The 70,753-nt window shown below is 50.7% G+C and overlaps 2 protein-coding genes across 12 annotated transcripts in view; both read right to left on the bottom strand.

The window, feature by feature from the left end:
* Positions 1 to 33,158: 33,158 nt before the first annotated feature.
* TNNT2 (troponin T2, cardiac type) lies at positions 33,159 to 61,296 on the bottom strand. 9 transcript variants are annotated; one of them, XM_074936341.1, is made up of 15 exons: positions 61,249 to 61,271; positions 60,380 to 60,406; positions 59,362 to 59,415; positions 57,419 to 57,448; positions 55,359 to 55,394; positions 54,292 to 54,313; positions 53,637 to 53,660; positions 51,698 to 51,758; positions 51,234 to 51,350; positions 50,691 to 50,768; positions 48,085 to 48,195; positions 46,364 to 46,473; positions 45,428 to 45,518; positions 44,352 to 44,392; positions 33,160 to 33,359 (listed from the first exon to the last, which is right to left on the bottom strand). In XM_074936341.1, exons 8-15 carry the CDS (start codon positions 51,749 to 51,751, stop codon positions 33,311 to 33,313), a joined length of 651 nt encoding a protein of 216 aa, XP_074792442.1. In that variant the 5' UTR covers positions 51,752 to 51,758; positions 53,637 to 53,660; positions 54,292 to 54,313; positions 55,359 to 55,394; positions 57,419 to 57,448; positions 59,362 to 59,415; positions 60,380 to 60,406; positions 61,249 to 61,271; the 3' UTR covers positions 33,160 to 33,310. The 9 variants fall into 9 exon arrangements, with proteins under 9 accessions (XP_074792437.1, XP_074792441.1, XP_074792442.1 ...); XM_074936342.1 differs by having other exon boundaries at positions 60,380 to 60,403; positions 61,249 to 61,265; XM_074936336.1 differs by lacking the exon at positions 53,637 to 53,660 and having other exon boundaries at positions 33,159 to 33,359; positions 60,380 to 60,403; positions 61,249 to 61,265.
* An 8,011-nt stretch (positions 61,297 to 69,307) lies between these two features.
* Positions 69,308 to 70,753, bottom strand: part of LAD1 (ladinin 1) — a 20,783-nt gene continuing 19,337 nt past the window's right edge. For all 3 annotated transcript variants that reach the window (XM_074936331.1, XM_074936330.1, XM_074936332.1), the window contains exon 10: positions 69,308 to 70,753. This exon is cut by the window's right edge and continues 79 nt beyond it. The gene's annotated coding sequence lies outside the window, so the exon portion shown is untranslated.

Below are 70,753 nucleotides of genomic sequence, written 5' to 3'. Positions count from 1 at the left end.
CACCCTTTATCCTGCTCTTGGCTGAGTTGGTGTAGATGCAAAGGGTGGGGAGACTTAGGAGGAAGATGACTGCTGTGATATGGACAGCAAACTGCGGGGTGAACTATACATGGAGAACGCTAGCTACAAAGAGTCAAATCCTAAGTCTCCAACTGCTTTTGTACAGGCCTTCCAGAGGCCTCATTTCACCAACCAGGAGTACTGGGGGGCTCCTGGTAATTCTTCTTTCATGTTAGATGAGCAAGCTGCACCCTCGCTTTGTAAGCCCCATACTTTATATATCTTTAATGGCCAGAATTTCAGATGTGCTGAGCACAAGTAGCTCCTCCAAAGTCAGTACTCAGGACCCCTGAAGCAAAAGACTAAACTGGGAATGTGACGGGTTGGGTCCCAGAGACTCCCTTGGGACTACCACCTGATGTGCTGAGATTACCTCTAAGCCCGTTTTCCCTGGCAGCTTGGGACTTCAGTACCCTGCCTCATTGAGCCACACACTCTAGCCTGCTACAAACACAGCCCCAGGTCTGAACCACGTCCCCCAAAAGCTGCAGGCTTAACTGAAAACACCCAGATACCCAGTTCTGAATGGGGTCCAATCCTCAAATAAATCCATTTTACTCTGTATAAAGCTTATACAGGTAATCTCATAAATTGTTTGCTCTCTATAACAGTGATAGAGATATGCACAGCTGTTTGCTCCCACAGGAATTAATTACTTGCTCTGGATTAATTAATAAGTAAAAAGTGATTTTATTAAATATAAAAAGTAGGGTTTAAGTGGTGCCAAGTAATTAAATATAAAAAGTAGTATTCCAAGTGGTTCTAGACAGAACGAAGTAAGTTACCAAGCAAAATAAAATAAAATAAAACATGCAAGTCTAAGCCTAATACAGTAGGAAACTAAACGCAGGTAAATCTCACCCTCAGAGACATTCCAATAAGCTTCTTTTACAGACTAGATTCCTTCCTAATCTGGGTCCAGCAATCACTAACACCCCCATAGTTACTGTCCTTTGTTCCAGTTTCTTTCAGGCATCTCTTTGGGGTGGAGAGGCTGAAGACAAAATGGAGGGGCTTTCAGGGCCTTTTATATCCTCTCTCCTGTGCAACATCACAGCCACAAGATGGGGGTCTCTAGCCACCTGGGCAAGTCACATGTCTACGAATGATTCAGCTTTTTGCAGGCCGACGCCATTGTTTACATGTTAGTTTGAATGTTCCCAGGAAAGCTCAGATGTGGATTGGCGTCTCCCAAAGTCCATTGTTAGTTAAGTACTCCCAATTACTTGAATAAACCCTTCACACTATGTTGATCAAATCTGTCTTATGTGCTTCCTACAGCAAACACTTTGAATACAAGCATAGAGCCAACGCGCATAACTTCAGATATAAAAATGATACATGCATACAAATAGGATGAATATATTCAGTAGATCATAACCTTTGCAAAGATATGTTACATGGCATATCTAGCATAAAACATATTCCAGTTATGTCATCTTTACACTCATAAGCATATTTCTATAAAGCATTATGGGGTGCAACGTCACAGGGAAGACTATTGATGGTCTCAGTTTCAGCTGGGTTCAGTTCCTCACAATGTGTATGTGCAATATTTAGCCAATCAAATACGGCTTATCCGGTTACATTCCTCACCACACAGAGCCCACAAAGAATCAGACAGGTAGCAGGTTGGTATCCACAAAGTTCATTCTTCAGTTATTGCATTTAATAGGGTCTGATTCTGCATTGATTCATACATGAATAGATTTAAGGCCAGAAGTGACCATTAGAACACTGAGTCCCCCTGCATATCACAGGACATTACATTTCACCCACTTACACCTGCATTAAACTCAATAACTTATGTCTGGCTACAGCATAACTTGTGGCTGGCCAAAGTATAGCTTTCAGAAAGGCAGCCAGTCCCTTGGTAGTTTGTTCCAATAGTTAATCACACAGTATTTGTGTGCTTAATTTCTAAATTGAATTTGTCTGACTGACTTCCAGCTATTGGTCCTTGTTCTGGATTTCTCCGCTGGATTACAGAGCCCTGTCCTAGGCTGTATTTTCTCTCCTTGAAGATACTTAGATATGGTCATCAAGTGACCTCACTCATCTTTTGGATCAGCTAAATAGATTGAGCACTTGGGATCTCACCAACAGGCATGTTCTCCAGACCTTAAATCATTTTTGTGACTCTCTTCTGCACACTCAAATTTTCCAACATCCTTTCCCAAGCATGAACACCAGCCCTGGACATGTCTCCCTAAAGCCAGCCACAGAGGTAACATCATGCCCTTAGTTCTGTTATACAGCCCAGGATCACATTAGCCCTTTTTGCCACAGCATCATCCTGGGAGCTTATCCACAATTGACCCCTAAATCCTTTCAGAATCCCTGCTTTCCAGGATACAGCCCCCACTCCAGTCTATAGGTATGGCCTATATTCTCTCTAACTTTTCATTTGGCTCCATTAAAATCTGTTTTGTTTGACTGGGCCAATCATTGAGCCTAGGAGGGCGTGAGAAAAGGAGAACAGATGTACTGTGATAAGAAATGGTTAGGGTTGGCATCTTTTGGAATTAGCTCTGCCTTGCTCATCTGACTCAGTGACACCAGCTGCTTGTCAAGACATGACTATCTGAAATGAACGTGCAAGTGCAATCAAATGATGTAAGAGATGAAGAGCCCTCAATTTCAGTTGGTCCCTAGAGAAACCAGAGGCTCTCCTTCAGGGAGCAGAGGGGTAATCGGGCTGACGTGACTGCAGCTTGGGAACCTGCAGCCGCACGTCTTCTGCGGTGCGAGGCCATGAGTGCGACACAGCTGCAGGCCTGCACATGGCACACGATTCTAGGAGTTAAAGCCCCCATTCCTCTCTCTGCCATCCCCAGCTTTGGTTTGGGTCCTCTGAATGGCTAACAAGCAGACATGGGATCTCTCTTGTGCTAATAAAATGTACTTAGTTAAGCCCACATGAAATTCACCTATGGGAACGGCCATCAGACAGCTCCCTACCTTACTCTGAGGCTTGGTACCAACCTGTAGCTGCTTTATGCCACACCGCTGGCCATAAGCTACCCTGAATGGCACCAAAGATGCCATTGGTGTGGAGGGTGCAGGATGGTAACAAAACATGAAGGAGAAAAAAAAATACCCCTTAGTCCGAATGGCTCTCTGGACTGAAGCCTGGGGCTAGCAGCACATGGAAGCCACTAAGAGCAGGGCAGCGGTAGGGGGGGAGAGGAAGGGATGCTGCCCTTTGGAAATACACGTACCTACTCTATGAGTCACAGTGAAACTTGGCTGCAGTTAAGCTGCTGGCATTGAATGTCTAGTTCGTTAGGGGCTGCAGGACACCACTGGGTTTTACAGCACCATTGTAAGGGATAGGAATCATCTCGTCTCTGCCATCACCCAGTTTCTAAGGACGTCACTTCATGAGTTCAGTTAACACAAAGCTAGGCCAGTGCAAACTTCCTGTAGGTCAGGTACCTGCTTCTACCCTGCGCATTCCAGCACCGCTAAGCCCGGCTGATGATTCATCATAGAAATGTATCCTCATGCAGTACTAGCGTGCCAGGCACAGCCAAGCTATTCTTGGATGGATTGTTACATTGGTAATTACATGCCTGTCACCTGAGGTACTTTCGGAGTCATTACTGGGTATATGAAACTGTTTGTGTCCGTCGTGCAGGCACGAGGGCAGGAAGTATATGTACACAAGGTGCATGCGCCCAGTGCAGTGGGGGAGGATAGCAAGATAAAATGAGGAGGGAAGGAAGTTTTTAAATGTGTCCATTGTATACAGGCAATGCCCCTGGACTCAGTAATACCACGGCAATTGGAATGCACCATTGAAGGGCACCTGCGCTATACTGTGGTGTAGGCTCAAACACGGAGGAAGCTATCTCCCTCCCTCTGGGCACGCCCAGACTGCTGTCTTTGGTGCCTATCCCACTGGGCTCCATGGGCATTGAGCCTCCAGAGTCTGAATAGAGTTGAGGCCGTGCCCCCTCTGGGGTCTCTAGGCATGCCCTTGAGGTGCAGCTCCTTTGTCTAGCACCCCTTTCTTAGAGTTGAGACCCCCACCATCCAACTGCCCAGCCCTGACCACTCAGGCTCCTTCACAACTTAAGCACCTCCTCACCCAGAATTCCAGCAACATGGGTGCGCTGGGTCTATAGTTCCCCTCTCCCTTGCATGTGATGGGAGCCGCACAAAACACAGAATTCTACACAAGCTGTAAACAAGTTATTCTTTATTTAGTTAGTATGAGAAAGACACAGAGCAAGACAAAATCGCAAACACCATACACATTTCCTTTCCTCATCACTCTGCCCAAGCCCAGAGAAATCTCCAGAGCCCTCTGGGGTGTCCAAGATCCTTCTCCTCCAGCTCATGGCTTCTCTTCAGGATTATGGAGTCATAGAATCATAGAAGATTAGGGTTGGAAGAGACCTCAGGAGGTCATCTAGCCCAACCCCCTGCTCAAAGCAGGACCAATCCCCAACTAAATCATCCCAGCCAGGCCTTTGGGCCTTAAAAACCTCTAAGGATGGAGAGTCCACCACCTCCCTAGGTAACCCATTCCAGTGCTTCACCACCCTCCTAGTGAAATAGTTTTTCCTAGCATCCAACCTAGACCTCCCCCACTGCACCTTGAGACCATTGCTCCTTGTTCTGTCATCTGCTACTACTGAGAACAGCCGAGCTCCATCCTCTTTGGAACCCCCCTTCAGATAGTTGAAGGCTGCTATCAAATCCCCCCTCACTCTTCTCTTCTGCAGACTAAATAAGCCCAGTTCCCTCAGCCTCTCATAAGTCATGTGCCCCAGCCCCCAATCATTTTCGTTGCCCTCCGCTGGAGTCTCTTCAATTTGTCCACATCCCTTCTATAGTGGGGGGCCTAAAACTGGATGCAATACTCCAGGTGTGGTTTCACCAGTGCCAAATAGAGGGGAATAATCACATCCCTCAACCTGCTGGCAATGCTCCTATTAATACTGCCCAATATGCCATTATCCTTCTTGGCAACAAGGGCACACTACTGACTCATATCCCGCTTCCCATCCACTGTAATCCCCAGGTCCTTTTCTGCAGAACTGCTGCTTAGCCACTCGGTCCCTAGTCTGTAGCGGTGCATGGGATTCTTCCGTCCTAAGTGCAGGACTCTGCACTTGTCCTTTTTGGACCTCATCAGATTTCTTTTGGCTCAATCCTCTAATTTGTCTAGGTCACTCTGGACCCTATCCCTACCCTCCAGCGTATCTACCTCTCCCCCCAGCTTAGTGGCATCTGTGAACTTGCTGAGGGTGCAATCCATCCCATCCTCCAGATCATTGATAAAGATGTTGAACCCTGGGGCACTCCGCTTGATTCCAGCTGCCAACTAGACATTGAGCTGTTGATCTCTATCCTTTGAGCCCGCTGATCTAGCCAGCTTTCTATCCATTCATCCAATCCATACTTTTTTAACTTGCTGGCAAGAATACTGTGGGAGACTGTCTCAAAAGCTTTTGCTAAAGTCAAGATATAGGAGATTCTTCTTAAAGGAAGCGCCCATTCCTGACCACTCCTCTACCCCACTGTCCTTCTCAGTCTAGCTTGGGTGTTGGTAACACAGTGGAAGGCTGATGTGGGGGAGTTCACCTGCACATTGGTCACAGGAGTGCTAGTTCATTGGGGATGTCTCACGTGTTCTCTTGCAGATGTTCTCCCTGCACTACTCCTTTGCTATAGCCCACAGCAGGGTAAACCCACAGCAGAGCTTTGCTCTCACCTGGTCAGGCTTTCTGCACAGAAATGCTGTCTTGTTCACAACTGTGGAAGCAGCAATGAATGGCCAGAGGCAGGTCGGACGTCCCTTGCTGGTCAGCCAGACACTGCACTGACACTCACTCTTTCCCCTTGTGAACAGGCTGCTGTTTCAAACTTTTTAATACACGTCGTACCCCAAGATGAAATACCCCAAGATGCTTCAGATACTAATGTGTCTCTCCTCCTGCAGGTCATCTAGCGTTTCCTTGCCCTTGGCTGTTCCTGCAATTAAATAGGACCCCTCGCTATAAAAGCACACCCCTCTCTCCTGCCCAAAGCTTCCTGCCTCTTGCTCTATGAGTCCCTTGCATTTATAGGGCCTGCCACCAACCACCCGTTTCTTCATTCTGCTGTTTGGAAAATGGAGAGTGGGACAACTCCGGTCTCCTGAGGAGAAACTGGTTTCTCTGGGTTTCAGCCAAGCCATTGCCCCCAAGTGCTTCCACCTGACAGCAGGATAATTAACGACCCAGCAACATACAGCTACAGCCCTGGGCCTCCACAGTGCCACAATTTCATGTTCAGAATTCCATCCGGAGTTAAGTGGTAGAGAGAGGTTAAGGCCAGAAGGGGCCTCCAGCTCATCCCTAGCTTCTCAACTGCATGAACAGAACATTCATGTTCCAGGCCAAGCACTCCAAAAAACAGTTAGGAGCTGCCAGAATTAAAGGCTGCTCACGTCAGTGCCCAGCCCAGCCTCACCAGCTCCTCATGCCAGCGATTTTCAGACAGTAACTGGCAAATTTCAAGGCCCTGCTCCACAGTGTGGTGTCACTCAAACCTCTCAACTAAATGGTGCTGAGAATTGTTTTAACACGAACAAGAGCCTACTTGTCTTCCGGCTTCATGTGAACAAACAGCTGGACTGTTTCTGCGAAGTTTTCCCAAGACCTTCAACCTGAGGAAGACACCCACGTGGACACACTTTTGACAGGTCACAGTAATACACATGGGGAACCCACCATAAAATTCACACGGTTCCAAAACACAGCAGGGAGGAATGAGACCCAGCAAACCGCCCGGCTATCAGATGCTAATACACTGTAGTCTATCAGGCCAGGCCCTATGTGAGCTGGAAGCTCATGCCTCCATATCGCATTCCCAGAGATGCAGAGGGTCTTCTGCGGGAACGAAGTGTTTGATGAACTTGGGGAGAAAAAAATAAATCTCTTGTCCTGCACATTCTCACTCAATCCAGCTGCTGCATATGTCCCTTTGGACCCAGCGTGTACCTGGCTCAGCTAGAGCTGTAAACCCATAACTGCTTTTGGGATCAAAGCACCTGCAGCCAAGCAGAACAGATGAGCCTCAAAAAAAAGCTGAGGGGGAACTGAACATTTTACAGCACTGACCGACTGAAGTCCTCTTTGCGATGTAAACAGGGATTGTGCTGGGATTTAAAAACAACTTGTTGACAAGTAGATTAAGGCAGCAGATCTGGCATTGATTAGCGCAAGGGCAAGTGTGCCAGCTTCCTTTGGGAGCACTCAGGTGCGAGTCATCAAATTCTTACAGGCTGACATTGACCAATAACACTGGAGAGACTCATACTTAAACACACAGCAGAGTAAATCTCCATGAGCATGCTCAGCTGCTACAGTGTAAGGTGGGGAGAAGCAATCAGGGAGGGGAAAGGCAGGTGCTGGGTGAGGTGAAAGGGACGCCTAGCTGGATTAGACATGGAGATTAACAGCCTCTGGGGGGGTCTGTTACTGATCTGACTCCAAGCCCACAATGAGAGCAGATCGAAAGGCTACCCAGCAACTTCTGGTTTGTACAAAAGGTCCTTAAACTTTAGTGAGTTTCCTAAGCCTGCTCTTCACAAAGCAGCCAAGCAGGATCGCATTAGAGGCTGAAGGCAGAGCGTGTACGTGCACACAAGCATAAACACAGTATACACTGAGAATCCGTGTGCATGCATGCCCAGGGCATACGGACTGCGTGCACATGCGCACACACCTATTCATATCCCCACACATGGTAGATGTTGGGTAGATATGCACACACCCTCTAACACACAGTATATACTAACCAGGTATGCTCACACAAAGGGCATGCATCCACATACGCTGTGTGTACGCGCACACCACCAGATCCTCAGCTGGTGTAACTGTGTGCTGCTCCATTGACGTCCGTTTATACCAGCTGAGGATCTGGACAGAAATTATATACAGAGCAAACCTGTACAAACAGCACACACAGAATTGGTATTCTCAGCCACCCTCACACTTAATACCAAATAGCGTGACTTCCCTTCCTCAGTATCAAACATTATTACAACCCCTATAACCCTGACTCAGCCATATTGTGAGATTACTGTACTCCAGGGGCAGCCAACCTGTGCAAATGAAGCTGGAAGAGGAAATGGTCCTACAGCTGTTTCTGATAACAACCTGCAGTATCAACCTCCCCCCGCGCCCCAGCTCCATGTTCTTAAAAAAAAAAAAAAAAAAAAAAAACCCAACACACACCTGGCTTAAAAGGCGATTGAATTTGGGATTCTTTTTACTAAAGGTTTGAGCCTTTAGGGTGCATTTGGGTCAATCTTTGCTCTGCAATTTTTTTTATTTAAACTGAAAGCTGAGCATCTCATCTAATCATGTATCAGAGGGGGAGCCATGTTAGTCTGGAGCTGTAAAAGCGGCAAAGAGTCCTGTGGCACCTTATAGACTAACAGACGTATCGAAGCATAAGCTTTCACCCACGAAAGCTTATGCTCCAATACGTCTGTTAGTCTTTAAGGTGCCACAGGACTCTTTGCCGCTCATATAATCACAGGACTCCAGGAACTGGGGCTTTAAGGCAGACACCAAATAGCACGACACTCTGACTGGCTGGTGACGCTGCAGCTCAAAGAAGGAAGGGGCGGTCCCTCGACACTGGCAGATCGTGTTGGGACTATGAAAGCACCACAGGCATGTCCTGGCGCTGGATCGGGCGTGACAGCAGCCGGAGGGCTTCATGAGCAGAGAACGTGGTGTAGCAGGCGTTAAACAACAAGCAGGTCTTGCAGTCCGCAGCCTCTGCAAGCCGCAGGCATGAGCCAGGCTTACTGCAGGGCCTACAGGGCATCTACAGCATTTCACAGTTGTCAGTCAGCTCAACAGGCCTCTTTTGCCATAAAACGTTGGCATGTCCGCAACGCGTCTCAGCGGGGAAAGACAAGAGGCCTGGCTCGCTACTGCCGTTGCACCTTGTGGATTCATTTACACGTGTGCAAACGGAGAGCAAAGCTTGTTACAATGCTACCGGGTCAGAATGGCAGTGTGCTACACCCACTCTGCATTTGTGTGCATGATGACTCCAAAAAGCGGGGGCGGGGGGGAGCAAGCTTTTGAAAAACCAAAACCACTGCAGGTTTTGTCCAAAAATTTGTAGAGTTTAGCTCCTTTTCCAAAAGGTAACCTGCCCCGACACTGAGGAACTCTCTCTCTTTAGTGGCTAGACCTTTATGAATGACCTCAAAGCTTTACACTAGCACTGGGCTAATTGACACGGGGCCTCCACTCAGGCAATAGAGGTTGCTGCTGTTAATCCAGCGACCAAGGTTCGTCCACAGAAAACAAACCAGCCAATGGTGTCATTGCAAAGAGCTTAGTGTAACACCAACAGAGCTGGCGAGTGGGATTGAACCTGGGACCTCCGGAGCTAAATGCATGAGCCTCTACAGCATGAGCCAAAAGCCACGTGGCTGTTAGCTAAGGCTGTAGCAGACGCATTAATCTCTCTCTCCAAGTGATCTCAGTGCCACTAGATGGGACAGAACACCACACCCAGGAGGTATGTGGGTTACATTAACTGAACACATTCTTAGCCTATTTGGTTTGCATGTCTCGTTGCTTTCTTCTTTGAGGAAACCCTCTTGTTCCATCACAGGATACAAGTACTTCTGCTGTGGCATAGGAGTGATTTAGTTGGGGGTTGGTCCTGCTTTGAGCAGGGGGTTGGACTCGATGACCTCCTGAGGTCCCTTCCGACCCTGAGATTCTATGATTCTTATGGGCTTCAAGCAGGAGAACTGGGCCCAGGTTTCAGCAGGGCTGGAAAGAGCGTAAGACGAGATGACACCAGGAAGCAAAGGGCTACCCAAAAGTTTAAAGGTTATCTCAATCTCACCTCATTTCTATGTAGTACTTTTCATGCATAGACCTTGCAGTGCTTTACAAAGGAGGAAAGTATCATCCCCACTTTACATGAGGGGAAAGAAGCAGGGAAGTGAAGTCCCTTGCTCAGTATCACACAGCAGGGGAAACAGCAAAGCCAGGACTAGAACCCATGTTACTAGTGCCACAGCAGTGCTCCAACCAACCTCTCCTAAATGGCACCTGGTCATCTGATACTTGCTTTGTGGGAAGAGTCAGGCCAGTTTGCCTTTTCCTAGCAACGATTCCCCAACTCAAAAGTTATGTGGATGCAACCTCCTGCAGGCCTGGGGTGGCCAGCAGCCAGAGGGCTAAAGACAAGGCCAAGATGAACAGACTAGGTTGTTTACGTTACTCAGAGTGATGACTCCATGATGCGATAAACCTGCATGGGTGTGGCTATGTACCTAAAACTCGTCCAGCACAAGCTCTTGGATAGAATGCCAACATTCCTGCTGGGGTGAGCCATCATGAGAAAATGAGTCCAGAGAGCACTCAGATGCCTGCTGTACAGCAGAGACAAGGCTGCAAAGTGAGTCAGAACCCCACCTTCCTCTCTCTGAGCAGGAGGCAAACATGCTCATGAGAAAAAGGGAGAGCGACACACACACACACGGCCAGATTCTCAGCTGCCGTACATCAGCATAGCTCCACAGACTTCTGTGAGGATGCACCAGTTTACATCAATTAAAGCTCTAGGACAAGGAACTCACCATATGTGTAACTGGGCAAATACATCAATTTCATTGGTGTGGAAATTGATAGGCCAATGGGGGTGTGGTTAGGGGACAGTCAGTTTCCTACAATGATGCTAACCAGTGGCACCCCAGGAATGCGTCAATCTTTGTATGGCAGAGTTTTGGAGCAGTAGGAAGGAGAAACGTTCACCAACGTTGCAGCAGGGATTTGTGCATCAGATTCCTAGACACACCTAGAGCTGACTGAAACTCAGGATTTCTAGTTTGCAAGAAGTTTCAGCATTTCAAAATTTGGCTTCATTCTGATTCAGAGTGAAACCAAATTTTCAGTTTCTCATGCACCAGAAATTCTGAAAGTATTGTGTTTTGGAAACATCAACACATGGTGTTTTCAAGAGGAAATTTTCTCTCTGGGATCAGACCAGTGATCTTGACGTTCGTGTCAGTTTCACCTCTGTGATTGCTGTGTTTTGTCAGAACATAAGAACGGCCAGACTTGATCAGACTAATGGCCCATCTAGCCCAGTATCCTGTCTGCCGACAGTGACCAGTGCCAGGTGCCCCAGAGGGAATGAACAGGACAGGCCATCATCAAGTGATCCATCCTCTGTCGCCCATTCCCATTCAGAAGAGTTCTGACCATCTCCATGTACAACAGTACTTAACAGTGTTAAGCTCGCTCTCACCTCATGCTTTGCTGCCCTAGTCATCCTACTGCTGAGTGCATCATCATGGCAGTCGAACAGGAATCAGCACAAGTCGGTTGTGCTACCAGGAGCAAAGCCCCTCTGGAAAGTAACAGCGGCAAATCTCCCAGCACTTTACGCACATGGGAGATCATTTCCACCTTTGTTTAATGGGGGTGGAGGGGAGGCACCAAGAGGCGGCCAATACTATTCAGCAAGCTGGGAATGACACCCAAAGTCTGACTCCCAGTCTAGGGCCCCCATCTATGCCTTCACTGGGTGCTGCATTTTTACAGATCCCATTGCACAATAAGCAATTACAGTTCTGGTCTGGTGCCCATTGAACTTAATGGAAATCCTGTCACTGCCTTCAATAGGTCAGTCTTTCTGAGTGCCGGGGTTCAAACAGGGGCATTCCACTCTGTGCAAGACAGACATGTGCCAACACCCCCTGCAACGGTGGGAGCTGGGGGATGCTGCACTATTGGGGATGCCATCACTCAGTGTTAGGCAAGACATTAAGCCCAGGGACTGACCATCATTCCCTGTCTGATTGAGCACGTTCGGAAGCAGTAGATGAGCTGTTGCTGAATGCATATATCAATGTATTCGATCGGGAAAGCTACCAACAGGCTCCCATCCCAGGCCCTGCTATGCAGCCCATTTGCCTTCTCATACAAATGTTCAATTGACTCTGCTCGTATTCAGCTCACGGAACAACAATATTTTCACCCAGATAAAACTCAACCTTTCTGAAGCCATTAGTTCTCTCCTACCATTCAGAATGAAAACGGTGCATCCCTGGCTGAGAACCAGTTGCACAGGATAATTTCCCTAATCCAGAGGCTTCTCTGCTGGGAGGGATGGGGTTGTCCCAGAGCCTGCATGTTCCATCTCCAGGAGCTCAGCAGGGTCCCTCTAAAGCACAAAGTGAGTCTATGCTATTTTTAACTGCAAGTTTCAGCTCTCTGGCACTTGTTTTATTGCTTTGATTCGGATTATGCTCCTAATGAGTTGGAACTCGCAGTGCCGCTTGGTGCTGAGACTGGCACTCCACGTTCTTCAGCTAAAGGGAGGAAAACGCCCTGCCCAGAAGAGCAAAGGGCTGGATGTAAACATGTTGGCTGTTACAAGGTGAAGTGCGATCTATTGTTTCATCCCGTCAGCTCCCTGCGTGAAACTTCTCATATAGGGTCAGATTTTCAGAAAAAGCCCATCTCCTGTTTAGACACATGCTGGATTTTCAGAATAGCTCAGCCCCCACCATAAACATTTTAAAAAATATGGCCACATCACAGTGGGAGCCGCTGGGTGCTGGGCATTTGGCAATCTGGCCCATGGTGTCAGAGGCCACAATTTTCAAACACAGCTATCTAAAGTCAAGCTCCTGAAACCATGTTTTGGCACCTAAATAAAAATACAGCACAGCAACAACTCCCACTGACTTCAGGGGGAGCTCAGACATCTGAAAAATCAGGCCGTTGGTTTAAGTGCTTAACTTTTAGGCTGCTGGGCCAAGTGAGTCATTGTTTTGGGTGCTTCAGTGCCCAACATGAGACACCGTAAAGGGACTCCTTTGTCAGAAAATGCTGAGCACCCCACCCACTGGCAATCAGAGTCTTTCAAAGCAACTCACGTTGAGTCCCCAAAGTCCACACTGACTTTTGAAAATCTTGGCCTTAGGTTTAAAATGTTTCCTAGACGATCATAAAGAGGATGCTCCCAGAGAACTCTGTGTTTCCTATACACTCCTCATCCTAGAGACGTGAGGGACAGGGCTCTGAGCTGCCACCAAACTGAAAGGAGATCAGAGGGGTTTTTACTGCCGCCAATGGAGTCAGCCTGTTTCTGGATCACACCTGCCACAAACCGCCTTTTACCCATCAGGCAATTTAACGTGCTCCTGAAGAGCGTAACAACTGTTGTCAGTCACACGCATTTGCAGAGCCCAGACTAGACCCGGATTTTCAGTTGCCACTATCACCTGAGCAAAATGAACACATTTTCAGCAGATACAGCTGGCTGGTCCCTAACGCCCATGGGAGTTAAGCACAGCTGAAAATCCCACTAGGCAACTCTCTGCATCTTTAAGCACCTAACTACCTTAAAAAAAAAAATCTGGCCCCTGATGTGCTAGTCTGTAAAATGAGGGTAATGTTTTACTATACCACACAGGGGGGCTACGAGTGTAAATCAAGACGCGTTTGTGAGGTGCTCATGTACTCCAGTGCCAGGAACAGACTTGTCACAGGTTCATACATACAGGTGCTGGGGCCCAGAGGCGTTACTGCAATACGAATAAATATGATGTGAATACCTAGATAGTTTATTGTGTAAGCTCTTTGGTGTAGGGCCTCCAGGGACCCCTATGGGAGTAAGATGCCTTAATACCTTTGAGGATCTCAGCCCGTGTCTATGAAATGCCGAGCATATATATTAATAAAACCCAGCCCTCTAATTATGCACACAGTGAACAAACTTCTGCCACGGGACATCTCTGGGACCTGATTTTCCTTTGATAACCTCACCCTTGTACATGTGAGGAAAGACCAATGGAATTCTAAGAGAGGCCTTTTCCCGCAGCTCAGTGGAATCCTGACATCCAAGTAGAACAAGTTGGGGACCAAAGAACTGGCTGAAGCCAGCTTGGGAAGATCTGATGGTCCTGGAACACGGTAGTGTTACTAATTCTTGTACTTTTATTGAAAGTCCTGTGGTATTTGGTGTTTCTCTTTTTAAAAGTGTGAGCACCTGGAGTCATGTGATTAGAAAAATAGCCAAGATTCTGAATATAAAGTACATTTCTACCCCTCCTGGCTACAGAGAGAAGCTTAAAATGTGAAGTTCAAAAGCTAAGAAGCCAGCAGGCAAATAAAAATATCCCCCAATTTATCATTTTTAAAAAATCTTATGTTTTTTGGAGGACTTGACAACACTGCATTGTGGATAGGCAGACTCCAAAAGCTGGGCCCATAACCTGGTTCATTTTGCCCCTAGGATGACCAGGCCTGGCTGTTACTAGGGTTACCTTGAGCTATGGGTGAGGCAGGTGGGCTGGAAACAGGACCATGATCACAGAAACCCGTGTGAGCAATGGAGATTACTTCATGGGACTTCTCTGGGACAGGACTGATCATGGGGGTGTCACCGTAAAAAGCTGCTACAAAGGCCCAGGAAAGAGTGCTCCTTGACCCAGTGTTGATTCTGTTAACAGCTCTGTCGTGTCTGTCCATGGATAACACAGCCCCCTCCAAGGGCTGAGAGAAACACTGGATCCTGCTGGATCCACCACTCTACACAGGGTGGGTTGGCTCTTCAAGCCAATAGGACCATGATTCTGAAGTGAGTGGCTTCCAGAACCATCTGTGTACGCGCACACATGAATGCACTAGAAAACAAACTCCAGATCACAGCATCCTCCTCAAAATCTGGAGAGCAGAGAGCCCTAAGTGTTTAAATGTGATCACCTTGGGGGCAGTTTCAAGTGCACAAGAGGCAGTGAGGAAACTGGTTCCCACTGGAGGAAAAAATGGGCATTAGACACTTCTCCCATTTGTACTTGGATGGGTTGTGGGGGGGGACCACACCCTGCAGACATACAAGAGTGAGTACAACCCACTGCTCTCTGTCTTGTGTTCCTGTCAGCCCGATCCACAGAGGATGGGCGTCTGCAAGCAATCCATGCCAAAAAAAGTCTTTTAGTTTAACCTGCATAGGCTCAGGCTTTATATCTAGAAGCGGCAGCCACCAGTTCAATCCCCAGTGGCAACCAAGATGGCGGTTGTTGCCTGAGCAACGAGCATCTTCCTCTCAAAATGAATGGCTAAGCAAAGTTATATTCCTAGTAACTCAATAATGTTGACTAGAAATATCTGTAATCCTACAGATCAACAGCTGAAATGCCTTCAAGCAGGTTGCAATGGCTCACAGCAAGATCTCAAGTGTTTCCTAGCTATACAGCAACTGATCTAGACAAGGAAATTTTAACAAGTAAATTACACAGTGATGGGCCCACTAAAAATGCATAATAGATAAATAGCCAGTCCTTTCCATCTCACCATTGGTCTGATGAATGTCTCACTAAAAGTGATATTTTTAGATTTTTCTTAGAAGCTTTAGACACGTCAGACACCCAAGAACCATCCCTTACCTACAATGGCGAACAGCATGTCATATATAACTTTTCAAGTAACAGGCTATTTAATTTCACACATACCTGAGAGCTGCTAGATTCTCAACTGATGTTCCACTGTTGAACCTGAGAATCTGACCCCTAGGACTCAATTCTCTGATTCACTCCAGGGTAAATCAAAAGAGTCACTGCATTAAAGTAAACGGCCTTGATTCTTATTTATGCTAAGGCCCCTTTACAGTGCTCCATGAGGGTAAATGGAAGTCACAGTGGTGACAATTCACATGTGCATTCATTTTAAGTCCCCTTTACTCTGCCACAGTGGTGCTTAGTGTAAATGAGGTCCAGGCCTAATGAATTTACAGTAGACCAGTGGTGTAAGTGTGAATATAATTGGGCACATTTATGTTTTGTTTAGCTTACAGAGCATCCCAAAATCAAGTCTGGCCCATAATACCCTGTGCTATAGGGAACTATCTAGAATGAGTTAATGATCCTTCACATTCCCAGTGCACCTTCAAAGCACTCTACAAACACAAGGTAATTAATTGTCCAAAGAAGAAAAGAGCTGAGAAACCGCACGATTCAGTCTGCCTGCAACAGATCTTTGAAGATATTTCGTAGAAAGGCCTGGTCACGCCAACTGGAGACCTTATTCTAGGGCTTTGAAAAGGAGGACCAGCTTCAGTGCTGGAGTAACTGACTTACAGGGAGCCACACGCAGAATGGAATTGTCCAAAACTCATTCATTTTTGACTGAATTCTGTGCTGGAGAAAAGTGCTGAATTTAACAGCCCTGCACAAAGACTCCTGTCTTCTCCGTGGAAGTAGTACAACCAGCAGCCAGTTCCCCTCACGGGACTGGGATATTTTCACCCAGCCTTGCGCCCAATATCACGAGCTGAGCCTTTGATTTCTCTTTGCCAAAGGGCATTCTTCGGGCACAGTGCCCTGTGTCCAGAACTGTGCCATTCCCACACCTGCTGCTGTCTGATTATTCCGACCTCGATGGGCTCGGGGTTGTGCCACTGGCCTAGGGAGGTGGGATCAATCCTCAGGTTCACTGTGCAATTTTGGACAAGTCACTCAGGGTCCAGCTACACTCCACGTCAAGGGATAATTGTAGCACAGGTAGGCCCAGCTGTGCCTGCTTTAATCTAGCTAGCATGGGTAACCACAGAAATACAGATGGGATAGCAAAGGCCTCAGCAGAGGCCAGCAACCCAAGTGCCTGCCCAGGCTCCCCTGTTAGCCTGTACTCCGGTTGTCAGTCCATGCTGCCAGTTCTACATTACCACTGTGACCCATGCTACCTCGATTAAAGCTAGTGCAGGCCGGCATACCCATTGTCAAGTCGCCTTCACTAGCAGTGTAGACGCCCTCAAGTTTTCAGAAGTGCTCAACTCCCATTGTGGCTTCTATTGTGATGTGGAGTTATTTGGGAAACTGGCCCCTCATCTATGGGCTTCCGCTTCTTTGCAATTGTAAGATGGGGATAATAGTTCTTCCCCTGGCTAGGTCTATCTAATTTGTGTATTCTTTGAGGCAGGGGATGTCCCTTATTACAGGACAAATTTTCAAGGGAGCTCAGAGCCAGATTTCCAAGAGCTCAGTGCGCAACCTGCTGGGCTCTCCTGAAAATCTAGCCACATATTCAGTGGGAGCTGGGCCCTCGTGAAAAGTCTGGCCTGTGTGTTTGTACAGTGCCTAGCACAGTGGAGCCCCGATCTCAGTTGTGACCTCAAGCAGCTGGTAATTTGTACTAGTGTTACGCCAGGGTGCCTCCAAGGGGGAATTAGTTGCTCATGTTTGGGGCTTGTGTGGCAGCCACAGAAAGACAATGCTATTTGAGCCTTACTTACAAAGCCGTTTCTTTGTCATTACAAGGTTTGGGTGAATTCAGGAGCACTGTTCACTGAAAGCGAATTGCACTAATTGCCGCCATATGGCGTGCAGGCAGGTACTGAAGAAGATTTGCTGCCGTGCCTCAATCGCAACCTGCAAGCAACCGCTGTTATTCCAGCCATGAGCCCCCTCAGCCCAGCACTTCCAATGCACCACAATGCCACCCAGCTCTTCTACCAGCCACGCATATAGACACACCCCTTCACAGCTCTGCTGAGACGCCTTAAACCTGGCCTAAAATACAACACAGACTTGTTTGTATAGAATCGGTCACATCAGCTATGCCCCGCATGAAGCAGATAAAAAAAACCCTTAAGAACAAGAAGCAAGAAGGAGTGAGGCAGAAACGGGAGGGTTTCAGCAGCAATAAGAAAACGGACAAATAGGTAGCAAGGCATGAGGAGACAGGGAGGCTGTTGCAGATGGCAGAAGATAGAGGTGAAGGCTCTTGCATGCAGAGTGTTGTGAACACGTGAAGGGTCATAGAGCAGGCAGGTGCTAGGGAAGGGGAGTAGAGAGAAAGATCCAAGAGCAAGTTAATGGAGTCAGGGTCATTTTCAATTGGCTCTTGAAATGAATTGGCTCCAAGTGGGATTATCTGGGAAGGGAGTAACACGGTCATTTCTCTTTGTCCTGTACATGTGCGGACGGCAGACCACAGCTTTCAGCACCAGCTGGAGGCTCGGGAGCTTGGACCTGCAGGTCACAAGGAAGGACATGGATGAGAAGCTCAGTGTTTGCAAATCTGTTTTTTGCATATTGGACCAGCTCTGGTCACAACAATGGAGACACATCCCTCACCTGCCATGGAGGCAACCTGGGCACCCTCTGAAGATGCCACAGTCTTTCTCTTCAGCCTGAAAGCAGCGTTGCTCTGTGATGAGAAGGTCCAGCTCACATAGGCAATGGTACACACTCTGCTCTCAACGCCTGACTGGGAGGAGAGATGGAGGCTCGGAGCTGCGATATCCCCCAGGGCCACAGGAGCGAACAAGCCTCCAAAGCTGGAGCCGACTGTCTCACCCCAGTAAAGAAGAGATGCTTAGACACCACCACAATGGGTGCACCATAAGGAAAGAGTGTGCAAGAGAGATGTGGCAGGAAGGGATCCCAAGAGGGAGTAGAGCTCTGATGTGCAGGGAATGGAGAGCAGTCACTGGTCCCAGGCCACTGAGGACTTAGAAAGTATGGACCAAGTGAGGCCACATGTCCAGCTGATGTAAATGGTGCAGCTGCCTTTGACATCAGTGGAGCCAAACTGATTTTGAGACTCTGGACCCACAGACTTTACGCCAGGGCTTGCATGAGAGTTCCAGGCTTTACCCTCTTCCCCAGACAAGATCTGAGGTGTGGGAGGAGACCTGCCCTCCCATCCAGACCTCAAAGGAGAATGAAAACAGACCGACAAACACTGATCTCGATGTTTCAGACCCCAGAATAGGGTCGGTCTGAATTCTGGGCGACGATCTGGGACAGTGTCCACTGGATCTGAAACATGTGGCAGGTCCCCGAGTCCTGAGCCTCTCGCCGCACATCGCACAAGGCCCCACCAATGAACCGTGGGGCACAACTCCTCTGTTGGGTACGCTGCTTGAAGACAATCTCTGACACAAGACCGATCTTCAGGGAGGTAATGTCAGGCCCAGAGCGCTTCAACTACCAACGGGAGCCCTCCACTAGTGTCCGGGCTTTCCACATTTAAAACGTAGCAGGATCTCCCTGCCAGGCCTCGAGCCGCACGGCTTGGCTTGCCTGCTGACTCTGCAGAAGGAACGCTTGAGTCTGCGGCTGCTCTGCCAGAAGACTGACTACAGCCTCCTTTTTACTCCCTCTTGGCCCTCAAAACTGCTCGCTTTGCTGGGAGGAGATCTCTGATCCTGCTCTCTATGCCAGTCTCATAGGGCAAGCTGCCTTGTGAGCAGCCCCTGGCTAGGGGCGGCTCTGCAGCACGCTGCCTCAGGTTTCCCCTCCTTAAACTCCATACACAAGCTTTCCATCCGACACCGCCCCTCCGAGGGGTCTGGTTCTATTAACAAAAGCAATTCAAAATAAAAAGTTCTCAAGTTCATCCATTTACCCTTTGCTCCCAGGCCTTTCCTGCCTGAAGCCTCACTCCCAACATCCTCTGTATTCCACCCTGAGCACCCCTCTGCTGATCTTTATAGGGAATCAGCTGATCCCTGCTCAGCTGTGCCTCCTGAGTAACCAAAGAGAGTTGGACCCCAGGCCTCTAGCCCTTAAAGGGGCGGGACACCCGGTTACACAGACATTTGGCTTCTGAGTCCAAGGCTCACAGCAGTGGGGAAAGGGTCCATGGCATGGAAGGTGCACACTGAAGACATGGAGGAATGGCTAAAACCCCTGGGGTACTGTGATGCCCAGTTGTAGCCCATACAGGAAGAGCTGCTCAGGTCATACAGTTGGGGGAATAAAAGAATCCCTAGTGAAACAAGACTCGAGTTCTGGTGTTCAAGGACCACACAATACAGTCTGTATGGCTACCAATTCCCAAGTGCTAGGAATACAAATTTTCGAGTAGGGCTGCATCACTTGGCCTCTAGCCTGGGAAAAGGATATGACGTGTGTCAGAGGTGACTAACTCTGATAAAGTTATATCAAGTGGTGGAAATCAGCTCCCTGTATATACTTAGTTCTGTATCAGCACAGGGACTGGACAATCCCTTGAGGTCCCTTCCAGTCCCATATTTCTATCATTCTATGAAACCAGCCAAACATTCCGACAGGACAAGGGTTAGAGAAGCAATTTCATGACACCTTGATGGCTGGTTTTTGGAGTCTAGCTAGTCTTGCGCGCACAAGAGGCAAGGCTATGCTTGGCTAATGCTTAAGTGACAGACAGTAGTTGGCTCAAGCAGTTGAGCCACTAAGTAACAGTGACCACAATGTAGTTACGTTTGACCGCCTCCGAGGATAAAGGCTAGTGCAGTGGCAATAAATTTGAAAAAGGGAAGTTTCAGAAAATTTAATACTGAAAAAAAGTTTACACAATGAATCCTTCACCTGTGGAACTCATTGCCACAAGACACCATGGGCACTAAGGGCAAGATGGCTTTTGCCCCAAAAGGAGCTGTAGGTGCCAACTACACCAGCTCATGCCAGGTGACATACTGGTGGAAGAAGAGAGAAGGGGTCAGAGAGGACAGAATCAGACCCTAATTACTCAGTAGAAGTTAAGGGTCACGCCGTGCTCCAGGCGGGGTCATCAGCAGTTGGGACTGAACTGGTGACCTCTGGATCAAAAATCCCCACGAGCTTCTACTATTTGCACTACAAAGCCTACTTCTGTCAGCCTTGAGAAGAAAGAGCTGCTGTCTGGAGCTCTTTCATCAGTTGTGTGTGGCCCAACCACTAGAAGAGGACAGAGCACTGCACTGAGTAAGCATGGGTTACAAAAGAAAGTAACATGCATATGGATAACGAAGCCATCCACACTTATACGAGAGAAGAAATACATGTTTATATGGGATATAAATCCTCATGCTACAAGGCATGAGCCAGCAACTCTCTGCCTGGGGTCGGGAAGAAACTTCCCCTTTGGGCAATTTATTCCATAATTGCCCACTGGGGAATCTACCAATCCTACTAGGTCTTGCATTGTCAAGCCCAGGGGTTTTTTTTTTAATATATTAAGTGGAAGTTTTCATCGTCAAAAGCACTTTACAAACATGACCCGCTTAGCTAATTGCCACAGCACCCTGGGCAAGAGACTTATTCCCATTACGGGCAGGATATTGAAAAGCAGCCTCTAATTTTGGGTGGCTGGCTTTAGACACCCCGGTTTGTAAGTAAGCCATTCTTGGAAATGCTCACCTTAGTGCCTTAGTCAAGTTCACACTTGGAGTACAAGCTGGGGTTGGGATGAGAATGCGGGAACCTCAGCGAATGGCATCTCCCCTTTCTCCTATTCAGTAGCATCGTGTTAAGTTGTTTGTTATACACAAGAAGTCAGGAGTGATGACGGGGCATTAGGAAAGCCCCATAATGGAGTAAATTCTAGTTTTACCACAACTCAGAACTAGGGTTGCCAACTTTCTAATCGCACAAAACCAAACACCCCTGCCCCGCCACTACTCTGAGGCCCCACCCCCACTTGCTCCATCCCCCGTCCCTCCATCGCTTGCTCTCCCCCACCCTCACTCTCTTTCACCAAGCTGGGGCAGAGGGTTGGGGGTGCAGGCTCTAGGATGGGGCCAGGGATGAGGGGTTCAGGGAGCAGGAGGGGACTCCGGGCTGGGACAGGGGGTGTGGGCTCCAGCTGGGGGTGTGGACTCTGGGATGGGGCCAGGGATGAGAGGTTTGGGGTGAAGGAAGGGGCTCTGGGCTGGGGCAGGGAGTTGAGGTGTGGGGGGGAGGGCTCCAGCTGGGGGTGTGGACTCTGGGGTGGGGCCAGGGATGAGAGGTTTGGGGTGAAGGAAGGGGCTCTGGGCTGGGGCAGGGAGTTGAGGTGTGGGGGGGGGAGGGCTCCAGCTGGGGGTGTGGGATCTGTGGTGGGGCTAGGGATGAGGGGGTTGAGATGTAGGGCCCAACGACACTTACCGCAGCTCCCAGGAAGTGGCCATCAGGTCCCTGCAGCCCCTAGACACACAGGCAGCCAGGGAGGCTCTGCGCGCTGCCCTCACACCTGTAGGCCCCTGCAATGGGGGTTCCTGGCCAATGGGAGCTGTGGAGCCGGCCCTCAGGGTGGGGGCAGTGCATGGAGCCTCCCTGGCCACCCCTGCATCTAGGGGCTGTGGGGGCCTGGAGGCCACTTCCAGGAGCCACACAAAGCTAGGGCAGGCAGAGAGCCTGCCTTAGCCCCGGGCCCCCACTGAACCCCCGACCTGACTTTTGATGGCCCGGTTGGTGGTGCTGACCGGAGCCGTCAGGGTCACTTTCAACCGGATGGCTGCCCAGAATATTCCGCATTATGGGTCCAATCCAAATCCCTTGCGGTCTGTCTACACTGTATTTAAAACCCGCAGCAGCGAGTCCCAGAGCCTGGGTCCACAGAGCTGAGCTCACCCTACAGCATTAACAGACAAGCTGGCCGGACATTTGGGCTCGGGCCCTGAAACCCCGAGAAGGGCGCGGATTTTGGAACCGGCACTTCAGCCTGAGCTGCAGTGTTCACGCTGCTGTTCTTAGCACCGCAGCACAAGCCTGTAGGTCTGGGCTCTTAACAGGCACAGCACCAAGTCTCAAACGCAGTGTGGACAGAGCCACAGAGGCCTCCTCGCTGAATTTAATGGGGGTTGTATTGGGTCCAGTGACCCAATTCAGCAAAGCCCTTAAGCACATGCTGAACTCGAAGCAGGTATTTAAGACCCTTTGACTACAATGGGCCCCAAAACAGCTTAACTGAGACTTAAAGGGTGCCTGAGCCTCACGGGAGGGGGGATTTCATGCCCTACAAATCCCTAGGGGGCAGGGTGCTGTTAAGTTGATGGGAGTTTTGCGATCAACTTCAGTGAAGCCAGGATTCCAGCTAGTGAGTTTTGCTTGACGTGACCAAACCCAGCGTGTTTGCAGGTCACAGAGCTGGGCACTGGAAGACAGAAGGAAAAACAACTAAATGGACAAATTAAAAAACATATTAAAAAAAGGTCGAGTCGCCTCCCCTGCGCTCTGCTCAGGCTACGTCTCACGCTGCTCGACCCCCCCCCCCCATCCTGCAGAAACGCATCGGAAAGATTAGAGACCACGGCTTGTCACAGCCTCCCGTTTCTTATCACCAAGGGCGCACGCACTCCTCTCAGGCAGCATCACCCTGCCAACACCCATCTTTTGCTTGTCCATCCCGTGTCTCTGGTCCCTGGCTCGTACAGCCCACGTTCAGCAAGACACGAACAGCCTGGGCAACGGTGGGTCGAAGGGCCGATTACGGTGGTGCCCTCCAGACAATGCCCTCACATGCACCAAGGCCTCTGAGCTGCTGCCAGAACTTCTGAAGCAACAACAGATGCACATTATGATGTGCAACAAGCATCGCTCTGCAAGTTGGCATGGGTGGGGTTCAGAGGAAACCACCCTGCAGTCTCAATCAGCCAGCTCCCTCCCCCTCCCTGGGCCTGGCGTGTCAGCCCCTTCTTCGCATCACACAGGAAAACCTGCCCAATAAAGTTTCAGTTCAGCATTGCTGTTGGGCCCTGTGGGAAGGGTAATTAGCACCACACCCATGGGAAGGGATGGAGGGGTTATAGGAGGGGCCAGTGCGGGTTCCTATTAATTCTATAAGAGCTACTAAATCAGCTGGGGCTGTCACAAGCTGTGGGGACTTGGATAGCTTGCCCCATCGAGCCCATTACATCTGGTGGCTGGCAGATCCGGTGCCATGCCAGGGCCAGCTGCGTATGGGAATGTACATGTGTGTACGGGAGTGTACAGAGCACACATCCCTGGCTTTGCATGGGGTTGGTTTGATTATGTGAATGTACATGCCGTGTGCACACACAAACGTACGTGCAATGAGGACCTGATATTTCTGTGCAGTTGAGAGACTGGGGAACTCTCCTCTGCAGGGCAGCAGAGGTCAGCAAGCCTGGACTTGCCGGGTTAAGGAGTGTTCCCAGGAGGAAGGCAGCATTTCAAAAAGGAACCTAATGATAACAACAAACCCCAGAGCCCTGGAGGCGTTTGCGCAGGGCTGGCCCCACAGAGACATTCCCAGGCTTCTGGAGGAGTCTGTGCCTGGAGTTCGCACCACACCTTCCTCAGCAACAAGCGACTGGGAGAGCCCTAATGAAAGGGAGATGCTAATCTCCGGGGATCTGTGTCATCAGCGATCCAGCCTTGTGGGAGGGGCAGTGACTAAACCCAAGCCCAGCAAAAACCCCACACACCTTCTCCAGCAGTGCTCGCCCTCTGCGCGGGGCTTGTGGGCCAGCTTGGTGCTATGCCAGGAGCCCAGCAAACCCCTTCACTCACACTCACCCCATTAACAAGGGCTTCAAACTCCTGGTGTCTCATTTACTACGCTCTCCGAGCAACACCCCTGAGGCCCAGAGACACAAGGTGAGAGGGGGTCCAATAAGAGATATTACAACTTCACCAGAAGAGCAGTTCTGTGTAAGCGCATCTCTCACCATCAGAACTTGATCCAACAAAAGATATTACCTCACCCACCTGGTCTCCAGGATCCTGGGGCTGAGGCAGCTCGAACACTGCATACAAACTGCCTGATCTCCAGACGCAGGCTGGACACCACTGGCTTTGGTGGGGTTATATCAGGCCCCATTCACTGAGTCGGTGTTTGGGGGTGGGGGAGATGCATGCTTGTTTCCTTGGGACTTAAACATGCATCTTGGGGCAACCCCTTCTCTCCCAAGTACCTGGAGGGAGGAGCCCTTTGCCCCATGCTATCTGAGACTCCCCTTTGCTGAAGGCTGGCGTGAAGCCTATGCACATCTACGGGACTTGCGTTTACTCTCCACACAGGGTGAATTTCACCCCCGAATGAGAAGAGGAGTCAGATCTCCTCTCCCCCAGGATAGCAACGAGGGGGGTGTCTTGGCTGGATCCTCTTCTCAGGTCAGTTCTTTGTACCCAGCAGTTGCATTTGTGCCCATCAAAACACACGCCCAATCTCCTCTGGGTAGGGCCTGATTCTGAGAGGCTGCCAAGCGTCAGCTACTCCCCTGGGTTTTAACAGGAGCTACAGCTGATCAGCGCTTCGCCAGAGCCAAACCTCACATCAACCAAGGATCTGGCCCTAAACTGGCACAGCTCTGGTAGGGTCAGGGACTCTGCACTGGTTTACATGAGCCCTGTGTGTGGCCAAAGGGGTGCGCAGTTAAGCCCTGCTCTGGATCTGAAATCCAGGAAATAGGTGTGAAACTCCAGGCTGCCAATAACTCCTGGCACCACACTCAGCACCTCTCACTGACTTCTGCACTGAACAGAGAGAAGAGCGCAGCTTCCAGCTGATACAGGTATGCAAACACTGGGCATGAGACCACATGCAAAAGCCATAACTCAAGAGCTCAGCTGGAAGCCAGCTCGCCTTCATATACAATGCAGCTTACAGACAACAGCTAGAGCCCTTTCCTTTTCAGTCCAGCCACTCACAACCTGCTTTAGCAGAATCCAGTCTTAGACCTAAAGAGAACATACAACCTGCATTTAGCAGAAGCCTGAGCAAACAGATGTATCCTGCACTGTAACCAAACCAGCTGCACAGGATGGTCTTGTTGGTGAGGATTGGCTGGGCTGGGGACTATGGTACCAGGGTTCAATCCCCAGCTCTGACCCCCAGGGGAAGTCTGGAGAGGTCTACATTGCAATGGGGCGCGAGGGGTGATTGCAGCATGTGGACATCCCGAACCAGCTTTGATCTAGCTAGCCCAGGTACCAGCGAAGCCATGGCAATGTGGAATTCATCTGCCTGAGTAATTACCAAGGATTAGGCGGGGTTTGTACACCCTGTGCAGCTTCAACACACTCATTACCCAAAGTAGCGAGCTCATGGGTCTTGCCCACATGCTCAGGGTTCGGCCAATTGCCATATTTGGGGTCAGGAAAGAATTTTCCCCAGGTCAGATTTCCCCAAAAAGTTGCGGGGAGGGGAGTTGCCTTCCTCTGCAGCAAGGGGCATGGGTCATTTGCTGGTTTAAACTAGAGTAAAGGGTGGATTCTCCGTAACCTGAAGTCTTTAAAAAGAAACAAACAAGCCAGAGGTTATAGATCTGTTGCAGGAGCAGGTGGGGCAGGTTCTGTGGCTTGCAACGTGCAGGAGATCAGACTACATGATCACAATGGTCCCTTCTGGCCTTAAAGTCTATCAGTCGTGCACAGAAAGGAAGCAAGTTCCAGAAATAGGACTTTCAACTCAGAATGCCCTGCTACAAGACCCAGATCCTCAGGCAGTATTTAGCTGCCTAACACCCATTGATAACGATGGGAGTTAGGTGTTTAAATACCTTTGAGGATCTGGGCCCTAATCTGTTCCCTCCCCTAATTCAAATCCAAGGAATCGCTCTCGGAACCAAATAGGAGGCCAATGCAGTTATGAAGACCAGGCATTATATGGCTCGCAGGTGACTCTGCTAAGCAAACAAGCTGCAGGTTTCTGCACAAGATGATGTGCTATGCTTGGAGACCATTCAAATGCATTGCCTGCCCAGAGGTGGGTGGCTGTAAAGGGCCATCTCACTGCAGCAAGATCTGGACCAGGATGCAGCCCCCTAGCCCAACACATGGCAAGAGACAGTCCCAGCACTGCTGACAATAAGGAGCCAAGGAGCTATGGTTGTGAGCAATGGCTGGTCAGGGATTTTCCCCTTGGAATGTGGGTTTTCCCAGCAGAAAGTTGGGTTTTTGATTAAAGGAATGTTTTCCACAGAGTATCTGCTTTCTTCAAAAGAAGAAGTTGAACCCCCCAGTTTTGAGGTGTTTCAGTTGAAAACATTTGGGTTTCCAGCCATTTTCAGCCCCTAGTTTTTTGCTTTTCAGTTTATTGGGGGGGGGGGGGGAGAAAGCCAAAGTTTTCCATGGGAAAACCCATTTCCTGAGCAGCTCTCTCGTAAGCCCCACTGAGGCAAGGTGGGCACATTTCTCACTAGTGCTAGATAGGTTAGGCTGGGAAAGAGGAAGTGGATCTGGACAACACCACCACTTCCCCCAATGTAGCCCTGTTCCAGGGGACACACAGGGCAGACAGTCTCCAATGAGTTACATGATGGGTTGCGACACTTCCCACTCACATACCCACACACTTCACGCCAACTCACTCACCTGCCCTAAACTCATGTTGAGCCTGCCTGGAGGAAGCTGTTGCACTACAAGGCCTTAAGAATCATCCCACTAAGTCTTGGTTATACGGACAAGGTTGGCATACACTTATGTGCACACGCCCCCATCTGTCCACAATTAAGTCACCCGTGGAGATAACATTGGCTAGGGGCCTTGACCTGAACTGTAGATCTGAAAGGTATTTAGGCTCCTAACTCCCATTGATTCCATTGGGAGTTAGGTGCTTAAATGCCTTTGAGAATCTGGACCCAAGTGCTTTCTTTGCAAAGGCGGGTAAGTAGTACTATTATCCCCGCTTGACCGGTGGGGAAGCGGGCACAGGGAGAGAGAAGGTGGCTCGTTTGAGGTCACACACGTGTGTCACTGGCCATACCAGGAGTAGGATGTAGGGCCACCCATTCCCCCATCTTTGCACCAGAGACTGGATCATGCGGCCTTGTTCTGCCACAGCCACGTCACCTTGTTGTGCCAGGAGAAGCCACCTCCCCTGGTGGAAACGAAGCGCTTTGCTTAGATCACACCCAGGAATAAATACAAAAATACCAGGTCCCGCACATACATCCCTCTGGTTCAACCCAGTGTGGTGGACGGGCACATTCACAGATTCATAGATACTAAGGTCAGAAGGGACCATTATGATCATCTAGTCCGACCTCCTGCACAACGCAGGCCACAGAATCTCACCCACCCACTCCTCCGATAAACCTCTCACCTGTGTCTGAGCTATTGAAGACCTCAAATCGTGGTTTTAAGACTTCAAGGAGTAGAGAATCCTCCAGCAAGCGACCCGTGCCCCACATTACAGAGGAAGGCGAAAAACCTCCAGGGCCTCTTCCAATCGGCCCTGGAGGAAAATTCCTTCCCGACCCCAAATATGGCGATCAGCTGAACCCTGAGCATATGGGCAAGATTCACCAGCCAGATACCCAGGAAAGAATTTTCTGTAGTAACTCAGATCCCACCCCATCTAACATCCCATCACAGGCCATTGGGCCTATTTACCATGAATATGTAAAGATCAAATAATTGCCAAAATCATGTTATCCCATCATACCATCTCCTCCATAAACTCCATAAATTCTGGCTCACTTCGACACGCTCTAGGCCCACAGTAGCTACCTCACTCTGTTTTGCACTGCATGGCTCTCATGACCGCTACCTGGTATTGCTCTACAACTGTTTGCCTGCCTTCAGGCATATGAAGTCCTGCAAGGTTCATTCCTGTTGCCTCTTGGTTTACATCTGGGGAGGCTAAAGGTGTTCATAAGGGTGCTGTGGGCTATAAGGTTACAGCTACGTACAGCTCCACATTCAGGCTCTGGTACAGCCAGACAAAACAGAAGCATGTGCTTTGTTGAGCAGGGAGGGTGTTATGGGGAAATGTCATCACAGGCACCCTCCGGAGGCCAGCCATGGCAGTTCAGGCACAACCCCACCTCAGTTTCCCTTTCATCCGTCCATCCATCCAAGGAACATCAAAACAAAACAAGGACAATGCCACAGCTCTTCAACACCTTTCAAAGGGAACCGTCACCAGCTAACCCACCAGAGAGTCACGAACCAGTCAGTCCCTCTTCCTGGCCTCCACTCACTAGACCTTCTGCCTGAGAGTTCCAAGATTCCTTCCCAGGCCTCCTCACCGGACAGTCCTACCCCTGCTCAGGGGAACCTCCCTCCCCCCAGCACCTTCTTCCTGGGCTCCTCAGGCCTGCTGCAAGGGGGGCTTCCTACAGCAGCCCCCTCCCCAGGTCTCCTTGTTGAGCCCTACTCCGCCCTCTCTTGAGAGCTTCCCTACAGAGTCATTCGAGCTCTGCTTGCAGTGACCAAGCTGGTTCATCCCCACCTACCTTTACACAAGCCCTCCTGCCACTCAGCCCAGCTCCCCAGTGCTAGCCAGTCCTCATCATTCATCACGGGTAACTCACAGGTACAGCGCTCCTTCCGCTCCTTTCCCCCAGCTGCCATTTCTCCCTCTGTTTTCAGGCAGTTGTCACCTGCCCCTTCCTAACAATCTCCCTTTCTACAGAGCCCAAGTGCATTCTCTTAAACCTGAGTGGCAGCCGACCAGTCAGAGGTGCACAGGTCCCCTCTCCCTCTTAAAGGGCCAGTCACCCTGCGACAGATGGGATTATTCACATGCTTAAAAGTAAGCACGTTTAAAGGCTTTGCCAAATCAAGGCCTGATTTTCAAGAAAGCTCAGTGTCCATGTAGGCACCAAAATGTATGGGCAGATTTTTCCATTGCGCTCGGCAAGTTGTGTGCACGTTGTGTGTATGTTGGATTACATTGGGTGTATGTTGGAAGTATGCTGAATAATGTTGAGTGTACATCGGGTGTACGGTGGGTGTGCATTGAGTGCATGTTGGGTGTACACTGGGTGTATGTTGGAATTATGCGGAGTACATGTGGAGTGTACATTGGGTGTAGGTTGGTTGAATATTGGGTGCACACTGGGTGCCAGGCTCCATGTGGAACGTGTGGTCACAGCTGACTCAGGCTCAACACAGGCCAAAAAGGGGTACCACAGGTTGGCACTTTGAAGAACTGCCAGAGCCATCCCCTCAGCAGAATGTGCCTGACCCTGGTGGTCTTGCTGGGGCACAGTGTGTGGTCCTGCCAGCCTTATCTCCCCCCTTGACTCCCAGAGAGCAGTGAGTGCCAAAAATGCCTCTTTCTATCTACAGCAGGCGGAGGAGACCGTACCACCCACCGTCAGATGAAGGCCTAGCAAGGGGCAGCTCCCAGCATCACCCCGTTGGTCAGTCACTCACAAGCACAACGTTTTACGGTGCCTCTGCGATCACCAGGGATGGGCACCTGTTCCCTTTCCACATGCATGGCTAAGGGATTCCCAGGCATGCAGCATGGTCCTGAGCCAGCTGATCGCTTCTGCACCCTACCTCTGCTCTGACCTGCACAGCCCCACTGTAGCGAGCAGAAGGCTGCTGCTGGATGGCTGGCATCTCCGGAGGACCTGGTGCTGCAGCCTGACCCCAGCAGCGGGCACGTGGAGGCTGGGTTCTGACCACGCTAACATCCCCCATCGCTCTTACTGCCCTGCATTCCTCTGCTGCTCGGTCAGAGAAACCACCCTCCGCCACTAGGTCTCCGGCCGGGTCTCTGGCCCTTCTGAAGCCAGCAGGCAGCTGACTACTTGGAGAGGCCTTTGAGGCAGGAGGGAGGGTGGAGAGGGACGGGGGCTGTGGCTGGGGAAGGCTCAGCTGAGAGCTGGCTCTCCCCACATGCTGACTCAGCTGCTCTCTCGTGGCTCAGCTACCGAACACCACGCATGGGGTGGGACGGTGCCTGAGCGTTGCCCTGGGAGAGCGCCCAGGTGTGGCCGCATCATCCTGGCCTGGCCGGGGGCCAGCACTGCTTTAAACAGGCGGCTGTGTGGGAAGCAAGGTGGCACCCCGGGGTGTGGCCAGCAGCACACCAGGCCTTCAGGGAGCGCGTGCATGGTGCCACCTCGTGGCGAGCCCATGTGGGTGTGGGGGCCCTTTCTCTGCATGGCTGCCAGGGTCCCAGCTCCTGGCATGGACAGGGATGTCAGGCTGTTTCTCTAAGCTAGAGCAAAGCCCCCAGTGCCCCCTGCTCATGGCCTCTGTGGCAGACGACAGCTGGGAAACGATCCCACCCACCCAGGCTGAGGCCCCTGCTGCCATCAGATGGTCCCTACGGACTGGCCTTTTGTGAGTTCTGCCAGATCAGCTTCACCGGGGACGCCCCAGCTCAACCACACGGGCCCGTTCGCCGGGGGGCGGGCAGGGAACACTCCTCTCTGCCCCCCGCCCAGGAAAGGTCAAGTGGGCCCCCTCCGTTCTCGTTGGCCTTTTGTGGTGTGGATGGTCACTCCCACTCAGAGAGGCACGTTGCAGGGAGGCTGAGGCCTGGTGTGCCCCCAGTTCCTGAGGGGGGGTCCTTGGAGGGGGCAGGATGGTGCCACCCACCTTCAGGGGGCAGTAGGGAGATGCCAGTCGGCTGACCCCACTGCCAGCCAGCTCAGTTACTGAGCACAGGGCTGGGATGCCCCGGGAGCACTAGTGTGGTGGATGCAGACAGGGAAGGCAGCCGGACAGACAGCACTGCAAGACGAAGGACCCCATGAGGTCGCCCCCTCCACCCGTCTCACCCATTTGTGGGCAGATAGAGCCTGTTGTAGATCCTCCTCCCATGGTCCATACTGAGCAGCTACTCAGAGCCAGGCCCTAGTCCACTACAGGAGTCTGCTGAGAAACAGCCAGGTACTCACTGTCCTAGGAGCTAGGCCAGTCGGGGATGGCAAGGCCCAACGCCCAAACAGGCTCTCCCCTGACACACGTGTGCAGAATCATACACCAGCCCCATTGCCAAGAGATTATATCCACCTCTATCTGCAGTGGACCTGCTCTGTACACAGCAGCAAATATTACAGCTGCTGCTCTGCTGACTAGTCACAGCAATACTCCAGGCTCGCCCGCTAAGAGAGCTGAGTTGATGGACCCACAGGTATGGATTTACAGAGCGCGCTGGCTCACATCTTCAGTGGATGGTGTCAGAAGCAAACAAAGGCTCCTGGGTCTACCAATCTGGAAGGCAAGGCAGGGAGCTGGTGGGAGTTGGCAGCAGGGCCTCCAACTATTCATGGGAGCAAGAGGGGTTGCAGAGACAACCCACCGCCTGCTCCATGGGGCAGGCCCAGAGGCACTTGGGATTACAATGCCTGCCCATGGGAGCATAGGAGGCCACTAAGAGATATCCAAGGGCCCTGTGCACCATGAGAGACCGGCACGTGAGAAAAGCACACGTTCCTTCCATTGCACCAGGTGGGAGCATTCAGCATTAAGAGCTATGTCATGAAACTAAACCAAGTGGATTTGAAATGAGAGAGGGAGTCGTTTGTGACTTGAAGCAGGACAGAGATCGGTTTTTCACCCTTGCTCCTGTCTCAGACTCACAGGGACACAAGCAAGACAACCCCACAGCTCTAACTCTATGACAGCGATTGAGCACTGGGATAGTGTGGGAGAGGGGCCATAGCCTCATGACACTTCTGACCCATCCAATAGCTGGACGTGCCTCACGAGCGTGATTAAGGGCTTATCTGCAGGAGACATTACTGTACAGCTGGCCAGGGTATAAACCTACAGCCCGCTACACTGCTGAGTGGCAACGTCCCACGCAGATACTGTGCCGCGAAAGTCCCAGAGTCCGCTGTAGCTGCTGCTGCTTGTAAAGTGCAGGAAGGCTTGGTCTGTACTAGAATTTATAGCAGCCTAGCTAGGTCTCTCAGGGTGTGAAAAGCCACACTCCTAGTGCCGGAGCTACACCAACAGAACCCCCAGTGTAGACGCAGCTGTGCAAACAGCAGAGCGCCAATGTCATTGGGGGAGTTTGTGTTCCTGAACTGGCAGAACTCCCCCTTTCGGGCCGTGGCTCTGTAGTGTGGACATAGGTTAAGTCAAAGCTCTCTCAGAGCTTTCCGTGCACTGGGGCGGTGTCCACACGGGACATTGCTGCATGGCAAGCTAGCACCCTGTACATTCACATCCCGGCTTACTGCACCCAAACAGCCCATGTAGACAAGCCCCGCATGGGTTTCCAAGTCTCCCAGCCCAGCTTCTCAAAATCAAGTGGGCTGTTTGGAATTCAACCAACGGTTTTGGGACCTTTCTGAAACTAAGGTTCATCCAGCACTAGCAGGGGGCAGACACTCAGCTGCTGGAGCTCAACATAGCTCCGCTGCACTCAGCGAGCTTGATCCTCCGGTAGCGTTTATTCGCATGGTTCAATGGTGCCGCAGTGACATACACCAGCTGAGGGTCAGCTCCACAGCCTGAATCTTCTGGGCACAGGGCAGTAGGTCAAGTTTAGCAAGCAGGCCAGATGGAATATGGCTGGGCAGGAAAGGCACATCTCCCTTTCTGATGCTCTTTATTTACAGACACAGTAGCATCCCGGGGTTCGGTGAAAAGAGCAAGCAGCACTGACCTAGCAAAGCATTTGCTCCACACACACACAGTGCTGCCCCTGCAGTGAGAGCTGTGCAAGCACAACGGGTTTGTGTCCTTTGGGGTGGCGGGTGGGTTCGTGCAGGATCTGTGGTAAAATGGAATCCAGCTGGCTGACCAAACAGGAATGCACCGCTCCGTGCTTGGGCCTCTCCTCTCCTCTGCCTCGTGCCCATCCGAAGGGTGCTACTTCCATCGGCCGCCAACCACGGTCTTCCCACGGGCAGCCTTCGAGCTGGAAGGGAAGCAGAGAAGCACCTGCTGAAAGGTGTTCCTTCGAGGGGGTGTGAAAAGAGCTGAGAGCAGGGAGCGGTCTGGGTTCCCCAGGAGCTATGCTCTCTTCCCAGCTGGAGAGGGAAGGGAAGACTGAAGCTCACTGCAAACAAAGGGAGGAAATCTCTGGGGCAGCCTTCCCTAGGGTCAAATCCTGGTCAAGGGGCCTTTACCCTTGGCTTTCATGGAGCTAGGATTTGGCTCTTAGCAAACGCATTTCATGGACAAAGGTTGGACCCAAATAGACTGGCCAAAACTCTTTGCCAAGGCAGGTATGTCAGTCAGCGACACCCCCTCTCTCATCCCAAAGAGTCTTTAGGAAAACAATGAAGAAGTCAATCCTGAGGACTTGGCCAGGGTAGAAACAGCTACACAATGTCCCCCTCCACCAAGTGGCAGTGATGGTGAGTGGGTGTTATTCGAGTGCATTGGGCCCAATTCTTTTCTCGTCTACACTGGCCCTCCTTATTTGCACCAAGTGCCAATAAGAAGAGAATCAGGCCCGGGGGGGGGGGGGGTGGCAGTGAAATTGTCTAAGAGCATTCCAGTCCATGTGTTTTATATGTGCTCTGCTCACTTGGCCCTTCTGCCTGGTCAGACAGGGAAGGGCCCAGACAGTGGTGCAGAGGTGAATACAAGCCAAGATGGTGTGTCTGTGGTCATTAGGACTGGCCAGTGTGTCAAAGTGCCTGGGCCAAACCCTTAGCTGGTGTAAACTGGCACAACTCCATTACAGTCAAGAGAGCAATGATGCCTTACACCAGGAGGGATCCAGCCCCAAGTCAGTGAGGAGAAAAGTGACCTTTATTTCCCAGAGTTCAGAACAAATTCCCAACTCTGTCCTGGCAGCCAGTCAATGGGGCTTGGGCCTTCCCTTCTGCCTCCCCCAGAGAGGAGCCCTCTATTGCTAACTCTTTTGGGGGACCACGGCTCTTCCTGGGGCAGAGAGGTCAGGCTGAGATTGCCAGGTCCCACAAGCCCTGAAGCTTGTATACCTCCAGCTGCTTGCAGTGCCTGACAAGTTCAATGCCTCAGAAATTCCTTCTGCTTATAAGGGTCAGTGTATCCAATCAGAGAAGAGAAACCACCCCATGTGACTAAATGACCAATCACAGAGCTCAAGATCCAAACATAACAATGCTCTAAGGAGTTAGATTTTTGACTGTAATCACTGAACCCTTCCAATAAGATGAGCCCAAAGGAGCCAGGTTTCCTTCTTGCTCTGGTCTGTTCATAGCTCCCCTGCCCAAGCCCCAGGACACTATGAAAAGTGGCCCTGGCAAACATACCATGGTGACAAGAAGTTGCTTAGACCACTCCCAGTCCCCCCCCCCCCCCCCCAGATTCAGCTTCACTTCAAACCGGTTTCCCCATGCAGCATGCACGTAGTGTAAACCGGATCAGCCCCACGCAGCACAAGGACAGCCATGCTACTCACCCTTTGCTGTAGGGCCGGGTCACGTCAGAGGGGAAGAGAGAAGAGAGATTTGGCGTAAACAGTGCAGAATGCTCCTAGCTGCCACATGACTGGGCATCAGATTCTCAGAGAGCAGGGTTTAAAAGGTGCTCTACTCCTCTGTACAGGTTAAAGATTGGCTGATGCCTCAAGGCAAAGGCTAAATGACTTGCTAGCTACTGGGCTTCCCCGGTCTCTTTCTGCCCCTTGCTCTTGATCACTAGAGAGACATCCACACGGGAACATGAGCCCGATGCCTTACCAAGGTCTGCTGCTCCCACAGCTTATTCCCATTCCCCTCCCAAGGACAAAACGACCCTCCGGCCAAACTGCCCCCAGCCACGTGTCCAAATGTAGCCGCAAATGGGTTTGATTCAGGCGTGGGACAGATGCAAAAGGGGATGGGCCTGGAGATGTAACGCATGGAGTGGGCTGAAAGGTTCTGAAATTCAAAATCATGATTTAAAAAAGGGACAAAATTTTTGAGAAGATTTTCCACTCAAATTATGCCCCCCTCCCCTTTTTTTTTTGTAGGAAGCTCTAGTGATGGGCCTGAGTCCACTCTCACTCACTCCAGTATAAATCAGAAGTAACCCCCTGAGGCCAGATTCCCCTCTCATTCACACCAGTGAAAATGGCATTGAAAACAGTTACACCAGTGAAAGAGAGCAGACTCAAACCCGCCGATCCTCAGATAAGAATTAGAGGGAAGAGAAAGCAGGCAAGAGAGAATTGTATCCAAACCGGCTGGTGCCCTGCCCTCACCTGGTGGAAATGGGAATTCCCAACGTTCAGTGGAACCCCTCTCGTTTACCAGGGGATCTGGCCCAGAATGGGCCAGGTAGGATCCATGGCAATGGAGGGCCTGATCCTGTCACCCTTACGCCATGTGATAGGACGACTGAGGCCAGGATACTGGTTTAGACGGACTGTCGGTCTGAGACATTCAGGATTGGGTCCCTCTCTGTGCCACTTGGGCTGGCTGGAGAGAGGACACGGTTTTCAGATACAGCAGCCCAGGCTGCTGTAAGGTATCACGCTGCCTGCATTTGCCTCACACAGAGGGCAGCCCATCCCCGCTCCTCTGAAAGAGAGTGAAGATTGGGGGGGGAGAGGGGGGGCTCCCGTGGGGGTGGGGCCTGTGGATTCTGAGATCCACTGGAGGCAAGCACCTTCCATACGCAGGCCCTCCCACTATCCTCCTATGGGGCCAGGCCCCCAGAATCCACTGCAGATGGGTCTCAAAACCAAGAGCAGCTCAAAGAACTGCAACAAGGGGAGAAGGAAATATCAGAGCCAAGGGGGCTGGGAGGGGACGGCAGCAGTAGGCAGGGCGGGAGCAGGGGAGGAAAAAGGAGCTGAGTGGAAGAGGGGGGAAAAGGAAAGGGGGGGACGAGAAGAGACATTGGGAGAGGGTAAAGGAGGAGGGAGAAACTCAAGTGAAAGAAAGGAGGAGAGAAGGGACAGCAAGCGACGAAGGCTCAGCAGGGCCCAGGAGAGTGAGTAGGGTAAGAGGGCAGGGGAACGGTGGTGGAGGAACAAAGACAAGGGGGAACAGGGAGCCCGAGAACCGAGGAGGCAAGACAAGAGATGGAAGAGATCCTGCTAGGATGAAAAGAAAGGAGCTGGGTGTGAGTACTGGAATGCTGAACTGTATTATCCCGTTTAGTCACCAGGTGATGCTATGTACGTGTCAAATACCATGTTTAAGCTAAACTCAGCCATACCTGGCAGTCCGTTAAAGGATCATATGATGAACACATCTTGTGTGTATCATGCTCAGAAATAAACTCTGGAACCGATCTATATCTGATCCAGGAGCATGACATGGGGTCACAAGTGGGATGGAGAAAAAGGATAAACAACTCCAGCTGTGGTAAAGAAAGAATTCACTGCCCAGATCACGTATGATGGTGGCAAAACATCAACACCCCCGCTGCCCATACACACACTGGATGGTTTCCTTCCCCAAGTGAAAGGAGCAACAGTATTCTCCAAGGTGGATGCCTCGAGTGGAGTCTGGCAAATTCCTTTAGCCAAAGACAGTGCTAAACTGACTACATTTATCGCACCTTTGGGAGATTTTGTTTTTGACGATTACTTTTTGGGATCACCAGTGCACCTGAAAGTTCACAAAGAAAGACGGCAGAACTGTTAACAAACACAAACGGAGTTGTACTTTTCATGGATGATATTCTGATACATCGTTCTTTGATGGAAGAAAAACAAAACCCTCAATGAAGTCCTGGGCCTACATCGGTCAGTCAGCCTGAAGCTAAAGCTATACCAGGCAAAGTGCATTTTCTGCCTGCCCCAAATTGTGTTTTTGGGACAGACAAAGATGGAACCAGTCCTAGGTCTGAGAAAGTAAAAGCCATTCAAAAACTGAATACCTTCATTGGTGGAATACATCACCAGAACTGAGACATGTACTAGGGATAGTAAGTTACCTTGCTCGATATCAACAAGGCCTCTCTGCAGTAACAAAACCACTGATTGAACTGAAATTCCAACACATCTGGGCTACGGTTAAAGAAATGATCTCCATAGCTCCAATTCTCAAGCACTATGATATGCAGAAATTCACAATTGTCAGTGCAGATACAAGTAGCTATGGACTAGGTGGTGTATCGTTGCACTAACAGGGCTCTGAGTAGAAGCCAGCTGCATTTTGCTCTTGCTCATTCACAGAAGCAGAAAAACGATATGCACCGATTGAAAAGGAGAGACGGGCAAGCGCATGGGCAGGAGAGACCTTTTACCGATATCGGTGCAGACCGGATTTGTTTCCACTCAGACCACCTGTAACCTTCATCAACAGAAAAGACCTGGATCAAGTACCACTGAGATGCCAATGTCTATTGCTACGGTTGATTCAATTTAACCCAATTGCTAAATATGTTCCTGGGAAACGCTGGTAGTACCAGACACGGTAACAGAGCCCAGCATCACACTCAGCTACCCATGAGCTTGAAGATGATGTAGAGGCGTTCGTGGACACATACAGACCAGTGTCAGAAAAAAACAAAACAAAACAAAAAAAACTACTCCATCTACAAAAAGCAACCTTGACAGACACGCAACTTCAGGAAGTTCTAAGTTACATTATGGGTGGCTGACCCAAGTATCTAAAAGGACACTAAGTAAGTGACAAAAAGACTACATTGTACTGCATGGAGAATTAAGCAAGTCAAAGGACTTATGATTAAAAGGCAACTGCATTGTAATTCCAAACAAAATGAGAGGAGAAATCCTAAACCTCATCCATGAAGGACATCAAGGATTAACTAAATGCTGTGAACAGGCCAACCAGTTGGAGTGGTGACCAGGCATCAGCAAAGACATAAAGAATAAAGTATCTGCATGTGAACATTGCAGAACTAACAGACCAGTGCAATACAAAGAACCTTTAATAACTACACCCCTACCAGAGAGACCTTGGATGAGACTAGCCGCAGATACATGTGAATTCAGAGGACATCACTGTGTTCTATTCTTCCAAGTACATAGAAACACTACACTTGAAAGACAACATGTCACAGTGTTATCGAAACACTGAAGTGCTCTTTTGCTTATCTTTAGTATTCCAGAACTAGTGACAGACAATGGACCACAATTCACTGCAGCAGAATTTAAGTCATTCTGAAAGAAACAGGACTTAGATCATATTACTAGCAGCCCACATTACTCACAAGCGAATAGAAAGGCTGAAGTAGCTGTACTGGCAGCCAAGAAAATCCTTCAGCAGGAAGATCCGTTCCTTGCTCTTCTGAGCTACAGATCAACACCAGCTCTTGGATGTTGTCCTGCACAACTCCTAGTGGGAAGACAACTCATGTTCTTTTCCAAAACTGGAACAATAGTTCTAGCTCCAAAGTGGCCAGACACAAAGACAGTAGCCAAATTGGATAAAAAGGCTCACACTTTTACAACAGACTTCACTCAGAGCACCGCCGGGTCTAGAACCAGGTGACTAAGTTCATGTCAAATCAGATGGACAAGATGGATGGACAACTCCAACCGCTGTCAAGAAAAAAAATGTAGTGACCAGATCATGTGATCGAGACCGACATTGGAGAGTTGAACAGAAACCGTCAACACTTACAGTTTGTTCCTCAGAAAGAGCAATCAACGGAGCAAACTCCACAGGTGGTGGATGCAGAACGCGATGACGACTCAAAGATTCCAAACCGACCACAGCTAGTCATTGCAACTAACGGACAGCCGGATGAGCGAGGCGTTATGCATTCAGGCCATGTAATTAGAAAACCAGTACAATTTCAGAGACACTTAGACTGATCAGTACTGAACTCCAAAGACAGCATGTAACTATTGCAAATGGTAGGAATGTAGCACTTAAAGGGGGAGATGTAACGGAATGCTAACTATATTATACCGTTCAGCCACCACGTGGTGGTGTGTGTAAGATACCTTATTTAAGCAAACCTCAGCCATACCTGGCATAGCATAAACTGACCTTATGTTGAACACACCTGGTGTGTATCTCACTCAGATGTAAGCTCTGTAGCCAATCAATATCTGATACAGGATCATGACAAGGGAGGCCAGTAGCACAGGCTTATGACCACATCATCAGGGTCTGAACCCAGCACTCCTGACACTTGAGCTAAAGGATTCTCAGCTGGCAGCAAGAGTAGGTTGTCATCTTCGCTGTGGGCCAGCCACTAGAGGTGGATCTGGCTCGCCCTATGCCAGATTAAGGGAGAAGTGGTGCAAAGGGGAAATGACATGGAGACAGGGAGGTTAGAGGAAAAAAAGGAGGGGGGGGGGTTGGATGGGGAAATGTATAAGCAGGAGCAGGAGGAGGAGAAGGATGAAGACACCAGCAGGATAAAAACAAAGATCACGGGATCTTCTCTGTGTGCCTGTCAAGGTGCAGTAGCAACGGGGTGAGCAGGGGAGGCGGAGGACAGGTGAAGGAACAAATTACGGACAAGGAAGAGATGGGGAAGGGAGAGGAAGCAGCAAGGGAAGGGGAGATGAGAGCCATGGGGGCAACAAGAGGGGAAAGGAGGGGCCAAGGGGAAAGGCAGAGAGTAGAGCAGGCGAGTGCTGAAAGAGGGTGGCAGGAAGGGAGAGGGGAGGCAGAAGGCAGCCCTGGTACTTACACCTTCTGGTGATCGCTAATTCGGTTTCGGAGAACATTAATCTGCAAGAGAAATACAGAGGGACAGTGAGGCCTGGGGCTGACACTTGCGTTGGGCAGGGGGCTGCCAGAAGGCAGCGGAAGACAGAGCAGGAAATGATCTCCCCAGTTGACCCTCTAGAGCGGCCTGGCCACGTCATGCAGTCCACAGCACCTGCTTAGTCCAGGCCCGGACACAGGGAGACCCTGGAAGTGATGGTGGGTAGCACAGGCTGTGTTACGTCAGGCTGGGAGCTAGAGAGCCACAGGGCAGGTCTGTGACCCGCAGCTCCAATAGAGAATCCCCTTCTCATCTGGTCTTCTCATCATGGACCAGACCTGGCTCTCATCTGCTGCACTTCCGACCGGTGCATGGGAATGCAGAGAGCAGCCCACATGGCTGTTCTCGGTGGCATCAGGTGAGAGACACTCACTGCCTGCCTTCCATAGAGGAACTGAAAGAGATTCTTTCACAAGGCCAAGCCTCTGCAGGTGTTCTTCCCCATGCTTCTCTCCTGTATGACCAGCCTCTCCAGGCCAGCCACAGAACAATGCCTGCTGCACAGAGATGAATGGTAGAGCCCGACCCCCATGGTGATATGGAGCAAGCAAAAGCTGTTCTCAGCTGTGCCTAGACGGGGCAGCAGCCATCCTGCCAGGGCTCTCATGAATGATGGGACATGGGCTCTGTGTCTATGGTAGCTGGGCTACGTGGATCTGAGGTCTCCTGTGCAAACTTGCTGCAGCCCTGTGCATCTCCAGCCTCACACATAGGCCCTACGCATCCTGCTTGTACGGACTAAGTGAGCCATGTGCACAGGAGGAAAGGAAGGGGGATGGGTGGTGTGGGCGGTCACCAGCTGGAAAGCAAATCCTTAGATGGCTGGCTAGGAACATTGGCGGTTTGGTTAGATCCAAAACTGCTGACTCAGTTTGTACTCCGAGCACAGGGACAGGACAGTTATTGCTCATCAACAGTCTAGAAAGGGCTCGTGTACTTACCCAGACATGTCCCATGGCAAGGGATGCGTAGCTTCCCTTACTGAGTGAGTCGAGGTCCTAGGTAGCATTGCAAGCCAGGCAAGGTTCAAACACACTTCACAGAGGGGCATGGAGAGAGCAGACAGCATCTGGGCCCTTTTGGACCCGAGGAAGGCAATAGCCCAAATCAGTCCTTACTCTGCCCAACTACCTCCCCACACACCTATCCACTCACACCCCACCTCCTGATTCACCCTGACACACATCAGAGAGGATGAAGCCAACATCTTCCGAAGTGGCTACTTGTTTCGGCCACAAGGCATCTCAACTCAAGTTCCCCAAAATGGAAACACCCAATATCAGTGGCCACTTTTGGTCATTTGGTTTTAAGAGCAAAAACAAGGATGCGACCTTTATATAGATAACTATAATGGGAACATCTAGAGTTATATTAGATTCAGAGATTTTAAGGCCAGAAGAGATTTCCCAGGTATTGCATGATTTATTCAAAATTAACATCAACGGGCCAGAGATCTCCTCAGCCAATTCTTTCAGGACTTTTGGGTGCAAGTTATACAGACCTGCCGATTTAAAATTAGCAGATACTGTTTATCATCCTCATCTGATGAGTACATCAACCTGCTTCTTTCCAAATACAGAACAGAAATATTTATTGAACACTTCTGCTTTTGCTGCCTCATTAACAATTTTACCATCACCACTACTAACAGGCTTAAACTATTATTAGGATTTCTTTTGTTCATGCTTAAAAAACACCTCTTTATTGTCCTTAGACCTGCCAGCCATGAAATTTAACTTGAGGTCTTTAGCTTCTCTTATTAATTTTCTACACTTCATAACCACTCATATATATTGCTTGTGATCTATTTCTCCTTCCCCCCACCCCATTTGATTTTTATTTATTTCTAAATTGATGTCTTCAAAATTCTCCACTGAACCAGGATGGACTTTTAAGCAAAGTTGTTCTATTTCTTAATTATACAGTGATGACAACCGAATCAACTCTTGTTTAAGAAATCCCAATTTTCATTCATGTTTTACTATCTAAATCCCCCCCACACTTCAATTTCACTCATAAAACTTTCATCAGCTTTGGGAAATTAGCCCTGTTGAAGCACAAAGTATATATATTAGCGGTTTGGATCATAGAATCATAGACTATCCGGGTTGGAAGAGACCTCAGGAGGTCATCTAGTCCAACCCCCTGCTCAAAGCAGGACCAATCCCCAACTACATCATCCAGCCAGGGCTGTGTCAAGCCTGACCTTAAAGACTTCTAAGGAAAGAGATTCCACCACCTCCCTAGGTAACGCATTCCAGTGTTTCACCACCCTCCTAGTGAACAAGTTTTTTCCTAATATCCAGCCTAAACCTCCCCCACTGCAACTTGAGACCATTACTCCTTGTTCTGTCATCTGCTACCACTGAGAACAGTCTAGATCCATCCTCTTTGGAACCCCCTTTCAGGTAGTTGAAAGCAGCTATCAAATCCCCCCTCATTCTTCTCTTATGCAGACTAAACAATCCCAGTTCCCTCAGCCTCTCCTCAAAAGTCACGTGTTCCAGTCCCCTAATCATTTTTGTTGCCCTCCGCTGGACGCTTTCTAATTTTTCCACATCCTTCCTGTAGTGTGGGGCCCAAAACTGGACACAGTACTCTAGATGAGGCCTCACCAATGCCGAATAGAGGGGAACGATCATGTCCCTCGATCTGCTGGCAATGCCCCTACTTATACATCCCAAAATGCCATTGGCCTTCTTGGCAACAAGGGCACACTGTTGACTCATATCCAGCTTCTCGTCCACTGTAACCCCTAGGTCCTTTTCTGCAGAACTGCTGCTGAGCCATTCGGTCCCTAGTCTGTAGCGGTGAATGGGATTCTTCCTTCCTAAGTGCAGGACTCTGCACTTGTCCTTGTTGAACCTCATCAGATTTCTTTTGGCCCAATCCTCTAATTTGTCAAGGGCCCTCTGTATCCTATCCCTACCCTCCAGCGTATCTACCACTCCTCCCAGTTTAGTATCATCCACAAATTTGCTGAGAGTGCAATCCACACCATCCTCCAGATCATTTATGAAGATATTGAACAAAACCAGCCCGAGGACCAACTCTTGGGGCACTCCACTTGATACCGGCTGCCAACTAGACATGGAGCCATTGATCACTACCCGTTGAGCCCGACGATCTAGCCAGTTTTCTATCCACCTTATAGTCCATCTGTGTCTCTATACTGACAAATTAAGCTTGGAAAGAAGGTGTAAATTTATACTGGAGACAGTAATTAACCATTGAAACAATTTACCAAGGGTTGTGGTGGATTCTCCATCACTGACAATTTTTAAATCAAGCTTGGATGTTTTTCTAAAAGGTCTGCTGTAGGAACTATTTTGAAGCAGTTCTCTGGCCTTTTACTGGAGGTCCGACTAGATGATCAAAATGATCCCCTCCAGCCTTGGAATCTATGAATCAATTAACATAATCAGGGCATGATTCTCGGTCCCTAGACAACCACCAACTTCCCATCCACTGATTCATTAATCTTCAAAATGATGGCCAAAATGGGTCTGCCTTGCGCCGGGTGCACTGTCTGTTAGAAAATCCATCGCCTATAATTTTTAGAAATTCTAATGGTTTTCTATTGGCTGCAGGAGACCATCAGTGAGTATCTCTCAAACAGAAGTCCCCATAACACTACAATGTTTCCTTTCCACACATTACAGCCAGGTAATTAAGGAGTAACTGACCCAGTCATCTGGTTCAATTTGGTGGTCTATAAAAGACCGCCCCCCACCAGTAGCCAGTCCTGGGCTTTGTTTGCTAGCAGATTGATCCATAGGCATTCAAGATCCTGCACTTCTGAGTTACCAATAGCTCTAAAACCAGGTAATGGGGTCTTTAATGTAGAGCATTCCCCGTTTCTTTCACCCCTCTGTCCCTTCATAAACAGGTTTCAAAAAAGGGTCATGCTTCAGGGCACGAGCTGATAAGGGTCAGGAGGAATCTCCCTCGAGGGGCAGGATGTTCGATTGCGACATTACTTGCACCTTTCTCTGTTGCAGCAGGTTCTGGCCACTGTTAGGAGACTGTACTAGATAGGGGAATGGGGGCTGATCTGGGCTGGCAATTCTTAGGTTCTCACTCATTCACCTTCCCATCTATCCATTTGTTACCTAGCCCCTAAGTAGACCTCCATCTTAATACATCCCACCTGGATCTATGGCTCACGGACATAGATCTCTGCTTGTGCTCTTCCCTATGCCAGCAGGACTGTCTGCTCCCTCTCAGCCAGCCAGCGTGTCAAGCACAAACCCAGGCAGGAAGCTGCGGCAGTGAGCTGGGTGGTACTTACTACTTGCTTAGCTCATCGCAGCGAGCAGTGAGTGTGACAATCTGGTGGAGTTAGAGAGAAGAGACCATTAAAAGGCAGACACAAGCAAGCTCTCAGAGGGGAGGTTAACAGAGAGAGGGCCTGATGCTGTGACGGGCGCTCATCTTCACCGCAAGTCATGGGCACTCGGGCTCAGATCCTCAAAGGGAGTTAGGCACCTAAATGTGTTTGAGGATCTGGGCCTAAGCACTTACAGGACCGAACCCAGAGCAAAGATGTATAGAAAAAAGATCTGGAGCTACAGGCTGCAGATGCCCTACTCGGGCTGCCATGGTTGGAAGCCACATTCAACCGTGGCTTCTTTGGGACAACTTCTCAACCATGAGCCAGAGCCAAATTTGGTGAGACACCAGCCATGCCCTGACAGGGTTTAGCACACAACCACAAAGACTTTGCTTGTGCTGAGGGAGGGTGTGGATGGTGAACAATGTTAGTGAACCCTGGGTGTGGTGATGGGTGCACTGGAAATGTGATAGACAGGCATGATTTTCAAAGCCAGTTCAGCTATCTGTTCGCTGTGCTAGGAGAGAGCATAAAATAATCCAGCCATAAGGAGACTTGTGAGTGTATAGAACAGGAGGGCGTGACAGACAGACAGGTGTTTGCTGCTTAGGGAGATTCCAGCTGGCTAGACGATCCACAGGTGTCCACGTCCAGCAGGCTGTTTTGCAGTGTTGATAGCTGGGGGTCTACAATGCTCACGTGGCATTCACTAAAGCTCTGGGGCCACTACTTCAGCTGGCACAAACTGGTATAACTCTGCTGGAGTCATTAGCACTTTGCTGATTTACACCAGCTCAGGGTCTGGCTCAACTCACCTGAGCGCACTGGCCTTGCACTTTTGGAGAGCTGGGTTCAAATCCAGGTTAGGGAATGGGACTGGGGATCTCATCCCAACCTCCATCCCCAGGAGAATGAGGGAGCTTTCCTCAGGTTTCCCTGTGATACAGTTGGCAGGCTGGGTACAATAGCCTCAGCCGGCTCCCCACAGCAGAGATGGGGCCACAGGGGGAAGCTGAGGTCAGAACAACCCTCACCTCGTATTTCTGCCGCTTGAACTTTTCCTGCAGCTCGAATTTCTCAGCCTCCAGGTCGTGGATGCTCTGCCACAGCTCCTTGGCCTTGTCCCTGGGGGGAAAGCCATGGGGAGCCAGTGAGGAGATGCAGGGGGGCACGGAAGGTTATCCATGTGATTCACCGAACCACACACAGTTCCGATCTCCACCAGCCTCCAGTCCCACTTGTCATGAGGTTCTTTAGGCTCTGCCCCCCAGGAGGGTAGATACAGGGGACTGGAGCAATGCCTGAGTTCACGCCATGTCGGCACCTGCTGCCTGTTGGTGCTTAGCCCACTGTGGACCATGCAGTGCCCTTGGTCCATGATGGGAACATAACGCAAGCATAGGGTGTGTGATCACAGCTCCCCCAGTGGCCAGCCCCTGTGACTATACCAGCCTACTACTTACTCACAGCCCTGGAGTTTCCCTCTTGGCTCCCATGCTGGGGGCTTGCGCTTCTGCTGCTCATGATTCCATCCCAGCCGGCAGCCACAGCTGCCATCTGCAGCGAGAGTAATGGGGATCGAGGGCTGAGGCAGCCCAGAGCTGCTGGGTCACAGATGATCTGCTGCTGCTTTCTCACCCCAGCACGGCACACTCACTGCCTTTCGGCGCTCCCCCCTGCATCTGCACGCCTGCATCCCACAGCTCAACCCGGGCAGCCTGGCCACCGCAGTGCGCAGCGCTGCCCCTGGTGGTGAGGGCTGCTCACACAGTCTGGTACAGGAGGGGGGGCAGCTGGCCTCGCTTGGGGTGAAGGAAGAGGTGGGAGGGGGCAGGTTGATTTGCTGCCCCTCTGGGTTAGTGATGCAAAGGGTTCTGGGACTCAGGCACCGGTCTGTGAGCTCGTCTCCAGCCTGGTAGGTTTGTGGGCGGTGGGGGAGGGTACTGCCCCAGTCCCTCCCTTACCCTCACCTCAACTTGTCTTCGTTCAGGTGGTCGATATTCAGAGGCTTCCGCCGCTCGCTGAGGATCTTCTTCTTCTTCTCCCGCTCCGTTTGTTTCTTCCCACTTTTCTTCTCTGTCTGAAGACATCAGCTGGCCCGAGTCAGAGGGAATTTAATTCCCCCGCCTCCCCCGGTGCCGCAGCTCTCCCCCTCCTCCCCCAGCACTGAGCTGGCATGACCCCTACAGCTCAATGGCATGGAGAGGTTCCAAAGGGGAAGCCCAGCGGAGCTGAGCAAGATGCCCACCCCAGCCAGCCTTTTCAGGAAGTCCACTTGCCATGAGGCTAGTCCAGTGGAGGGGGCACTAGGCTGAGACTCAGCAGACCTGGATTCTATTCCCAGCTCTGCCATTGACCTGCTGGGTTATTCAAATAAGTCACTTGCCTGCTCTGTGACTCAGTTTCCCTTGCCTAACTTTTGTCTTATATAGTTAGCTTGTGAGCTCTTTAGGGCAGGGACTCTCTCTCACTGTGGGCGCACAGCACCTGGAACAAGGGGGCCTGATCTCAGCTGGGCCCCTAGGCGGAGCTGTAATACTTCCAAAAATGGTACTTCTGCCCAGAAGGGCATGGACAGCACCAAAACTACCAGCCACGGAACAAACAGCCTGGAAGACAGGCAGCCTGTCGTGCCAGTAAAGTCTGCGTGGCAGAGTCCTGAGGGCTGAGTGCCCTGCACAGAGAAGGGAGCAAGAAGGCCGCCCTAGGTGACTGCCATGGTTCTGTCTAGTGGGTAGGGAGAGCGGCTAAAGTCTGATGCTCTGGCGATGACCTTATCGCACAGGAAATAACACCTCCAAAGGATGCAGGAAGCTTCAGTGAGACTCACCCCTCTCTGGCAGCAGGAGAGTCGGGCCCTGGAGTTTTCTGATCTAAGCACAATGTCCTTGCAAAAGCAAAGGAGGACAGAACAGTGGAACTGCACCAACGGCCCCTTCCTCCTCAACCTCTGCCCTCGGCTCAGGCTCCTTCTCCCTCACCCCCTTAACGCTCCACTTGGGGGTCTTCCTTTCATGGGAATTTTCCCAGCATGCTCCCCTACAGCTGGCCCCTTTAACTGTGGGATGGAGCCCCCAACTACAGCCCTCAGACAGACATTTGCCTCTAGCTGCTGCAGGCTGCTCCTCCCGCGGCACTAGCCAGCCTTTGGCTGCCTTAGTGTTGTTTCTTCCTAGCTCTTCACTCCCTCTGGGGCACCTGGCATTGGCCGCTGTCGGAAGACAGGATGCTGGGCTGGATGGACCTTTGGTCTGACCCTGTATGGCCGTTCTTATGTTCTCTGTGCCCTGAGGGTGGTCCATATGCACTCTCTGCACCTAGAGTCGACCCACCACCCCTGCCACCAGCCACTCAGTTATGCCAGCTCCAAGGACTGAAGCAGCCTGATTGCAAAGGGACCTCTGGTTTTCAGGAACAGAGACAAAGGAACAGAATCAGGAGTGGGAGGAGCAGGCAGTGGTAAAGTTAGAATCGCTTTGGCCAGAGGCCAGCTTAGCACGGCCCAGGGTCATTGGGATGCCATGGGGACTGGGCATGCTGCAGAGAGAGATGCTGCCATGAGGGTCCCCAGTTGGCATCTGGCCCCCAGTAAACAGCAGGACGAACACACACCCTGAGTCCTGCTACTGGGTGGGGACTCTGGCTACCACCGCCATGGCCAGTTCCCAAGCACCCCAAGCTGGAATCGTACCTTCTGCAGGTAGCCCCCAAAATGCAGCATGTTGGAGAAAGCCTTCTTCTTCCTGGCATCCTCTTCCGCCTTCTTCCTGGCCTCCTCTTCCTCTCTGCGGGCTCTCTCTTCCTGTCAGGGGTAAAGCCAGAGCAAGAGGGGTCTCGAGGGAAGCCAGGGGAACTCACTGCTGCTGGAGAGACAGACTCAGCAGAGGGAGAGCCACTGGGAACACACAGGCAGCTACAGACCAGACCAAGGGCTGCACAGTCACATGCCATGATAGCTGCCTCTGTACCGATGGGCTCTGCTGCCCCTTGCAGGCACCTCCCCATGCTGCAGTGGCCAGGGTGCACCAGCCGTGAATAACTCCCCCAAGTGGGAGGGCAAGTGGGGCTCAGGGCAGCAGTCACCGGTACTGGACATCAGCCTGGACACCAGGCTTTGTCACCATGTTAACGCAGTCACTTAACACCACTGCAAGTGGTGCAGGCCCCTGTCTGAGCCCCTCTGGAGCTGGGTGCTGGCTCGGGAGGAAGAACACCCTGTGATGAAGCAAACACCACTTCCTCCATTGCCTGGAGGTTCATTCAAGCTCTCCCCAGCAGAGCGCTAACCCAGCCCAGCCCTGTATCGCTTGGGAGAGCTGTGAGCAGCCCAGCCCAAGGCTGCAGCTCAACCAAGGGGCCCTGGTGTAATATGTGGCCACCAGCTCCCTGGGCCAAGCAGGGCCTAGGAGTCTCAGTCCCAGGTGGGTCTGGAGTGTCCTTGCCGGCTGATCTAGAAGCTGCACTAAGGGGGAGTCCCCCACACCTAGAAGGAAGGTCCCTGCAGTACGAGAAGGGGTAACAGCAGCTGCTCCCAGCTGGACGGCTGACCTTGTTTTCACTAACAAGGTCAGCTCCCAGACTGCTGCGCTGGGCATCACAGAATGGGGAAGAGATGGCCAGCCCTCTGTGGAGATAGAGGTGGTTAGGGACTATTTAGAAAAGCTGGACGTGCACAAGTCCATGGGGCCGGACGAGTTACATCCGAGAGTGCTGAAGGAATTGGCGGCTGTGATTGCAGAGCCCTTGGCCATTATCTTTGAAAACTCGTGGCGAACGGGGGAAGTCCCGGATGACTGGAAAAAGGCTAATGTAGTGCCAATCTTTAAAAAAGGGAAGAAGGAGGATCCTGGGAACTACAGGCCAGTCAGCCTCACCTCAGTCCCTGGAAAAATCATGGAGCAGGTCCTCAAAGAATCAATCCTGAAGCACTTACATGAGAGGAAAGTGATCAGGAACAGTCAGCATGGATTCACCAAGGGAAGGTCATGCCTGACTAATCTAATCGCCTTCTATGATGAGATTACTGGTTCTGTGGATGAAGGGAAAGCAGTGGATGTATTGTTTCTTGACTTTAGCAAAGCTTTTGACACTGTCTCCCACAGTATTCTTGTCAGCAAGTTAAGGAAGTATGGGCTAGATGAATGCACTATAAGGTGGGTAGAAAGCTGGCTAGATTGTCGGGCTCAACGGGTAGTGATCAATGGCTCCATGTCTAGTTGGCAGCCGGTGTCAAGTGGAGTGCCCCAGGGGTCGGTCCTGGGGCCGGTTTTGTTCAATATCTTCATAAATGATCTGGAGGATGGTGTGGATTGCACTCTCAGCAAATTTGCAGATGATACTAAACTGGGAGGAGTGGTAGATACGCTGGAGGGGAGGGATAGGATACAGAAGAACCTAGACAAATTGGAGGATTGGGCCAAAAGAAATCTGATGAGGTTCAATAAGGATAAGTGCAGGGTCCTGCACTTAGGATGGAAGAATCCAATGCACCGCTACAGACTAGGGACCGAATGGCTAGGCAGCAGTTCTGCGGAAAAGGACCTAGGGGTGACAGTGGACGAGAAGCTGGATATGAGTCAACAGTGTGCCCTTGTTGCCAAGAAGGCCAATGGCATTTTGGGATGTATAAGTAGGGGCATAGCGAGCAGATCGAGGGACGTGATCGTTCCCCTCTATTCGACACTGGTGAGGCCTCATCTGGAGTACTGTGTCCAGTTTTGGGCCCCACACTACAAGAAGGATGTGGATAAATTGGAGAGAGTCCAGCAAAGGGCAACAAAAATGATTAGGGGTCTAGAGCACATGACTTATGAAGAGAGGCTGAGGGAGCTGGGATTGTTTAGTCTGCAGAAGAGAAGAATGAGGGGGGATTTGATAGCTGCTTTCAACTACCTGAAAGGGGGTTCCAAAGAGGATGGCTCTAGACTGTTCTCAATGGTAGCAGATGACAGAACGAGGAGTAATGGTCTCAAGTTGCAATGGGGGAGGTTTAGATTGGATATTAGGAAAAACTTTTTCACTAAGAGGGTGGTGAAACACTGGAATGCGTTACCTAGGGAGGTGGTAGAATCTCCTTCCTTAGAGGTTTTTAAGGTCAGGCTTGACAAAGCCCTGGCTGGGATGATTTAACTGGGAATTGGTCCTGCTTCGAGCAGGGGGTTGGACTAGATGACCTTCTGGGGTCCCTTCCAACCCTGATATTCTATGATTCTATGACGACAGGGGAGAAGGCTAGACCCGACTCCATCGCTGGGGGTTTTGTTGGCCCTCCCCTGCTCTGGGAGGCGGGACACTCACAGCCATGCGGGCCTGGCGCTCCTTCTCCCGCTCGCTGCGGATCCGCTGCTGCTCCGCCCGCTCCGCTCGCCGATGCTCCTGCAGGGGCAGGGGAAGAACAAGGCTTGGGCTTCAAGGCCGGGGACGACCCCCGCCCCCACATGAGGGACCCAGGGAGAGCTCTCTCTGGATCCCAAGTGACTAGGGGCCCAGCCCAAGGGGAAGCATTTGCTCTGTTGGTATGGTCAGGAGTGCCCGTTTCCCTGCCACGTGACCTCTGCTTCCTCCAGACATGACTGGGCACCAGGGTGATGGGTGGCAGGGCACCACATGACCTGGTATCAAATAATGAAAGATGGCACTTCCCAAGCCCTGGGTCCAGGCTCCTCAGTCTGGATTGGACTTTGGTCCCCTCTCTCTCCCCTGAGTCAGCATCTTGCTTTTCTAGGTCTTGACCCTGCTCCCCCATGTCTTCAGCAGGGACAGAACATGGCCCTTAACTTGGAGACTCGCGGGGGGCCGGGGGGGAGGAGTAATGGGACAATCTGGGACCTCCAGACGTACTATTCGGTCCTTGAGTGAGATCAGCTCCTCTTCCTCTTTCTTCCTGTTCTCGAAATGGGCATCGATCAGGCCCTGCAACTCATTCAGATCCTTCTCCATGCGCTTGCGGTGAATGTCCTGTATGGAACACGACCCTGAGCCAGCCATCGCTACTGCCCTCCCAGATCAATAGCCACTAGGGCACTGTGGGAGTCAGGGGCCATCTAAGGATGAGAGCAGGGGCTGGCAGGCATGGTACCAGGTCCGCTGGGTACATACTCAGAGGGACAGGCAGATATGGGATTGGGTACATACCCAGAGGGGCTGGCAGACTTGGCACTATCTGGGCATGCTGGGTACGTGCCTGGAGGGACTAGGATGAGCTTGCATGAGTGAATTTAGTGCCAGCCTGACAGCCCTGGTGACTGAAGCCCATGGCTTACCCACAGAGCAGGCCCACGGTCCATTGGGCACCCAATACTCACATCAAAGTCCACTTTCTCCCCATCCGGGATCTTGGGAGGCACCAAGTTTGGCATGAAGAGCCTGCAATCATAAGCAGAAAGGAATTTCTCTCCGTTCGGCTGGAAAATGGATTATGGCCTCATTTAACTCCAGGTAGGAGAAGCTTCTTCGTAGGTTAATTTAGTGTTCATACAGACCTGTTAGACAGCACACTGCTGTGAAAGGTGGCAGGAGAAAGTAGCGTGTGTGTGTGAATACAACTGTGAGGGTCAATCTACTATTAGGTTTCTATGAGCTTTAGGGGCCCAAGAGGTATAACTGCCTAGATAATTGGGTTTATAGAGTTGTGTTGTCATTTTTTGGCATGTATAGACTGTAGGCCCCGTTCTACCATGGAAAGGGGATCGGGCCCTCACAGAGGCAAAAATACAATAAATAATTGTCCAAACTTTTTACCAATGAAACCCTGGCAAATAAGCTTGCAAAAGAAGTCATTCGCGCACACCCCCAGCATACGTAAAGATGGGGGGGAACAAGTCAGTTTTCAGCACAGGGCAACGTAATACTAACTTGAGACTGCCAGCCAGGGTGGAATAGCGGTTGGGGGGTTGTTTTTATAGTGAAGACACCTGTCCCTGGGCACCCCCCAGCTCCGTTTCACATGGATCACTACTGAACAGCTGGAACAGCTTTGGATCATGGCCAGTTCAAGCTAGACTGGAGCAGTGAGCCTAGACATGACTGGCTTGGGGTCTCGTTGCTATCCCCCAGGGCTGTCCAGGCCCCAGTGTTTGTGAAAAACAGACAGAGTGTAAGGTGACAGCCCACTATGGATGAAATGCACAAGCACAAAGCACCGCTCCAATCTCATGTAAGTCCTGGTCTCAAGCAGTTCCTAGGCCTCCTGCTGGCCCTCTGCATGGGGTGCATTTCACCCCATCTGCAGTCTGGCGTTTGCAGTGGCAGCTACCAGACAAGTCCCCTAGCCACCTGCACCAGGAAAGCACCCCAAAGGTTTAGAAAACGGTCACTCTTTCAAGCAAGGAACCAGAAGTGAGCGATGTGGCAGCCAACCCCAAGCTGCTGACGAGTAGCTACCCGGTGCTTTTCCCTTGATAAGCTTGATGGTCTTTTTGATAAAACGACCAACACAAGGTTTGGGGGAAGCAAGCCATCCAGCAGCTCTGGGGCAGACACTTCTGGGCCCGAGTTTCAAATACGGGAACCTTAATAGCGCCATTGAATGCAGCATTGGGGTGCTTAAGTATGTCAGTGAAACAGCCTCCTCATCCACAATAGACAGTACATAGAAATAATGGCAATGGCCCAGATCCTCCAAGACATTTAGGCACCTAACTGAAACCAATGAGAGTTAAGCACCCAAATACCTTGGAGGATCTGGGCCAAAGTGCTTATTGGAGTATCCAGATGCAAATGCCCTGCTGACAAAACGGTACCACCCACAGATCTCAAAGGGGAGGCAGTATCCTCAGCCCTATCCTACAGGTGGGGAAATTGAGGTGAGGGTTTGGGGAGGGACCTATCCACACTAAATCAGTGGCCAGACTAAATATAGGACCCAGGCATCCTGGTTCCGTCCAGTCTCTTGTCTGCCGGCCCATCTGAAGGCATCTACAGGTAGAAGTAAGCCTGGGGTGCAGATTTTGATTCTCAATCCGGCTTCAAATTTGAAAAAGTTTTGCTTCAGGCTTATCACTCTTAAGAGCCCTGCTCAGCTGGAGAGATGATCATGGACTGAGCTCGCTGACTGGTATCGCTGATGCTTCCCTCCAAACCCCTTTTGTTCCTTTGAACCTCATTGAGACGAGGACGTTGCTAGTCCAGCTCTTCCTTGTACTTGTCAGCAAAAGCAACGTGTGTGTCCACCCAGACCAGCTAGGTGCACAGCCCATTGTTAGGCAGCAGCATTATTGCAGGGGCTTAGACAGCTGAGCCTACCTGGCGACACTCGGAAGGGTGGAACTGAGGAGTAGGGAGAGAGGAAGGAAGAGAAGGTTTAGCAGGGTGTATCCTTCCTGGGGCCTAGAGCACTCGGGGCTCCCTTGCTTTGTCCATCTAACAGGGAACTGGGGCTCCCAGGGATTCATGATAACGTTCCCATTCACCTGCAGGAGATTCCTCCACCTGAGCAGGTGGTTGTCTCAGGGGATGCTCGGATGGCTTCCGAGAAGGTCGCTTCAAGGAATGCACAGGGGGCTTTGCTGCCCTGGAGAATGCACCACTAAGCTCCTATATCAGGAGCCAGAGTGCGAGGTTCCGATTGTGCCACTGAATGCACAAGCTGCTCCCGACTCCCCAGCTCTGATCGCACTCTCCCTACCTCCCTCGCCCCCCTTGTTCTCCTTCGTCCCTTCCCCCGCTTGCTTTTCTGCTCTCTCTTTCTCCTCCCCCACCCTCTCCCTATTTCGCTTCCCTTCTCCTGTTCTGGGGCTCTTTAGCCCCGACTCCACCCCTTCCCCCTTCCCTTTGCTCTGGCCAATACTGTATTTACTGCACTGTGTACAGCCCCTGCCCAGCCATACGGCAGAGCGAGTCCGCACACACGCACAATCCAAACTTCCCATCCCCCTACACAAAATGCATTTCCACTTACTTGGGCTTTGGCTTTGACTCCCCTGCGGGTCCGTGGGAACCAAAGAGAAACACAGAGTTAATGGCACAGAGAGGTTCGCCTTTCCACTGCAATGTAAATATCAGTGATGGGCCGGGCGCCCCCAGACTTCCTTTGCTCCATGTAGGGTGACCAGATGTCCTGATTGTATAGGGACAGTCAGGATTTTTGGGTCTTTTTCTTATATAGGCTCCTATTACGCCCCACCCCCTGTCCCAATTTTTCACATTTGCTGTCTGGTCACCCTAGCTCCATGCCATGCTGCAGGTAAACCTACAGCCTGGAGTCAAGTATGGAGGAGCCAGGCAGTTCACTAGGGCTAGAGATGGGCCCAGGCTGTCAAATCCGGCCAGATTTCAACCACCCCATCCACTTAAAGAGTATTTCAGCTCCCAGCAATTGGTCCAGTCTCCTTTCCTATTGCCTGTCCAGACAGCGCTAGCCGGCTGAGGAACTCCATTGCATAGGGTAGACCCTGTTTTTGCCCTGACACTGAGGTACATGCCCCACAACCTGCAACTGCTTCAGACATTCATAACGTGGCTGCCTGCGGGCTCCCCACCCCATGCAGGCAGGCAGGCAGGCAGGGGTTCCCCTAGTGGCTGGGAACAGGGGACACATTGCCCCAAGAAGCTGCCCAAACTGTTAGTGCAGGGGCGGGCAGTGTCCCCACCGTACAGGCCCACCTCAGCCACAGCAAGCCAGCGCCGTGTCCGCACCAGCAGGGAACGTAACTGCTCTCCTGGCTAGTATGTGGGTGCCAGGTACAGGGCATCTGGTCCAAAGCTCACACCCCTATTCAGCCCCACAGCCTAACAAAGTGAATGGATGGGGCACCCTGTGCCCCAACCCCCCACGCCCCCTGGTCCTGCTGCTGTCTAGCGACGGGTGCTCATGCTCATCATGGGGCAGGGGAGAGGGCAGCGGGGTGGTCAGGAGGGTTTGCTGTCCGCTCCCCCCAGGAAGGGATGGGTGTATGTGAATGGGGGCTCGTTCCTTCCCTCCAGCGCAACTCCCTGTGGGGCACAGGGAGAGGACAGGTACGTTACCTTCCCCAGACTCCTGCTCGTGCTCCCCCTCGCCACCTGCGGGAGAGACAGAGCTTTAGCCCCCAACCACGCCCCCGATCTACGCCTGCATGGCCAATCGGTGCCACTGCACACGCCCTGCACTCCAGGAGGCAGTAGGGATGGGTCGGGGGTGAGGGGGACGCAGACTGAGCCTTTCCCCCACTTTATCCCCAGGTGGCATGTCCCACCAAGACCGGGCCATGGATTTTTAGTAGCACTGTTCTGGGGACTTGAGACGCATGGGCCTCAGTTGAGCAAAACACATTGACCGGGTGACCACCAGGTGGCATCTTAGAATCATAGAAGATCAAGGTTGGAAGAGACCTCAGGAGGTCATCTAGTCTAACCCCCTGCTCAAAGCAGGACCAATCCCCAACTAAATCATCCCAGCCAGGGCTTTGTCAAGCTGGGCCTTAAAAACCTCTAAGGAGGGAGATTCCACCACCTCCCTAGGTAACGCATTCCAGTGCTTCTCCACCCTCCTAGTGAAATAATGTTTCCTAATATCAAACCTAGACCTCCCCCTCTGCAACTTGAGACCATGGCTCCTTGTTCTGTCATCTGCCACCACTGAGAACAGCCGAGCTCCATCCTCTTTGGAACCCTCCCTTCAGGTAGTCGAAGGCTGCTATCAAATCCCCCCTCATTCTTCTCTACTGCAGACTAAACAAGCCCAGTTCCCTCAGCCTCTCCTCGTAAGTCATGTGCCGCAGCCCCCTGATCATTTTTGTTGCCCTCTGCTGGACTCTCTCCAATTTGTCCACATCCCTTCTGTAGTGGGGGGCCCAAAACTGGACACAATACTCCAGGTGTGCCCTCACCAGTGCTGAATAGAGGGGAATAATCACTTCCCTCAATCTGCTGGCAATGCTCCTACTAATGCAGCCCAATATGCCGTTAGCCTTCTTGGCAACGAGGGCACACTGTTGACTCATATCCAGCTTCTCGTCCACTGTAACCCCTAGGTCCTTTTCTGCAGAACTGCTGCTTAGCCAGTCAGTCCCCAGCCTGTAGTGGTGCATGGGATTCTTCCTTCCCAAGTGCAGGACTCTGCCCTTATCCTTGTTGAACCTTGCCTAGCATCTCCTATCCTGCCAGCCCCAGCACCGGAAACCCTGTCATGGCAGGGTCAGTCTGGACACCTCCAGCTGCCTTGTGGGAAGTGGCAGGAAGGTGAAGGTGGGAGCTCCAACACAGACATCCACCAGTGGAGCGAGGACAGCTCCCCAACGTCCCCTTCTCATGGAGGGGGCAGACGCAGAGCCAGGTGAATCACAACGGCTTGGCTTTGCGGCGGCACACGCAAACGCGTTCTTCAGGCCTAGCTCAGGCAGCCTGACGCTGCAAGGTGCTAAGCACCCTTATTGCCATTGACATGTGCAGGAGTTGAGAGCTCTCTGCACACTGTAGCGGGTATGCAGCAGTGTGCAGGGCTGGGCTGGTAAGGCCCGGTTTTAGGTGCTTTTGCAAATCCCACTAGGTGCCTCTTTGCATCATTAGGCACCTAAATACCTGTAAAAATCTGGCCTTTAGTCCTACATGGTGCTGAGCACCGGACTGATACGTGCTCCAAGGGGAAAACACAGCTGAAAACTGGCTTCAGGTGGAAACGTGAGCTCTATGGGGTTTCAATGGGAGACACCCCAGATTCCCTCCAAACCAAGCCCTAGCTCACTCAAAAGGCCCGAGAGTCCCAGACAAGCTTTTCCATTTACCCCACTGAGCTTTGACTCTGAAAGCAGAAGAACGTCCCCTTCTTACCACAGGGTGTGTGAAATTCTCCCCTGTGCAGCACAAGGCTAGATCACAGCAATCTCACATGGTGCATGGGGGCCTCATGGGCCCTTTGCACTGGGCAAGCAGGGACAGCATCCCTCCTGGCGGACAGCTTTTACACAGCATGAGTCAGAAACTCCATTATTAGTAGCAGATGAGTTCAACAGAACAGGGGGGACCCGGGGCTCAGAACAAGTGGGATCAGGCCTGCACTGACCCGCGTGTGAACAGACCCCTCTCCCCAGTCTTGCTCTTGCTCTTACCTTCTTTTTCTTTAGCTTCATCTTTGTGTTCTATTTTAAAAGCAGAAAGGACAATTCGATCAGAGACGGGTCATGCAGGCGGACACATTCATCCCCCATTCACGTTCCCTAATGAATGCCCCGGGGAATTCCTCGCATTCTTCACACAGGCTGGGTCTCCACCGCTGGCATTTTGGTATTGGATGATCACAGCTGAGACAGCTCTGGCCAATTTTTACACCATAAGGGGCAGATTCTGATATCAGTCACGCCCATGTCGCTTGGGAGTGGGTTCAATGAAACCTGCAGAGCCAGGCTGGATTTTCAGCAGTGTAAGAGAGACCAGAATCTGGCTTTAAGCCTGTGTAATACCAACAGACCCCGGTCCCCAGTTGTCGGCAGGCGGGATCAAACCTGGGACCTCTAGAGCTTAATGCATGAGCCTCTACTGCATGAGCTAAAAGCCAACTGGCCCTTAGCTAAGGCTGTAGAGCAAAATCATTAATCTCTCTCTCTTTTCCCCCTCCCCCTCTCTCTCCTGCCCCTTGGTGTCACTCGATGGGACAGAACACCCCACCCAGGAGTAGGGTGATCAGATGTCCCATTTTTAAAGGGACAGTCCCATTTTGGGGACTTTTTCTTATATAGGCACCTACCTATTACCCCCGACCTCCTGTCCTGTTTTTTCACAGTTGCTATCTGGTCACCCTACCCAGGAGGTGTGTGGGTTACACCTGGAAATTAACAGGCTGAGGAAAGATACAGACCTCTCCAACAGCAGGAGGATGCCAGCTCCTAGCTGTGTTATTTCTCTTTATTTACATGATTTTATTAATATTTCAGGGCTGATGGGGTGCTCTGTGCTGTACACCACACAGAAGATGGTAGCGAGTCTAAAGACAGGGGAACAGGGAGAGGGGAGAGTTACCCCCCCGAGGGCTACTCTTGGATCCAGTCCCTGCAGAGCTACAGCTCCTCTGCTCCTATGCAAGTTTGACCCACTGGTCAGTCTGTTATGAGCCCCGTCCGTGCTGAGCGACGGAGGACAGGAGGCTGTTTATAGTCCCCAGCTAGGGAACCTGGCTCTTGAGCTCAGGCTGTACTGATTCAAGCTTTTTACTCTGGAGGTCCCTGGTTCAACCCCCAGTGTTAACAAAGATGGCGGCCGTCACACAAACCAATGGGCCTGGAGAGGGTCAGGAGTAATTGGAGCCCTGGCTCTGCCCACTACAGGCCAGTCTGCAGAGCCAGCTGGAGAGGAGGAGGAGGAGGAGGAGGAGTTTGCTGCAGCTTGCAGAAGGGCTGACTCTGCATATTACCCCTCACCCCCATAGAAAAGGGCAGCTCAGGGAGGCATGGAGTCTCAGGGAGCATCTTTGGTGCACAGATTCTCCTGGGGTTCTTTGTGGAGCGGTGAAGTTGGGAATTGATGGGCAGGAGCATGACTTGGACATGAGGCCTGCAGAGGGGAGCAAGACCTCCTCTGTTTGGGTGGAGGTGTGGCTCCATTTTCCCCAGTGTGATGACTGGGGCAGTGGGGCTGGTGTAGTGGGGTATCCTGCTTACAGGCAAAATTCTCCTCTTGGATCTCAACTCTGATATCCTGCACATTCTAGGCAAAGTTCTGCAAAGCACCGACAACCCCATGGACAGAGCTCCTGGTGCCTTCATGTTGAGAGCCAAGAGCACTCAGCACCTGGCAGGATCGGCCCAGATCTACCTTTGGCACCAGCATACTGGGAACTGCACCCCTGAAGGAGAGTGCCCCCTTTGCGGAGCTGGGAAGAGGCATGGGTCCTTTGTCCAGCTATAGCTTGAGTTAATGACATGATTTTAAGCATCCCTGAGTTTTTGCAGCTCAGCTGTGCAATCCAAACCAGAGATTAGGCAGCCCACTGAAATGCATGAGAAGGCCAGAGCAAGCGGGGCAGAGGGAGATGTCTCCTAGAGGTTCAACCACCTACCTTCTGCTGGGGTTTCCTCAGCCTCTTCTAGTTGTTCTGCGTGCTCTTTGTGGTCTGTGGAACAACATGCAAGATGAGAGGTGCAACTCAGGCTGGCTGGCTGATAAAAGTACATGTCATAGTGAGCCAGCCACAGGGGTATCTGAGGGGGAAAGGCAGTGTGGCCACGGAATGGAGACAGGTAATGGTTCGGTTTGCATAAAATGGGAATTCACCTGAACCTTCACCCCAAACTCAACTGACCCTTATTATTGATGCTTTGAGGGAGGAATTCCCCCCTCATTTCCACGTGACTCTGCCCTGCCATGTTCCCAGTATGACTAGAAGGGGAAGGGGCCAAATGCCATCAGAGGCTGCTCTCATGGTATCTCCAAGGGTCTGGCAGGGCCACACGGTGACATCCAGGTCAAGGTCCACCACTCTCCATGGCAACAAGGGACGCAACATGCTTAGTCCCGGTGAGGGGCAGGGATGGGGCGATTTTCATTGTTCTCCTGAACCACCTCCAGGCAACAGAAGTGGCCCTGGTGGGTGCCCAAGGGAACTGCCTTTAGTCATTCCCCCTCTTCTCCTATCACACGCTCTATTGATACCACTGGCACATCTGAGCGCCTCCTTCCACCAGAGGGAGCGTTGTTGCAAACAGAGTCCTCTGTGGAAGAGAGAGAGGAGAAGCTGGTAGGCAACAGAGGCTCTAAGGAGGGATTTAAAAGACTGGTGCTGCCTGGAGGAGAGAAAGAGGAATAAAAGGAAGGAACCAAACAATGGGTGAGTTTGGCAAATTGATGAAAGTTAGAAATGCAAGGATGCATCATGGATTCAGATGTGATCTTAGGGCAGAAACGGGGAGGAAGATACAACAAGCAACACCAAGAGGCAATGGGCAGAAGAAAGAGGTCATACTCCATCCCATAGATGGAGCATGTACGTATATACAACAAATCACAGACATTGCGTATGCAGAATGTTGGCAAGCATTAGGGAAGGGAAAGAAGAAGAAGAAGAAACGTTTTACTACCATCTTCCTCCTCTAGCCATTCTTCTTCTTCGTCAAGGTGGAAAGTGGCAACAGTGAAAGGAAGAAGCGGAAAAGGTTAGTCAGGTATCGTAAAGCTGTGGCATCTAGCTAGAGCGTCCGCCGGCATGTTATCGATCTCTACTTTCCCAGCTACGTCCTATAGCTTTCCTGGTGTTTATCCGGCTCTGCTATGCAGGTGTTGCCCAGGTGTTGTTAAAGCTGTCGAATATTAAGGCTTTTCTTCACCAATATCCAGCAGACATTACAAATATTCTCACTCACACACAGCAGGGAAGGCTGCAAAGCTGCTAGATGCATAAACTCCTCAGCTTCCAGTCCTCATACTGAAAACGCAGCAAGACCAGGCTGAACTGTCACTCACACAAGTCAGTTGAGACTCTAGCTTCCTTTCAGTTATCACATCAACATCGCAGACAGGCCGGAGCTGCGAAAGTTTTCAATCCTGAATTCTCCCCGTGCTCAGATCTGAGGATTTAGTTGAGGCCCGTCTCCAATTATCCTCGCTATTAAAGCGAATGCCAAATAAACTCTTAGGGTGAAATTCACCCCTGTGCAGAGGACCAGAATGAGGTCTACATGCCTCTGAAGTTGCTCATTAATCCTGTGGGTTGCGTCAGTCCCTTGGACAGGGGTGAATTTCACCCTAACTGAACATCAGCTGAAGCAAAATTTGTTTTAAAATTGGAAGGAACATTCCCAGGACCTTTTTATACAGTATTTGCATGACTCTGCCCACCTGCAGCCATGCTAAACCATTCCAAGCAAAAAAGGAAACAAAGTATCTAAATAAACCAGTAGCAACCACCCTGTGCCCTCCTGTCCCTCCCATACAACAGGGAAAAACCTACCTTCTTCAATATACTCCTCTGCAGGAAAGGGGAAGAGAAAGGGAGGGAGAGAGAACAAGCAGGTTATTGAGGTTATACTGATCGTCTTAGAGCCTCAGTCTGTCCTGATGTGCAGAAAGATGCTGCTCTTCCTCTTACCTTCCTGTTCCCTGCAAAGCCGAAGGAGAAACGGTTGGGTTAGAACATCGGTTGCACATTTCTCCCAGTGGCTGGTCCCGGGAAGGGGGGAGGGATGGGGGCAGATCAGAACTTTTCAGCGAGTTGTATTTTCATTGAAAAATGCGGATTTGTCAAAACAAAACTGTTCTCAAAACAGCGTCCGTTTTGAGAAATCTCCCGACTCAGAAAAGAAGTTGGGGGAAAAGTGTTTTGTTTTGACATTTGCTAAAGGAAAATTTCCGGTTCAAAATAAATGTTCATTTAAAAATCTAAGCTAATTAGACTGGGGAAAAAAGGCCAAAAAAAAAAAAAAAAAAGGCGGGGGGGCCTCAAAATCCTAACAAAATGGTTCAAAATTCAGACATTTTGATTGATCTGAATTTTTTGCAAAAAGAAAAGGAGGACTTGTGGCACCTTAGAGACTAACCAATTTATTTGAGCATAAGCTTTCGTGAGCTACAGCTCACTTCATTGGATGCATACTGTGGAAAATACAGAAGATGTTTTTATACACACAGACCATGAAAAAAATGGGTGTTTATCACTACAAAAGGTTCTCTCTCCCCCCACCCCACTCTCCTGCTGGTAATAGCTTATCTAAAGCGATCACTCTCCTTACAATGTGTATGATAAGGTGGGCCATTTGTGCTGGAAATGGCCCACCTTGATTGATTATCATACACATTGTAAGGAGAGTGATCACTTTAGATAAGCTATTACCAACAGGAGAGTGGGTTTGTGGGGGGTGGGGGGGGAGAAAACCTGGATTTGTGCTGGAAATGGCCCACCTTGATTATCATACACATTGTAAGGAGAGTGATCACTTTAGAGAAGCTATGACCAGCAGGAGAGTGGGGTGGGGGGAGAGAATACCTTTTGTAGTGATAAACACCCATTTTTTCATGGTCTGTGTGTATAAAAACATCTTCTGTATTTTCCACAGTATGCATCCGATGAAGTGAGCTGTAGCTCACGAAAGCTTATGCTCAAATAAATTGGTTAGTCTCTAAGGTGCCACAAGTCCTCCTGTTCTTTTTGCGAATACAGACTAACACGGCTGTTACTCTGAAACCTGAATTTTTTGGTGTTTCTGACTCACGAACATTTGAGATTTTTTATTTTTCATCCGAATTCAGAATTGGGAAAGTTTTTAGACTCTCAAAAATATTTTCAGGATGGGAAAGCACGCTTCCAGTGCAGCTTTCTGGGGCAGGGGGAGTTCAGAGAGCCCTCCATGGCCAGTTTACACTATGTTGTGTTATGCATTTCTACAGGCTGTGTTTTGTCCCCCCTCGTTACATGGCAGCAGAGATGGGACCGTGCTGGAAGGTTTTTGTCCCAGCTTTCCCAAAGTCTGGAGGTGTTTGGATCTCGGGGCTTGGGTCATCCCCACCAGTGGGGTCAGAGGGTTGGTAAAGAGAAACAAATATATTTACACATACACTTAATCACAGTTCTCATTTATGGGAAGGAAGGATGGTTTTATGGCCTGCAATTCTGAGATCTACTGATGAAAAGTGCTGTCTAAGAACTAGCGGGCACTGTTGTTAGTACTAATAAAAACGTGAATCATTCCCACAGCTCCAGACAGGGCTGGGTAAGAATGAGAATGAATGACTCTCGATGGGACTTGATGCAGCTACACCAGAATTGCAATGGCAGCCACAGAGCAAGCTGCCTGCTGTACCCCTGCATGAAGAGGGCTGGCCGTAGGAGGGAAGATTTTAAAGCACCGCACTTACTCTTCATATTCTTCGATGATTTCTTCGATGTCCGACATTTTCAGTTAGCTAGCAGAAAAATAAAATTAGAGAGAGTGTTAAAAGCTACAATAAAAACCACAGCAGTGCACTCAGTCCTTCATTCTTAGACATATTGGAGCATGATTTCTGTGTCTATCTGGGATGAACTCCGGGCAGCCCCATGGCCCACAATTTCCCACATGGCCACTGATTCTGGATGCCCAACTTGAGACACGTTTGGACTGATTGTCAGCGGTGCTGAGCACCCTCTAAAAGCTGCACTCTTCACGTCTGAAAATCAGGCTGCGGAGGTGGCATCCAGAAATCCAGGCACCCAAAATCAGGGGCCATGTCTGAAGATTCAGATGCTTTGCAAGATATCTACAGCAACTCACCAACAGCTGGAGAAACCTAAATGATCTGACCAAAGTATTTGTTTAGACTAGGAATTTTCATTTTGATTCACTTGTGTCTTACATCACACTCCCATCACCTCCTCCCCTTTCCTCTGAGCAGCAGGCAGATGAGGAAGAGGAAGCCCTGCGCAAAAAGCTCATTGCATACAGATCCAGCCCCTCCTCAAATTCCCCACACCTGTGTGTAGCTACCATGCTGACGGGTGCCTTAGAAAGGCATGGAGACGCTGAAGTATCGAGCTGGATTAGATGTCACGCAATGCAGCTCATTTGTGGGTGTGAATAAATCCCTGTTTCTCGCTGGCTTTTAGATTAAAACTCTTGTCATTTGGGATTTTTTTTGCTTTTCCACTCACACTGTGAGCTAGATGCTGAGCTGCAGCATAGTGGTGGGAGTGCACAAAGCATTAAGCCACATTTTTCCTTCCCCAATCCTAGGGCCACCTGGGGCTGTTCTGGCCGCCAAGGATCCCTGGGGCACCACTTTCTCCCAGCCATGCCTTCTGAGCTGGTAGCTAGCAGCAGAATGGCTAAGGAGCCACCTGAAGAGTCCCTCTATGTACCTGTTGCAGTTACACAGGGAGAATCCTTCCTTCTGTGGCCAGTGAAGCTGGATTTGAGGCAGCTTTGAATGACTCAGCTGCATTAAGACTCAGCAGGGCCATGGCAGCCAAAGCCAAAGCAAAAATGGCCACTTGTGTCCTGGCAGGAAGTCCTAGGGAGAGACTGGGGAGTCACTGCCACTTCCGAGCCAAAGGAAACCCTTTCCAGGACTCATCTTTTGTGGGCAGCCAGACCTTATTCCAACCAGCTGCATTTGTAAATTCCCTGTTGCTGCAGTGTCGATGGAGCAGGGATGGTAAATTGGCTGAGAGGGAAGAGCTCGTTCCTGAGAGGATCTGTGCTTGTCACAAACAGGTAGGAACTTCCATAATTATCTCACAAAGAAAGGGGAAAATAACCACCCCAACGCTGAGCTGGAATCTAACAATGGCGTCTTGGCTGAGATAACCCTTCCTGAGGCCACCCTGCCCCCCTCCCCCCCATGGCTCAGCAACATAGTTCTCCTTAAATAGGAAGCAAGAGCTTAGGAACATCATCAGTCAGCACTGATAACTCTGAGCTCCCAGCCAGGCCCAGGGTACATTGCAACCTCTCTGCACAGCGATGATCTAAGAGAGAGTTATGTTGAGTGGGAAGTGCAGGGGAGGAGAATAAACCCAGGAAACAGCCTATTTTGCGCCTCAGTAGTTCTTAGCATTAAGGACTGGTCTCTCACACCTAGCTGCCATTTTCCCTTCTGCCGCATTGGACACATGCCGTGGGACTGGCTTTTCCTCAGCAAAATCAGCCACTTTCCCCTGGCCAATCAGGAAGGCAGCGAGGCTAGCACTGCAACTCCTGCCTTGAATCTCAGAGCTGCTTGTGAGCTCCTCTGACATGTCGTTTATCCTGGGTCCCAATCCCTTCTCTGGGGCTGAGTAAGATTCACCAGAAACTCAAGTGTCCTGTGATCTTAAACCACAGCCATGCAAAGAAAATGACATGAAGCCTCATTAATAACTCGCTTGCTAGCTTTCCAAATGCTGTCAGCCTCCAGCAGCCCTGTCAAGGAGAGGGACATCTCTGTGCTCATACATCCCAGTGAGCGGGGAGCACTGGGAACTGGAGTCAAGGCTCCTGGGTTCTATTCCTGGCTCTGCAGCTGACCTGCTGTGTTACACTGGGGAAATCACTTAGGGTATGTCTACGGCGCAAAGAAAAATTGACAGCAGAGACTCTCAGAGCCTGGGTCCATTGGCTTGAGCTGCAGAGCTAAAAATAGCCAGGTCGACATTTGGGCTTGCACCCCAGCTCTGATACCCTCTTCCCCTCGCTAGGTTTCACAGCCTGAGCTCCAGCCAGAACAGGGCCATTTACACTGCTATTTTTAGCACTGCAGCCCAAGCCCCAGTCAGTTGACCCTGGTTCCGAGACTCACTGCTGTGGGTTTTACTTTGCAGTGTAGATGTACCCCTAGGTCATGATCCTCCAAGGTTTTTAGGCTCATCATTCCCATTGAAATCCATGGACCTTCTATGCCCCAATTTCCCCCTCTGTAAACTGGAGACAACAATACCCGTCTTTGTAAGGTGCTTTCAGTTCTTCAGATGAGAGGTCAGATACAAATCACTATTTCCATTGGAGCCCTATGCGTCTTAAAAGTTTCTCCTGAATTCTATCTAATCTCTCTATAGATGATCTAGGTACCATTGGACAGTGTCCAAAGTCCACAAAGAAACAGCACAAGGAAACACACAGGAAAAGGGGCTGGGGAAGTGGCCTTAAATCTGAAGTGGTGATGTTCAACTGCTAACAGACGATTCACCAGCAAGGCTAACGCAGCAGCGATGCCACCAAAGCCGGTTAGGAAGGCAGCTTAAAATACGTTCTCAGCAATTATTTTATTGCCCGTTGATTGCACTGGGCAGTACAGCTCTGTCTGGAAAGTTAGTGGGGTTCCAAATGTCCATTTGAACGCTTTTCACTCCAAGTTTCGTGTTCAAATAAAAGCCAAAGTGAATCTCTGCTCAAGCCATCCCTTTTTGTTTGGTTCCCGGCTTGCCTAAACACCATGCCCTGAGTCTTGTCTGACTCGCAGGCTTTCAGCTCACTGAAACATTCCTGAAGCGCAGTGAAACCTTCTGCTAACTCTGGCCAGCAGCTCAGGTTTGTCCCAGATCCCCACAATAGATGAAACTTTCCTACCAAACCCCAGGTTTCTATGAATAACTCCAATGTGTCAAGCCACCTGTTCAGCAAATCAGCTCTGCTGTACAACGACCCCCTTTTCCAATGTTGTGTAAGAGCTGGTCCCAGCTCCATCTTTTCAGTTTTTATAAGAGGCTAACTTAAAGAACTTTGCTGCCTGAATCCAGAATCAGAAACATTATTGATAGGAAAGACCTACTACGTCCTGAAGTCCAGCACAGGATTGGTCTCAAGATAACAGTACATCTTCCAGGGCTTGGTTCATTCTAGCTTTAAGCCTTTTAAGTGATAAGTCTTCCAGAATTTCCTTTGGAACTCAGTTTGATTGCCAGTGCTGACAGCCTTGCTGTCAGCTCAGTCCCTATGCCACTATTCGTATTTAGACTGTTCCATAATCTTATGCTATATTCTAATAGATCTGACCACTAGGAAGTTTTTCCATGCTAAAGTTCATTTTTTAAACTCCTTCCATTACTCCTAGTTCCCTCTTGAGCCACTATAATTCCTGACCCTTCCTGGTGCCCGTGTCCCTCGCATACTTCTAGACAGCGCTCATGCCCTCATCATTTAGCCAAAAATCTACCTAAATATTCATCAAGCCGTTCCCCATGATCCTCTTTTGCAAAGTGCTCTGTCACGGACAGATAGGCAAATACATGAATGTTTGTGAATAAATGTAAGTGACCTCTCTCCAGCTTCATTCACTTCCCACAAGGGGCCAACAAACCACGTTAGCCGAGACCGCAGTCTTTAAGTAGCTATTGACAAATATTCGAGGAAAGCAATTTTGGAATATTTGTGCCAGAAACTTGATTTTAAGAGTTATCTACATCCAGGCAGTGCCTAGAAACACCTTGTACTCTGTACGTCCAGCAAAGGTAGCTCAAATTGCCAGTACCAAACAGTGAATGAGCAACACACTGGTAAGTATGTTTGCACAGAATTTTTAATTAATTGATTTTGAGCTACCAAAAAAAAAAAAAATATCCAGGAAGTCTGTGGACAATTCACAAAGAGCTGAATAAATTATTTGCTGCAAATAATCCCTGTTTTAATTGTGGATTGAATGGTCCAAAAAAAAAAAAAAAAAAAACCCGAAACAAACAAAAAAAAAAAACACCTTTCTAAAATATGCACTCCAGGAATTATTTGGGGGAAGTTCCCTGGCCTGTGTTATACAGGAGGTCAGGCTAGATGATCACAGTGATCCCTTCTGGCTTTGGAATCTACGAATCCTTCTAAATTTTTGTCTTTTAACAGGCCTCAGACATGCCGGTTAACACTGATCTAATGCAGGGTAGGTTAGAACTAGATTATCTAAGAACCAAATCACAGTTTTACTTTAAGTCCTGGAGATGAATGGCTAGGTGTATTTCCAAAAGTTTAGTTCTGCCGTGTTTATTCAAAGAACAATGCAAAAAAAAAAAAAAAAAATCCAAGAACCACTGTGTAGTTTCATTTGCCACTTGCAGTGATGCAGCATTCTGAACTCGGTAGCACAAACATCCTGCGCCCGCCCTGTGCTTTGCCTGCCAGCGAGGGACTTGGTAACATAACAGTCTCTTAGGTTTCTAGAACACTTCTCATCTCCCAGAGCAATGTACAGAGATGATAGGCATAAGTTCCTTATTACTCACCCCAGCGTAAATCAGGAGTAACCCTGCTGGGCCCGATTCCCCCTCTTTGCCCATCCCAACGTAAACCAGGAGTAACGCCATTAAAGTCAATGGAGTTGTGCCAGTGAACAAACTGGTGCGAAGAGACTCATGCTATACCCAGAGGAATCCCTTCACCAGAGAAATGCAGTCATCTCTGGGGTGGATGATGACAACTGGGAGGGGCCAATTTCAGCCAAGTAGGTTGAGGCAGACCCCTGTTCTGTCTCTGGAGCATTAATACCTAGGTCTAGCAAACAGACCGGTGGTCACTCAGGTCCCATCTGAAAAGGGAATCAACTCCCTAAGCCTGGCAAGCTGTGCCCTGCGGCTGTTTCCTTACCTCTTGCCCAGGGAAAAGGTGAGGTCCCTCGCAGCCAAGTGGCAGCTGGCACAGCGTCTGTGAAATGCACTTGGGAAGAGTGAGGCTTTAACAGGGCTCCAAAGCCCACCCCCAGGCCAGACGCCTGATTGGAGGAATGCGAGTGTGGCAGGGTTTGGAATGTGAACACTTGCTTGCTATTTCAGCAGTGTGGGTCACAGCCCCTGGTGCAGCTCTTCCCCCCACCCTTCCCCCATGAGCCCATATAAGCCCAAGCTGTTGTATGGCCTCAGAGAATTGCTATTTTAAACCCGCAGGGCTGAGATAGACAAGTCCCCAAGGGGCTGACACAAGCCAGCCAGCTGTCACTTTCAAGTGGCCAGAACTCTGATAAGCAAAATGCTCTTGCCTGGAGAGGGCCTGGGTTTCAGACATCGGATGCTCACCTCCGAACCCCAGTTCCGAGCCCCATGCTGCTTCCTAGCCCCACGACACCCCACACCCTCTGTGCTAGGCCCAGAAAGCCCCAGGGCCAGTCAAAGGCTTGAGTCTCATAAGCACCAGCAAGCCTGGATGTTCAGCCGAATCCCATAGGGCTGCCTGGAGATCAGAGCTGGCTTTCTCAGGAGACAAGTCCTCACCTACAGCTGGACCCGAAGCCCCACCCAGCTCTCTGGGAGCCCCAGAATTCCTGACCCACCATGACAACCAGAACGCTGCTGCTGCCAAACCTGAAGCTCTCAAGCTGGAAAATACCCACAGGACTTCATTACTCCCGCACAGCCCCCAAAGCGGGCAGTGGCCACACCCAGGCCTATATCTGCCCTATGGCTGAGGTGCCACGTCAAGTCCCACCTGACCCCCACCCCACCCCTCTCTCCAAAGGCCAGCAGCTCGTCTGCCTCATTGTCCAGAGCGATTCACAGCAAGGGCCCCCCAAAGAACAGTCCGAGACCACGAGCATCTTAAAGAAAGCACCATTTATTAAGAAATGGAGCTCTACCAAAAGCAGCAGGTTCCTTCCTAAGCCAGTGGGGGGAGAGTGGATCCAGGGGGAGCCCGGGGAAGGCCCGATCAGCACAGAGGCTCAAGCTAAAGAATCCCAGCCTAGAGCTGGCTAGCGCCGCTCTCAGGTGCTTGCTCCTCACACCGAGGTGTTTGGACACTGCCACTGTAGGGGCTCTCCGCTGTGCTCCCTCCCCAGTGTCCTAGAGCTGCCCCTGCCCCTCCCCAGCTGGAGAGGGCCATGCTCCTGGGAAAGGCTACTGCTAGGGCTGGGTTCCAGGCTGCAGCTGGGGAGCGCAGGGGCACGCAAGCTGGGGCTTTGGTTCAGGCCCATCACATTCTGAGCAGCTTTACGGTTCCATACAAAGAAGGCAAGAATAAGAACAGGCAGGCTTCTGCGAGGGTGGGCGAGCAGGGTCTGGGACTTCTCTGCAGCCATCCCAGGTGCAGACTGGCCTCTAGGCGGAGAACCCCTGCACTAAGGACCAGAATTGCCAAGGGGGCCTCCCTTGCTAAATAGGAGAGGGGTCCTGGCAGGGGGAGGAGAGGCTAGCCTGGACACGTGATATGCTGGGAGAAAGGGAGAGAAAGGGGCCATTGGCCTGTGACACCAAACCGGGGATGATGCAGACACCGCTCCCCCAGGACAGCCCTAGGGAGTCTCCAGGGGGAGGGACAGCATAGTGTACGTGTGAATGGATGGGGTATGAAGCAGTGACAGGTGCTTGGCACTGCTGAGCATCTGGCCAATCAAAGCAGCCCCATGGATCTGGTCCAACGAATGCCACACCCTGCAGCAGACATCCTCCGCTAGCCGCAGGTCAGCAGCCGTTTCCGGCGTGCACCACACCCAGCCAACACACCTGAGCCCTGGCTTACAGGCAGGTCTTCTACTGGGGCAGGGGAGGTCAGGCCTCATGGCCCCTCTGCTGAGGGATGGCTGTGTTGTGGTTTGGGTGCTGGGGCCATCTGCTGAGCTAGGAACGGGGCCAAGACAGATCTTCCCTCAACGAGCCAACACTGCTACCTACAGCTACCACTGCGTGCAGCCTGGGCTGGCTTTTAACCAGGGACCTCCAGGGGCAAAGCTATAGTGGCCCCAGCCCCCAGCCCGGCCCCTGCCAGCACCACTCTGGAGCTGGTTAAGTCTGTTGCAGGTACAGCATGTGTCATAGCGCATTTGGAGGCGCCAAAGCCTTGTCCAGGGACAGGGCAGCAAAGATTTCGTACCCTCAACGTGGACAGCACTCATGGCTTTGATACGTCCTAGCTAGACCAGGTAGCAGGAAGGGACAGCAGAATACAGGTCATCTTCAAAGCTTCTTCCTTCCCATCCACCAGTCAGAAGCAAGAGGCCCCCAAAACTCCCAGTGCCATCAGAGGAAAGCAGGATGTGGGTCTCCAGGCAGGGCTGGTCTTATGGGAGGGAGATGCTCAGAGACAAAGCCATGAAGG

Source organism: Natator depressus, chromosome 21 (assembly GCF_965152275.1).
Source record: "Natator depressus isolate rNatDep1 chromosome 21, rNatDep2.hap1, whole genome shotgun sequence".
Lineage (NCBI taxonomy): Eukaryota > Metazoa > Chordata > Testudines > Cheloniidae > Natator > Natator depressus.
This window is presented reverse-complemented; position numbering and strand designations above follow the sequence as displayed.

Bases quoted from the DNA above. Each gene is read 5' to 3' on its own strand.
- TNNT2 (XM_074936340.1), bottom strand. From the start codon at position 51,751: ATGCCAAACTTGGTGCCTCCCAAGATCCCGGATGGGGAGAAAGTGGAC. The intron at 48,196-50,690 runs GTGAGTGTCCCG...TACCCCTGACAG, and splicing joins AGCGCCAGGCCCGCATGGCT to GAAGAGAGAGCCCGCAGAGA. The intron at 46,474-48,084 runs GTACGATTCCAG...TGATGTCTTCAG, and splicing joins TTGGGGGCTACCTGCAGAAG to ACAGAGAAGAAAAGTGGGAA.